At 37.7% G+C, this 68,196-nt stretch overlaps 2 protein-coding genes, 1 long non-coding RNA gene and 2 pseudogenes across 4 annotated transcripts; 3 read left to right on the plus strand and 2 right to left on the minus strand.

Moving 5' to 3' along the window:
- Positions 1-2,538: 2,538 nt before the first annotated feature.
- Positions 2,539-5,821, plus strand: LOC110747344 (putative disease resistance RPP13-like protein 1 pseudogene; annotated as a pseudogene).
- A 3,695-nt stretch (positions 5,822-9,516) lies between these two features.
- Positions 9,517-12,564, minus strand: BUG22 (cilia/flagella-associated protein). Of its 2 annotated transcripts, XM_021976811.2 has the most exons (6): positions 12,398-12,564; positions 11,950-12,024; positions 11,823-11,854; positions 10,893-11,134; positions 9,894-10,130; positions 9,517-9,793 (listed from the first exon to the last, which is right to left on the minus strand). In XM_021976811.2, the coding sequence occupies exons 2-6, from the start codon at positions 12,000-12,002 to the stop codon at positions 9,785-9,787; spliced, it is 573 nt and encodes a 190-aa protein (XP_021832503.1). In that variant the 5' UTR covers positions 12,003-12,024; positions 12,398-12,564; the 3' UTR covers positions 9,517-9,784. The 2 variants fall into 2 exon arrangements, with proteins under 2 accessions (XP_021832503.1, XP_088103934.1); XM_088247808.1 differs by lacking the exon at positions 9,517-9,793 and having other exon boundaries at positions 9,945-10,130; positions 10,889-11,134.
- Positions 12,565-27,765: 15,201 nt separating this feature from the next.
- On the plus strand, positions 27,766-32,457 carry LOC110772380 (uncharacterized). Its single transcript, XM_021976817.2, has 2 exons — positions 27,766-31,366; positions 31,735-32,457. The coding sequence occupies exons 1-2, from the start codon at positions 27,766-27,768 to the stop codon at positions 32,127-32,129; spliced, it is 3,996 nt and encodes a 1,331-aa protein (XP_021832509.2). The 3' UTR covers positions 32,130-32,457.
- Positions 32,458-34,847: 2,390 nt separating this feature from the next.
- On the plus strand, positions 34,848-37,420 carry LOC110772382 (protein ACCELERATED CELL DEATH 6-like; annotated as a pseudogene).
- A 1,853-nt stretch (positions 37,421-39,273) lies between these two features.
- On the minus strand, positions 39,274-40,148 carry LOC110772388 (uncharacterized). The gene is made up of 2 exons (XR_015833986.1): positions 39,767-40,148; positions 39,274-39,600 (listed from the first exon to the last, which is right to left on the minus strand). It is a non-coding gene; the product is annotated as an uncharacterized LOC110772388 (long non-coding RNA).
- Positions 40,149-68,196: the final 28,048 nt, after the last annotated feature.

Consider the following 68,196-nt stretch of genomic DNA (forward strand, 5'->3'; position numbering starts at 1 on the left):
ATAAACCCTTGTATCTTTTATCACTTTGATACTTCTACAGCAGTACGATCACTTCAAATACCAGTATTCTTTAGCAGTCAAAACATCAACACTTCAAACATAAAGTCATCAGGATCAGGTACATGGCATTTAAACAATAGTGCCCATAAAAGATGATAGTAATTAAAGTTCAGTAAAGGTTAGTTGATTTCACAAAACTCCTATGAGTTCACTGATAAAACCCAGAAGACAGAATAACAATATACTAATCTATGAATCATTAAGCAACAATCTACTTGAGTGGTCAATGAGTTTTGCATCCTGCACTGCTCGACTCAAAATAGTAGGCATCTCCGGTCAACATCAATGAAATTTTTTCTCCTGATTCATAAAGCTGCCAATGGCACACCTAGAAGCCAGATTCCTCTACAACCTTGGACTAACCTTGGTACATGATTTTCCCCTCAAGTATATACATGTCCAACAAATGCAACACATCAGGCATAGTTAATATGTTCATAATGCAGCTGGAGAAACTTCCAAATAAGTTGGCATGAAATATGACCAATTTTACACTACATAGATCTTCAAATACAACAAAAGAAGCTAAGACTTGCCAGTGAAATAGATACATCTTTGAGAAAAACATATTACCTACCAGAACATTCCCTGAAATACCAACGGACAGCAAAATAAAAGAGAACAAGAAAAAGAACCATTATGCAATTGATAAACATCAATAAACATGGGCAAACTTGAATCTCAAATGTGAAATACTTCTTCAGATTCTTTACAATCATAACCAGGAATGGAAGTTTTATACCAAGTGTAGCTGATGGGTCTGCTGGGAAAGAATGTATGTCGACTGGATGTTTGTACCAATTATTTCAAGGACATTGGATTGTATGTCTTCATCCTGTGGTCTTTTAATACGGCCGTCGACAACCGCTCAACAAAAGAAAAACATAGAAAAGTCAAAGAGGCACTAAGTCATTCCATCATCATTTCAACATCTGCCTTATACCGTCTGAAGTAGAAAAATAGTTATTTCCACTCTAGCATCAAGCAATGTCCCGTCCAATATAAACATCAAATCTACAAATTTTCCAACATGCGTGCGCCTCATTATTTACCATGTCATGAACAGACTTAAAGAGACCCTAAAATTTAATGGTATATTGCAGTGCGAAGGGATGCATCCATTAGAGATTACCAAGTCTTGTAGCTGAAGCGCCTATCAGCAGATTCGATGCTTAACAAAAAGACATGGTGGGTTAACACGGATGTTGTATGACAAGCATGAAACAAGTAGTCCCCTGTCGTCTTCTTTAGTAAGATGTCAGCTACCTACTGTTGGAAAAATGGCTCACATTTAGTATGCAAGTGAAGGAGGAGGCGACCGGTCGCTGGGTATTTGCGACCGGTCGTTTTGAAGCAGATTCGAAGTCTGGAGGAGAAGCTGGAAATCGTGACCAGCGACCGGTCGCAAGGTGAAAGCGACCGGTCGCTTTCAGACAGATTGCAATGCGACCGGTCGCCAGGAACGTGCGACCGGTCGCCAGACGTGCTGTGTCGTTTTTCCATGCGTTTTTCAAGGTGCATTTCACATGTGTTGGTTCCCTACCTAATCCCTCGAGCTTCCAAGAGTTTTATGGGTTCTAGGAAGTTTGGCAAAGTGCCTTAGAAGCTGGAACACCATTTAAATGATGTTTGTTGTCTTGTACCAAAGGGTTTTCTAGGTGGGAGACAAGGGGACAAAGGGTGCATGCTTTATGGCTTGTTTTCTGGTTTGCCTAGCCTTGTGTTTAGTTTGGTAGCTGAAAGCAAGAACGTGAAGGAGTAATTGCAGCCCTCTACTAAGTCCAAAGGTCTGCCTACAAAAGAAAGTGAAGATGCAAGACAAAGTGTGGTTAATCTCAAAGTTGTCAAGTAGCTAGGAGCTATTGTGTTCAAAGGGAGGTTATCTCACCAAGGGAGGAAGAGAGAGAAGGCAATCAGTTCAAGAGAGAGCTGGGTTGAGTCTTGAGTAGTCTAGACACCAAAGAAGGGAAACACCAAGTGTGAGAGAGCATTCACAAGTGCATCAAAGTGTTGAGCAAGGGGTGAGAGAGGAAAGAGAGCTTGGGAGAGAATAGAGTTCTAAGGGGGTTTCTTTGTAAACCAAAGTTGTAACTTATTCTTTCATTAGTGAATTTCTCAAGGGGATCACCAAGAGGATGTAGGCAATTGCTGAACCTCTATAAATTCTTGTGTCACTTTGTGCTTGGTTGATTTCTAAAGTGTGTGAGTGTGTGATTCATCCATTATTGTGTTTGTCACAAAGTCCATCAACAACAAGATCATTAGGGGAGTGAGTGAAAGTGTTTGTCCATTTTCACAACACCTACCAGTCAGGTTCCTGCTTGTGAAAATATAATAACACAACTTGACATAAATAAATAAATATAAAAATATAAAAAGTCCTACCTAATTCCATTTCAAGTCAACCAAAAAGTCTTATTGTGTTGTACGAATTAGTAGAATATGTAAATATACTAACACATATTGAAATAAACATATATAAAAAACAATAATACCATCCAGGTGTTTCTTTGTTTTCAACCATATCTGTATTTCACAAAAAGCTTTTCCAGACCTGTGTTTCTTTACTTCATCCAAATCATTTGCAGAGCAGAGAGAAATGGCTGGAGCTTTGATCGGAGAGGCTTTTATCTCTGGTTCCATCCAGGTGTTGTGTGAAAGAATCACTTCACCTGAGTTCATCGACTTATTTCGACAGAAGAAACTCGATCAACCACTCCTCATGAAACTGAAGATGACACTGTTGACCTTGTACGTAGTGCTCAATGATGCAGAGAAGAAGCAGATTGAGAACCCAGCTGTAAGAGAGTGGCTTGACGAGCTCAAACATGCTGTCTTTGATGCGGAGGACTTACTGGATGAGATCAAATATGAAGCTTTACGATGCAAGCTCGAAGGCGAAGATCAAACCCACCAATTAACCAATAAGGTGTGGAACTTCCTCCCCAAATTTCATAATCATTTTTATCAGAGCATGAATGTTAAGATACAAGAGTTGTTAGAAAGATTAGAAGACTTTGTACAACTGAAAACTGCTCTTGGTCTGAGGGAAGATGTTGGGAGGAAGGTTTCACAAAGAACTCCAACAACTTCCTTGGTTCATGAACCTTGCGTATATGGTAGAGACGAAGATAAAGATTATTTATCAAAAGTATTGTTATCGGATGATGCAAGCAACGATGATGTATCTGTCATCTCCCTTGTTGGAATGGGCGGGGTTGGCAAGACAACCCTTGCTCGAATGCTTTACAATGACCATAAGGTGAAAGAACATTTTACACTTAAAGCTTGGGCTTGTGTTTCAGAAGACTATGATGCTATTAGGGTAACTAAAACTCTTCTTGAGTCTGTCACTTCAAAACCTTGTAATATGACAGACCTCAATTTGCTTCAAGTTGAATTAAGAGAACAACTGAAAGGAAGAAAATTTTTATTTGTGTTGGATGACCTATGGAATGAGAAATATAGTGATTGGAAGTGCCTCCAAACTCCTTTTACTTCAGGGGCAAGGGGCAAGGGGAAGTAAAGTCATCGTAACAACACGGAACCAAAGTATAGCATCTTTCATGCAAAATGTTCCTTTTCATCTCTTGAAACCATTGTCGCATGAAGATTGCTGGTTGCTACTTGCAAAACACGCATTTGGAAATGAAAATTATAGTGCGTATCAAAACTTGGAAGAAATTGGCAAGCAAATTGCACGCAAGTGCAATGGGTTGCCTTTAGCTGCACAGACACTTGGTGGTGTGTTACGTTGCAAGAAAGACTCTGAGGTATGGAATAGAGTATTAAATAGCAGCATTTGGGAGTTACCTTACGAAAAAAGTGATATTCTTCCCGCTCTAGGATTGAGTTACCATTATCTTCCTGCTACATTAAAACGCTGCTTTGTTTATTGCTCAATTTTTCCAAAAGACTATGAATTCAACATAGAAGATGTAGTTTTTCTTTGGATGGGAGAAGGTATAATTCCCGAAGCTGAGAATGGGGAAAGAATGGAAGAGGTAGCTAAGGAATATTTTGATGAACTGTTATACCGATCGTTGTTTCAAAAGTCGGGGAAATCAAGTTTCACTATGCATGATCTCATTAATGACTTGGCTGTGTTTGTGTCTAAGGGGTTTTGTTCCCGGTTGGAAGGAAGGGAATCACATGAAATAGAAAGAGTTCGCCATTTGTCATATGCTAAGGGAGAATTTGATGTTGCTCTTAAATTTGAGCCACTGAAGGGATCTAAATGTTTGCGGACCTTCTTGCATACCCCTTTAAATCTATACAAAATGGGTTATCTAAGTAAACAGGTTCTACAAGATTTGGTGCCATCACTAAGTTGTTTACGGGTGTTATCATTGTCGCTTTATGAGAATGTCAATGTATTACCCGATTCCATTGAAAATCTCATTCACTTGCGGTACTTGGATCTCTCCTATACGACAATTGAAAGGTTACCTTGTGTTCTTTGCAGTCTTTACAATTTGCAGACATTACTATTGTCATATTGTTTGTCTCTTGTTGAATTGCCTACAGATATGACAAAATTGATAAATTTACAGAAATTAATCTTGAGAGGTTGTAAGTCTCTTAATAAATTGCCTACAGACATGAGAAAATTGATTAACTTAAGGCATCTTGACTTTAGTAGAACTGAAATTAAAGAAATGCCGGTGCAAATGGGTAGACTAAAAAGTTTGAGAACATTGAGTGCTTTTGTTGTGGGGAAATCTACTGGGTCGACTATTGGAGAATTGATGGAGCTATCACATCTACGAGGAAAACTTTCAATTCTGAATCTGCAAAATGTGGTTGATGCTAGGGATGCCTTGCAAGCCAATTTGAAGGATAAGAAAGATCTCAAAGTGTTAGAGTTGGCATGGGGTGCGGACAATGCTGATGATTCTCAAAAGGAGAAAGATGTATTTGACAATCTCCAGCCTTGCATGAATTTGGAGGAACTAACCATCAGATTCTATGGTGGAACCAAATTCCCGAATTGGTTAGGAGACAAGTCCTTCTCTAACATACAATTCATGCATCTCCATGACTGTAGTAATTGTTGGTCGCTGCCACCAGTTGGGGGGCTACCTGCTCTCAAAGAGCTTCGTGTAGGAAGGATGAAATTTGTTCAGACGATTGGTGTTGAGTTTTATGGCAGCACTGGATCTTCTCTAGTTCAGCCATTTCAATCACTGGAGAAGCTGCAGTTTTATAGGATGCCAGAGTGGGAGGAATGGGTATCAAGTGGAAGTGGAGGTGCAGACTTTCCTTGTCTCCAGCAGCTGATTCTAAAGGAGTGTCCAAAACTGAGAGGAAGTTTGCCTCGTGATCTGCCTTTCTTGAAGAAGCTTAGTGTGAAAGGGTGTGGGGTTTTACTTTTACATGATCAAAGGGCCGCTAGTACTCGTAACATGGACTCCTACAAATCTCTTAAAGAACTGAAAATAGAGGATGGATGCCACACAAGTGTGTTATTATTATCAGAGACAAAGTTCATGTCCCAACTTGAGATTCGAAATTTTAATGACATACAGTGCTTGCCCAACATCAATCATCTTCAACGTTTGACTCTCTGGAATTGTCCAACCCTGTTGTCGTTTTCTAAAGATGGCCTGCCCGCTACGTTGACATCACTTTCTATATACAACTGTAGGAGATTAGAATTCCTACCTCATGAGATGTTGGCCAAATTAACATCGCTTGACTATTTGTCGATACAGAATAGCTGTGATTCAATGAGGTCCTTCCCCTTGGGCATTTTTCCCAAATTGACAGGACTTATTATTGGGAATTGTGAGAATCTAGAATCGCTTTGCTTGATTGAAGAAAGAGCGGTTGAGAATCTCAGTCATCTCAATGGTTTGATTATCTCAGGCTGTCCAAATCTGGTGTGTTTTCCCCGGGGAGGATTGCCCACTCCCAACCTGACTTGGTTGAAAGTTGGTGAGTGCGACAAGTTGAAGTCATTTCCTGAAAGCATTCACACCCTCACAGCCCTTCAATATTTGGATATAAACAATCTTCCAAATCTGGAGTCAATTGCAGAAGATGGGGGTTTGCCTCCCAACCTCCAATATTTTTACATTCATAATTGTGAGAGACTGAGGGCTTCATCTTCATCAGTGGGAAACTACTGTAACTGGGGTTTGCAAGCACTTGTCTCCCTCGAACAAGTTACAATTGGTGGCAGGGGAAGTGATGAAATCTTGGAGACGTTGCTCAAGCAACAGCTGCTCCCTACCACTCTTCACACTCTCTGCATCTACCAACTTTCAACTCTGAAATCTTTGGATGGAAAGGGACTTGCACACCTTACTTTTCTTCGAAGTCTATCTATTACTAGCTGTAACCGCCTGGAATTCCTTCCAGGAGAGGCACTTCAACACCTTACTTCTCTTCAACTACTATTTATTAGTGAGTGTGACAGTATCCAATTCCTGCCAGAGGAGGGTCTGCCACCATCTCTTTCTTATCTGAGCATCTCCAATTGTTCTGCCCTGGAGAAAAGGTATCAGAATAAGACGGGACGAGATCATTGGGCCAGCATATCTCACGTTCCTAGCATCCAGATAAATGATGAAGTCATCATCATATGATATGAGCTCTCTCTCTCTCTCTCTCTCTCTCACACAGAGACAAACAAAGTATTCTATTGCAGGTATCGACTTCAAATAACCGCTTTAACTGCTTTTCTTCTAATTTGTTGTTCAGCACCTTTTTTTTAAATTTAAAATAATTCATATTCATTTTTGGCTCAATTTTGTTTTTTTTTTGGTTCTCCATTAATATTTCATCTCATTTCTAATTGTATGCATTCAGGACACAAAATTTCAGCCATTCGATCAAAATTTCATCTCTTTTTTTTTTTTTTTTTTTTTTTGTTGTCAGAAGCTCGCATTCCCGTATTGGTTAAATAATTTCAGCCATTCGATCAAAATTTTATACGACACAAAAACACATATTGTCACTGCTGCATACTGGTCTCGTGCTATTTTCTGATCAGAATCATTTTCCAGAAAAACACACAAAAACTCAATCCAATTTCTATTATTATTTTGCTCAGTAAATTCTCTCCTTCTATTTACTCAATTTCTTCGCAACTTATATCCTATAGTAAGTGTCAAATGCTGCATAATTAATACTCTTTTTGCAGGACAGCACCTTCTCTTGGAAAGCTTTTCATTTGCAAGGTTTCTTTACGTGTCATTTCCAGGGTAGGGTTTACCATTGTTCATAGACTTTTGTTTGCATATCAATTAGGTCTCTTGTCACTGTTCCTTGTTTATCTTGTATAATAATTGGATTACCATTAGTTAGAGGTAATTTCATTTTGCGAAGCTCCAATAATTCAATTTAATTGAAGCCATCAGAATTAATGTGCTCATTTTCTGAGATCAATCTATCAGATAATTTTTAATTTCATCTATGCATTTAGGAGTATCTTGTTGAGCTGAGGTATCCATGGGAGGGTGGGAAAGCACTCGAGTTAACATCCATATTGAATAGCTATTAGAAGAAGTAGACTTGACCTTACCGTTAGCAGTTGGAATAATAGTTTCCTTTTAGTACTTTTATGCAAGAGTTTGGCCTACTGTTCTTTGAATTCTGTCTTGTTTTATGGGCATTTATCAATGTTGGGGGCCTCTAAACCCTGCTGCTGTTTGTTGATATAGACTTTGAGAGTTGAAGGGTAAATTGTTTAAGTGCAAGTTCTGAAATTGCGATATAGAGTGGTCTTAAACTCTGCATGGCCTTTCAGTAATACTTTTGAGCACCTTAGCTAATAAAATCCATATCGTGTATTAGGTCTAACGTGAAGGAAGCTCCAACAATCTCTTGTCTGTGGAGGAATTCAGATTCTATCTCAGCAAATTTTTGTGTGGATTCTATCAACTGATTGAACATCTTTGTTCACTTGGAAGACAACTTAAATTGGAGCTTGAACCTTCTTTGTAATATTCTTTGTACTTCAAGTTGTTTGGCATGGGCAGTTATCTGTGTTTTCCTGGACTTTGTACTGGCCATAATTTAACAGGAACCATGTAAATGCATATCCATTTGTGATTCCACAAGTCAGAACTGTTCCTATACATCCAATTACTCCTTGCTTCAAATGGCAGGGTTATAGGGTGCAAGTAGTGAATTCTTTACCATTTCAAGTGGACTTCTGTTGTAGTCTTTATCTTCTGGTGTAGCCCTGTTGTTAATGTGTTACCTACAAATTGAATGGTGTCCTTGTCTTCAATCCCTGCCAGGACAAGGACTGATAAATACCTCACTTCTCTTTCAAACATTGTAATTCGTTGGTGTCCGAGGCTCAGATTCGTGGCAGACGATAGTTCTCCAAGGTCTCTTTCTCTTCTGAGAATCAGGTTGTTATTCCTTGAAGAAAAGGTGTCAATAAGACCGGAGAATATGGGCCAACACATTCCTTGCATACAGATAAGTGAGGAGGTGATCATAGTTGTTCTGTCAGAAGCTGGAAAGAGTACAACAATTTTAGGTACTCTTTCCTAATAAGAATGTATTTGAGTCTCATTTGAGCTAGTTTAAATTGTATGATCAATGCCTACGGATAACCTGTGAGCTTAAGTTGTAAGATAAAACTGACACTATATTATTGTTATTACCTTCTTGAAGATTTGAGCATGATATTTATCATTCATATTGTTGCAGTGCACATTTGTTGCCATTAATTAATCTTCGGACTTTCCCAGGGACTGCCTGTATGTTAGCTACACCTTGTCTTCTGTCGCTGTACCCTTGTATGTTTCTAACTTTTCTCTTTTTCTTTCGAACCAAAATCAATTAGAATCAGTTAACCTGTTTTTCTAGCCTGGTTCTTGATTTCTGGGAGCAAAGCTCGGGTCGAGACAGGGATGTTTAATGGTGAAATGGATGTTATTTCTTGTTCGAGCCCGTTTGATTATTGTTCTGAAAGCTGCCCTGAGAAAGTGATTGAGAGGCATTACTTGCTGGTTGAAAGAAACCCAAATGAGCGAAATTTATTGTCTGCAAATGTATGAGAGTATTAAAAAGAGATGACATGTCTGAGAGCAAGCAATTATCTGTCCTTAGATTGATTGATCTGGTCCTGAAAAGCAGTCATATTTTCTTTTCAAAAATGACATCAATTGGAACGTTATAATTGAGAGCAATGCATTCCGACCAAAAACATTGAGAGCAAAGTATCAGATTCATTTGTGGTAAATTTACATGAAATTTTGTCAAAACTGACAGCCACTCTGTACATGAATTTGTGTCAAAACTGAAAGCCAAACACATTTTTGATTTTTTTTTTGTTTTTCGGACGAACATTTGAAAGATCATAGAAACTAAACTCCTAAAATTTGACATTGTAGGGGAAACGCATCATTTAACCGCAGCAGAAGTCCAGTTTCTGCTAAGCAATCAATAATCACCATAATTGCAGATTGGGTGGGGGGGTTTAAGGGAAAGATATACTGGAAGGATTAATTGAACAAATATTGTGTTGAGTTCAACGTCATGCTTAAGACATTCTGATCCCGACACTTGCTCTCCAGTCTCCACAAATAGAGTTCGTAAATATTTTTACTATGTATGACAGACATACAAACATGCTCTAGTACAACTGATAGTGTTTTTTTTTTTCTTTCTAATTTATATAAAACTGGCACTAGCAAAGATTGCCATCTGAACACTCAAAATCCAGCTCCAATGGGTTTGATCCCTCCTTTGTTGCATCATGTCATGCTTTCTGTGCAGCAAATACATTATTAGCATGTGAGTGAGTGGACATGAAACGAGAAGGTACACGAGCATAATTGTTTTCGTTAAGCGATTGGATCTATCTTTACCTGCATTGGAAGGTACAACTTAAACTCAGGCGGAAGTTCCTCTTCGGAGTACAAGCGGTCAGAGAAATATATCCTCCTCAGGCGGCAATTCGCATGAACCTGAACTCGCAATGTCTCCACATAGTTTGTTCCATAGGCTCTCCTGGTAAAATCGGATAGATTAAACTGGATTTGATTCCAGCCCTCATCCATCCTCAGTGGCATGGTGCAGATGTATGGCTTCACTCGAGTTACAGCCTACAACACATAAATAAACCCTTGTATCTTTTATCACTTTGATACTTCTACAGCAGTACGATCACTTCGAATACCAGTTTTCTTTAGCAGTCAAAACATCAACACTTCAAACATAAATAAAAGATGATAGTAATTAAAGTTCAGTAAAGGTTAGCTGATTTCACAAAACTCCTATGAGTCCAATTTATCTGCCATTTGCAGAAGACACCATGTTCCCTGATAAAACCCAGAAGACAGTAACAATATACTAATCTATGAATCATTAAGCAACAATCTACTTGAGTGGTCAATAAGTTTTGCATCTTGCACTGCTCGACTCAAAATAGTAGGCAATCTGAGGTCAACATCAATGAATTTTTTTTCTCCTGATTCATGAAGCTGCCAATGGCATATCTAGAAGCCAGATTCCTCTACAACCTTGGACTTAACCTTGGTACATGATTTTCACCTCAAGTATATACATCTCCAACAAATCCAACACATCAGGCATAGTTAATATGTTCATAATGCAGCTGGAGAAACTTACAAATAAGTCGGCATGAAATATGACCAATTTTACACTACATAGATCTTCGAAGACAACATAAGAAGCTTAGACTTGCTAGTGAAATAAATACAGCTTTGAGAAAAACATATGCAGCAGCCTTCCTTACTTACCTGAACATTCCCTGAAATACCAACAGAAAGGAAAAGAAAAGAGAACAAGAAAAACAACCATTATGCAATTGATAAAAATCAATAAACATGGGCAAACTTACACACTTGAAAATTGGAAGCTCGAAAACGTCTCCTGACATTCTTGTCATCCAGAACTTGAATCTCAAATGTGAAATACTTCTTCAGATTCTTTACAATCATAACCAGGAATGGAAGTTTTATACCAAGTGTAGCTGATGGATCTGCTGGGCAAGTAATATATGTGGACTGGATGTTCGTACCAATTATTTCAAGGACATTGGATTGTATGTCTTCATCCTGTGGCCTTTTAATATGGCCATCGACAACTGCTCAACAAAAGAGAAACATAGAAAAGTCACTAAGTCATTCCATCATCATGTCAACATCTTAAAGGCATCCGCCATATACTCTGGTATGAAGTAGAAAAATAGTTATTTCCACTCAAGCATCAAGCAATGCCCCGCCCAATATAAACATCAAATCTACAAACGTTCCAACATGCACGTGCCTCATTATTTACTATGTCATGAACAGACTTAAGAGGCCCTAAAATTTAATGGTAAATTGCAGTGCAAAGGGATCCATCCATTAGAGATTACCAAGTCTTGTAGCTAATGCGCCTATCAGCAGATTAGATGCTCATCAGTCACCAATCTTAACAAAAAGACATGGTGGGTTAACACGGATGTTGTATGACAGGCATGAAACAAAGAGGGATGAATTGCAAAGAATAAGACAGTATTGAACCATGACTGGGCACCTCCATGTATTAAACTATAAAAAAGCATACAACCAATTTCGTCCTTGTGCTACCACTTCAAACTATTTAGATTTGTTGAAGGTACATGCACTTCTTTAATTCAGAAGAAATTTGGGAGAAAATATGTAAAAGGAATAAACAACACTGAATAGTCAGAATTGCATCTTACATTGATATTTGAAACAAGTTGAATTTAACAAGCATCTCAAAATTTCATCAACAGGATTTACATTTCCAAAGCCAAAACCACTCACCTTCTTTATCCCAAATCTGCAACGGTTTGCTCCTACATATTCAAAAGAATGCACAGATTAACTTCAAAGTTACAAGTGCAAGGATAAAAAAAAAGATACTCAAACACAAGAGACAAAGACGGCATACCCAAGGCTGTATAGAATTGACAGAAATCCGGATTGAAATGTGTTCTTGAACATTTTTACTTCCTTCTAAATCGAGCTGCAATGAAAGCACAACAATTGTAAGCTATAACTGGACTTAACATTTCCTTTCCTTCTGGTTTTTCGTTCCATTGGAATTGGAAGCCCATTAATATATAACAAAAGTACATAATCTAAAAACAAAAAGAACAAAAAAACTTAGCGTTTTAAATTCAAGTATTCTATCAATGGCTGAATATAAATCCCAGTTATCCTTGAAACTAGCAGATGTGTAGTGTAACCCTGGATTATATCATCACGAATTATTGAAGGGGAAACTATAGTAACAAGCATAGATTTTGAATATCACGTTTGGCTGAGACATGGAATTTGATCAAATTCCAAATGTCTGTACTTTTAGCTGACAGACAGACAGACACAAATATACTTACCCAGGAAAGAGTCGTTTCAACCACAACCCCAATTGCAGGCCTTAAGCTTCCCAAAGCCGTAACCTGATAGACCAATTGCGATTCCCCTCTCTCTCTCTCTCTCTCTCTCTCTCTCTCTCTCTCTCACTCTGCAAGCCCTAATTGTCCCGCGCGTGTTTTTGTTTTGGTAAATATTGTCTTGCGTATTTTGTGCATAGCCAAGTTAGTTTATTTTTCATTAGCAAAAAGTCGTTTTTGGTCCCTATAGTTTGCCATTTTTACCACTTTGATTCCTGTCATTTTAATTTGATCAATTTTGTCCCTCTAGTTTTCAATTTAAGCAATTCGAAGACAAATTACAATTTCTGTCAAAATAGAGTAACTGCAGTTAGTTGTTGAGGGGCATTTTAGTCAAAAATTATAATTTCTCTATTGTTTAAATTAATTGAAAAAATTAAAATCAAATAATAAATAACCAAAAGCAAACAAACCCAGATCACCTACCTCCCAAGCCCCTCCTCATCCCAGCCACCACACCGTACCTCCCAACCTCCTCCACCCCATGCCCAGCCACAAACCCAGCCTCATTGTAACTCTCTGTCTCTCAGCTCCCTAGCATAAACGACGGCGAACACAAACAAAATTGAAACTTGTAAACTGTACGATTCTTACATGGTGGAAAGCGAGGTCGGAGAGGAAGAGAGGGAGAGGGGGTATGCGAAGCCACTTGGGGTTGCTGTGGGGGTGATGGAAGTGTTAAATATTTTAGTAATTCATTATATATAAATGATTATGGTGTGTTTAATATTCTTTCATTAATTAATATATATTTTCTACACTTACAGTGTTTGCCAGCTCGCTATATAATCAACTTAAATCAGTTAAATTCATCATGCAATGCATTTCCTTCCAATTTTTTGTGATAAACTAATAGATAATTGACTAAATAAACATCCTGCAAAGTTTCAATAAAAATTTCCAGGTTTTTCTTACAATTTCCGTGATTTTTATTCAATTTTTATCGATATCGATAATATCCTGATATTTCCATCGACATTTCCGTGTTTTTGGACTACCGATATTTCCGATATCATCAATATTTTAGACCTTGGTTCCAACAGAAGGGGTTTTGGGGGGGGGGGGGGGGGGGGGAGGGCTGGACCAAAAAGCGTTTCCAGCAACAAAAAATTGCCCGGGCAGAGTGTGGGACCCAGCAACCTGGGCTGGCCCGAGGGCAAGGCTGACGTCAGCGTGTTTGACGCACCTGCTACAGTACCCCCAACGGCTAGCTTCCACGTGTCGACGCTTGCTCTCTGATCTGATTTTTTCCTCCAATCCAAAGGCAGCCAATTTTTGTGTAATAAAAAAAAATGAAAAAAAATTTAAAAAATACCCAAAAATTCTGAAATTGTCCCTTTGCTCAACTAGTGTACAGATTACCTTATTTTCATTTTCAACATTTGGGCCAATTTGGCATTGCTGTGCTGTGAAAATAATTGCTGTCAGATTTGCTGTGAGAGAAAGCAGTTTGGCGTTTGGTAAACTTTTTGTTAAAAGTGTTGTTGGTACTGATTCCCACATAATTAGAAAAAAAATTGCAGCATAATCATTAAACCCAGCGCCTCTTTGAAACTGATTCCTACATAATCAGAAAATGAAAGCACCACATTAGCTGCTTTCCCTTATAGCTTTCTCTCACAGCAATTTTTAACAATAAGTGATTTTCTCATAATTTACCAAACGGGCTGGGCTTTCCAAAAATTTTTAAAAATCACTTATCACCCCAAATAAGCAATGTCAAACGGGCACTTAAGTAAATGTCTTTGTCCTTTTACTTTTATTTATTTTTATATTACTCCATTTACTTAAGTTTACAATGTAAATAAGGAAGTACCCCCATTTGGATTCAAATAAAAATACTATAAAATCAAATTCCCACCAAATCAAAATATGAAAAATCGGTTTTAGTGCAAAATACGATTTAGGCTAAAAATGATGGCTCATTAAGTCCATATATACTTCATACTAAAATCCCATAAAATCAAGTTTTCTTATTTGATGTGTAAGGAACAAAAGCCGCCAAAAATTATCTTGAGAAAATGATTATTCCGAAAAATTATTTTTCATACTTAGTCAATATTGCACCTTCGCTAAAAAAAATTTGGGTTCGCCAATGCACGTAGGAACCCAAAAATCTTATCCGAAAATATTGTCCAAATTAATTATTTAGGTAAACAAATTTGTAAAAAAAACAAAAAAATAAATAGTGTTTGCCCTTTGCCATGGCAACTGCTGGAAACCAACATTGCTTTTTGCAAGGGCAGCCACTATTCACATGAATAGTGGCTGCCCTAGGCCCCCCCTTGCCATGGAATGGGGCAACTGCTGGAACTGCTCTAATACGTCTCTCTCCTAAACCGCTCCACCAAAATTTTATAATGACAAAACTAGCCCTACACAATAAAAGCAATAGACATGCAAGTCCTGTGCATGTGACTGCTAAAAGCCAAGACCAGCAAACCACCGAAAGCAAGACTAAAACCAATATCAGCAAGTAGATATGGTTGAAACGCCTTTTGTCTTTTCTTGCATGTGACTTGTGCATAGAAATTGTAGATTTTGTTTGGGGTTATTCGCAGCAATGGTCCCTCAATTATACCCGTAGTTACAGTTTGGTCACTCAATTTAATTATTAGTTGCAAAGGTCACTCAAGTAGGTGATTTGTTGCACCATTAGTCCTTTCGTCAAGTCTGTGACTTTATCTATTTAAAATGATGACGTGACAATCATATCTTAGATTATTGATGGGCAAATGTGACTTTTCAGTTAGGACTATTTGTAGCAATGATCTCTCAACTATACTCGGAGTTACTTTGTTCATTCAATTAAGTGTTGTGTTACACTGTTAGTTCCTATCGTTAGAGAGACTTGATGGTAGGGACTAACGGTGCAACACAACACCCAATTGAGTGACATCTGCAACTAATAATTGAATTGAGTGACCAAACTGTAATTACGGGTATAGTTGAGAGACCATTGCTGCGAATAACCCATTTTGTTTGCTTATGTGAAGTGTGTACAGTACATGTGAATCTTCGTAGAAATATCAGAAGCTTTTTGTAGTGATATGCAATGTATATCAGAAATATGAAGGAATAGCAGCTGCTAGTGGTATTTAGGAAGAAGCTCTCCGAAGTGAGAAACATAACATAGAAGAAAATCTCGGTGCTCTCCTTCAGTTATCAATAAAATTTTCCTTTATTTTCCATACTCTCTCCCTCTCAGAACACTGTTAATACTATGTTCATCCATCAATCACTATTACAACATCTCTAATATATCGAGATTTCTAGTTTTATTAGCAGCATCAATACTTAGGTAAGTATTTTTCTCTTTTATTTTTTGTTTTCTTAGCATACTTCTTGTCTAAAACATGGGAAAATCATTATAATTATGTTATTATCTTGCTAAACTGGCGATCAATACTTTTTTTGAGCACTTAGTCATGTATGATGTTTGTCATAACAATAACTGGATGTTTGTAAGGGAACTTCTGAGTTCAGAGAACCTCTGAGTTCAGAGAACCTCTGAGTTATACTCCCACAACTCTTTAGGTTGACGTCTTTGCAGTTGTTCACCCGTTTTGATTTAGTCATGTGATGGTAGGGTAAAGTTCCCCATTGGCTTGAGAACCATTTGTGGTCAACAAGTCAACTTTCTTTGATGTGCGAGCGTGCCACTGTTAGCAGTTAAAAACTCTAACAAACTTATGAAAAATAGATAACTTGCACCCCAAGTTACTGACTTTAAATAAGTGATTGTGAATTTGGGTGAGGAATATCTCCCAAGTAAGTTCTTTTCTTGCCTCAGACTGATGTGGACTTCACAATTTCTCACAATAAACTAGTAGTTCTGGCCAAAATGAATATTGAAAATAAATCAAACTGTTTTAAGAAGAACAACCTATTACACAAATTAAAACAAAAGGGAACTGCCATGTCTGAAAGGACAACAGAACATTGGGCTTCGATTTATGCTTGGATTGTTGTTTGTAACTTAGGCTGGTTTGGATGTATCTATGTTGGATTCAAATGTCTGCACCTTCAACTAATGAGGTTCAGTTGGAAATCGATACCAATGTTGAGATTGGCAGAGCTTTAATCTATTTAAGCCATGGAGAGGCTTGTTGGATGGGTAGAATTGAGATCTCTTCAGTCTGGACGAGGCTAGAAGTGGCTGGATTGATGATTGCTAACCTGGAGATGCACTATAGTACATGTTCTGCTTGATTATGAATCATCCAAGAGCTATTCTGGCAATTCTAAGAGATCAAGGCATCTCTGTAAATTTGTTGAGGTTTTCATATTATGAAAAACCCGAGTTCTGCTTGATTTGGCTTATGTTGAACCAAATTTGCAACGAGAGAAGTCTCGTTTCCTTTGTGAATTGCTCCCCTAAATTGAACTAGAGTCAGAAGTTTGAGTTCTGCCTGTTTTGTTTAGGAGTTGGATGAACTTTCAAGCCAAATGGCTTGGTTGCTTCAGAGTTTGAAGGCTTTTGAGATCGAATAATCTTGTTTTGAATTTGTCAGTATAACTTGAGAGTTTTTGTTTTGATTGAATTTTTGGTTGTCCTCAACCCTATTTACCTCCTCTCATATTTATAGAGAATCTGACTGAGGGTGTAATCCTTTAATATCTGGAGGGTAGATCTTTTGAAAGGATTTTCCTTTTCCAACGCAAAAAGGGGGAGTTATTAATCTGGCAAAAAGAACCATCAACAGTCAGTTTCTATGATGTTCCATTTGCTTTTTCTGGCAAACAACTCTCCTGTCTCTTGTTCATTTCTTGAAAACACAACTTGCTCTAGTGCAGAGCCCTTATGAGCATAGAAAGGAAACTTGGCCGCCCTTCTTTTCTGGCATTTTAAATGGTTATGGAGAATGTTCTTCTGGTTAACCTCTTTTTACTAACTCCCCATCACTTCCTCTGCCCAGTTGAATTTTTTTGACTTTCATAGTCACATGGGTTTCTTAAGAGAAAAGATCTTCCCAAAAAATATGTTGACTTGAACTCTGAAATTGAGATCAACGGTGATGATCCAATTTTGCACTCTTTGGAGAGATTAGAAGCTGGGCATAATCCTAAAATCAATTAGAAACTGATTTGTCGGCATCCAATTTTCGACGTCATTTTTCCTTAAGCCAAATATGTGATCGACCCTACATAAGAGAGGTGCATGCTCTCTTATGTTATTCTTCATTTTTGAACTATTTGTTTGTCATTTTCTTTTTGTTTATAATTTGTTGCTTGTATATGAGGTGCATGCTCCCTTATGTTACATGCTCACATAATCTATTGCTTGTATCTACCTTTTTGCTTTCCTTTACCTAGACATTTGTCTGCACTTCTCTTATGTTTTCTTTTAAGAAAAAAAAAAGGTTCTTGTGAGAGGAACTGTAGTTTCTGTTGAAAGTTTTGGCCATTGCACTTCTCTTATGTTTGTTTTCTGTTTCAAGATCAGATGCCTATGCAATCCGCGAGACACAAATTTGAATTCCTTCGTACAATACGAATTTCAAAGTTAGAAACTCTAAATGATTCCAATTGCGAATGTCAAAATTGGGGCTCAAGTGTTAAAATGTGAACAAACGTTGGAGAGTCAGAGACTTTGTATTTGCTAATTTGTTTTTTTTTTTTTTTTTCTTTTTAAAATGTTCACAGGTGGACTTGGACCTTGAAAATTATGAGCGATTTGTAGAGCTTTGTGAACAACGTCAAGTTATCCAAGCAGTGGTGGAGAGGCGCAAACACCTTGAGGAGAAGCAACAAAAAAAGAAGTTGAGGCGCAAACACCCCACTTGAGAGATCAGTCACTTTTCTCAATCTTGAGTTTGATGATAATTGTTTAGACAAATTTACGATATTATCTTCTCTTGCGCTAAGTAATGACGACAAGTGTTGTTTGAATTATGATCACTAATGTTATGAACTTGTTATGGAGTTTGATTACTATTTCAGTCTAGAATTGTTTCCTATTAACTTAATGTTTATACTTGTGAATAAGAGAAAAAATTGCTATTTAATTAGGTAAAAAAATGACAACAAAAAAACAGGTGCACACTAATGCCGATAGAATAGTGATAATATGGTGATGAATTGTTTTGTTGCTGTAGGACAGCTATGACAATTCTATAGCGTTTAGCTACAAATTTTCTCTCTAAAATAATACGATAGCGAGAAAGGGATGCATTCAGCGACAAATTGTATATTTTGTGGCAATATAATTTTTTTTTTGTTTATTCACTTTTTAAATGAAATTAAAAATTGTTAACGAGGATTTTTTAAACTTTAGCGATGAATTGTTTTCCTCGTTGTAGTTTATCTCAAAAAAAAATTTGGTCTTTTAAAACTTATGGTGAGAAATTAAATGACATGTAGCGAGGAAATATATCCTCGCTATTGATTTTAAGCGAGGAAAAGTAGATGTCATCGCAGAAAAGTCTTCCACTGGCTACTTCGACAGGCCTTCTACAACGACCTGTCAAGTGTTACTTCGCTGAAAATATTCAGCGATGAAATTCTAACTTTTAGCGAGGAAACATTTCCTCGCAAAAGGACTTATGTGTTGTAATGAGTGTTTATCTTTGCCACATGTGCAAATATATCCTCGTAATCAATACCATAAGTTTGAGTAAATCCTCTTGCAACTAATCTGTCCTTGTATATGTCCACCGTACCATCCGGTTTATGTTTAATAGTGAATACCCATCTGCATCCCACTAGCTTCTTTCCCTTTAACAAAGGTACTAATTTCCATGTTTGATTCTTTTCAAGAGCTCGCATCTCTTTAGTCATTGCATCAGCCCATTTAAAGCCATATTATAAATAAATAAATAAAACAAAAACAAAAAAGAAGAAGAAAGAAATGAAGCGGATGCTGAAGATGAAAACAAACAACCAGAACCAAACCTTAAGGCTTGACTCACGCTCTTAGGCGCCTCGAGTCGAGTGCCAAGCTCCTTGCTGGGAGGGATGGGATCTTGGGTGGTATCAAGTTAGTTATCAATATCAAAGCAAGGCTTGGACTGGACTTCTTTCTTAAAGCCGTGCTATGCTATGCTTTGTCTTCCTCTTTTTCTTTTATATATATATTTTTCTATTTAAACCCCACACTTCTCTTAGTTCACTTAGTTCACCTCATGTTCTAAGTTCACCCCAACTTTTAATTTAAATTTTCACAATTTCTAAGTAAACTCCACTATTTTCCCAAACTACTCTTAAATACACCCCAAGCTGAAAAAATAAGAAATAAAAGAGATTTTCTATTTGAACCCCACAAGCTACCTTTAGATGAGGAAATACATTATGGGCATGAGCAATAGTAAGTATTAAATTAATTTTTTGATGATATTTTAGAGTCTTATTCATTATCTGTTTTCAAGTGCATAAACATGCAAGTGATCAAGAATATAAGAGCTATGGCGGTTTTGGGTTTGCTGGATCACTAGATGTTAATCATAGCAATGGGACAAAAGGGATGAATAATGATTTTGAAAAATATACTGGTAACTCAGGTGAGACCACATCTGATCAGTCTATTGCTCTACGACAACAAGCAAGTCAATATTTTTATAGCAATACAGGTCCTTCCAGTTATCATGGAAGGAATGAATTTCAGTTCAAAGAACATAATATATCTTTGATGGATTTTGTAAGTAACTCTAGTTCTTCTCATCCTTATGTTACAAAAATCTCACCTCAGAACTCAGAACTCTGTCAGCGCACTGCCATCTAGAATTGGTGGGGTTTTCAAACATGGAAACACTATGTACTGAAGCTTTAGGCACTTACTTTGGGTTGATTCATTGTTTCACTTCATTTAGCTCAATTGTAACATCGAAACAAAAGTGTACTTATATTTTATAGGAGATAAACAGGGAAGAATGTGTAGCCTGATAATACTTCATAAAAGTTTACAAAATCCAGTAAGTCGGATGAAAATAAAACTATTATGACAAAACATCTAATAGTAAGGGATCAATATACATCAAGATGTACATGAAATGAACCAGTAAGCTCTTTCTAATTGTCAATGCGATCTCGATATGGACTATACCAATCAAATGCTTTGAGGTTGGAAATATCAAGCCAACGATTGATAACATGAGGCATAGGATGATGTGGTTGCAAGTGTAGCTGTCAAAATAAAATAAAGTTGTCAAATGTATAGTTAAAACAACAAACAAATTTCACAAGGAAAAACTGGCAGCTATAAATAGAAAAAATTTATTATAATACTTGCACAAAGTGTTTTTCAACCAATCCGATGGAAATTTCCCGACGTTGATATTCAGGCAAAGGATGACTTTCCGTTGGTAGAAACATAAGAGATATGGCATTTGAAAAATGCATCAAGACCACATTGTAACCATTTGCAATAAGGTAACCCATTTCTGGTATGAGCATCCATCTATCTTCTAAAGGGTAATCATCAAAATAATCCAAGCGATACTCAACCTCATGCTTACTTTCAACACTCTGAAAGATAAATTCATAAAGAAATTCATTATTTTTCAACTCATTCAGTAACTCCCTCCTTACTTTACGCCAAAAATTCTCCCTGTAACCTAGCAACCTAGCAACCCAGCAATGGCTCTAAAGCCACAATTGCCATCAGATTTTACATCTTTGGCCCCCATAATAAATGGCCTTATAGCAGCTGGAAGCTTGTCATTATATTGTTGTGTCAAGTCTTCGGGATTGACAATTTGTTGCTTATGCACCTGAATTAAAAAAAAAAAAAAGTATAAGTATTATGGTGATGAAATTTTGATGCGTTAATCAAAATAATATAAGTACATATTGGGAGTTTTGGTGGCCGCTTCTTAGGCAGTGTAGTTTCAATATTTACAATTGCGAGTGCTGATGATTGAGTATCATGGTTCACCTACAAAGTAAAGAAACATAAGGAGCAACAAGCATTTGTAACATAAAAGTAATATGAAGTACTTACTGTTAATGGGGGTGTTTGTTTCTTTCGCTTTTTTGGTGGAGGTTTCGTATAGACTACGCCGTCGGACAATGTTCGAGAATTCCTATTACAATCGGATTCGACAAGCTCAAAGGTTGAAGGCAATCTACGAGTAGACTTGTCAAAATTACTCGGACGCCCTTTTGTCTTGATCTTCACTTGTGGTTCTCTAAGCGTTAATCAAAATGCATGCAAGTGTCTGTCCATACAGCCATAAACCAATCCTTATACTCTTTTAACCAATTGACCTTCACATAATCAAGCATCTTACTATACTTTCCTTCAAATATCCTATCCATCTCAAGTAGATTTCTTTCATAATCAACCTCAGTTTTTGCTAAGACCAACATATTCCATAACACTATAAATTGTTCCCATTTGTCACCTTTTTTAAGTATGCCCTTGCAAGCCTTCATCACACACCTGTTGATATGCCATCTACATAATAAATGTCGGACACTAGGGAACACATTGCGAATGGCATTCATAAGTTCCATTTCCCTATCAGTGACAATCACACCTAGAAGACAATTTGTATTCATGATGCTTTTCAATCTATTCAAAGCCCACATTTAGTTGTCTTCCTTTTCAGAAGAAATATAAGCAAATGCAGTTGAGAATGTTAGTTTCGTCGATGTTACCCCCACAATTTGTAATAATGGGTATCGAAACCTGTTTGTCTTATATGTGCAATCCATTACTAGCACATGAGGAAATGCGTGCAATAAGTTCACACTATCAGGGTGAGCCCAAAAAAGATCGCTCACACAATTGGTGTCATCAGTCCTATGCCAATGAATATATTTGTGATTAGATAGTCTACATAGCAATAGTTGCATCTCAGATCTACTAGCTTTCTCAACCACTCTGCTTTTGTATCTAGCATTGTAGATTGTCTTCATTGTTGTTACATTTTTTCCATCTCGTCGTTTGATGATGTACAATATATCTTTTGGCCTCACCAAGCTTTTAGACATATCCATCAGCAAGTTGTTTTCTTCCTTGCTTAACCGTCCTACATATGAATGTCCTTCAAGATACTCAGCAGAATGATGGCTATGAACTCCACATACAACCTCAACTTTCCACTCATCTCCAAGACCAATATTTAACCCCTTCAGCTGAAACGGGCAACCACACTTCTTTGTACCAGTGCTTTTAGGACGCTTTTTTTTTTCGGTGATCAATACTTACATCTGCTTCAAAATTCATTGGTTGTTCGTCATCTAAATCTACATTATGCTTCTTAATATAATGCCCACCTCTCTCACAACCTAAAGTAACTCTAGCCCTCCTTGTTATAATTTTTCCAGCTCCATCAGACCTTTTAATGACAACTACTATGCCACACTTTCGTCCTTGCACACGACTCCAATTAAGCAATGCTTCTTGACTATTAAATATCTATATAAAAGCATATATGGTAGTTGTAAAAGATTATCAACCACTCAAAAGTTACAACATCATAATAATAGTTTATTTACCTCATCAGTTGTGAATTGTTTAGTTGTGTCCAAAACACTTTCTATCCTGGTATCATGGCTTGGAGTAAAAGTATTTTGTTCTGGTTGCCAAAAAAAAAAAAAAAAGCTGCATCAATACCAAAAGTGTGCGGGACCTTTCAGACTCAGTGTACTGTACCATTCAGACTCAGTGTAGTGTACCAAAGTGTGCAGGACCTTTCAATACCAAAAGTATTTTTATTATTAATATTAATAATATTATTAGTTACGGTGATGAAATTTGAAAAGAGGGGATCCAGATGGATCCATATTATTAGTAACATGTGCTTTGTATTTTTACGTGGGTAAAGATGGATCCAGATGTTTCACTTGTATCAAATGTAATACGCAGAAAAATCAGATGTATCAAATGAGATTTGAGATTTTTCTGCACTTGTATATGTCATAATACGCAAGTGGTGCTCAAACTCACAGGTGGTCGCCTAAAATCAGATTTTTCTACAGAAAGAGAAGAGCTTTATCAAAACATCATGTATACATTCTAAATCAAAAATCAAAAAAACCAAGCAATCAACAGCCAAGAGTACCAAAAAAAAAAAGCAATCAACAAAGGGAAGATAATAAGATCATTACAGCGAAACAATCAACAAGTCTTTACATCAGCTCCCGCGCATATTTCAAAGAGGTAGGCTCGTCAATGTTCTACGTCTTTAAAAGAGAAAAGTAATCTGGCAATAGGATGTAGAAGAGTTTGTATTTTTCTAAAACTTAATTTGAAGAGTTGTGGGGTGTGTGTATAGTTTGTATTTTTTAAGTTGGATGACCTTTTTTTGTCTTTTTACACAATAATAAAACTTATAGCTTAATGATTTAAGTACTGGGGTGAACAAAGAGAAATTCGGGGTTTAAATAGAAAATCTCTTTTTTTATTTGTGGTTTGTCTAAAACGACATCGTTTTAGCCAGAATTTCTTAAAAATAAAATATAGGTGTGCTGCGAGGACCCAAGAAAAGAACTCAGCCTTTTTGAGGCATTTTTCACAAACAGGTGGTGGGCACCAAAGGAGTGACAACTTCAACCACCTCCAAAGGTTTTTCCAGCGAGGGAGATGCACCTTCTTGTGCTTCTGTGGTTCCACCAGTGGGTGTGGCAGAACAATCTTCAAAAGCAATTGTTAGATCTCGTAGGAGTTGTCAATTGGAAATCTCTCATATTTATATTGGAATTATTTGGGAATTTGTTCATGATAAATGTGACCAGTTTGATATCAACTATGATAATTGTGGGAATAACCTTTTTGCGTCTAAGTTTGTTTATATACCAGCTTTCTACCCTAACATAATAAAAATTCAACTCCTTAATGGGTAAGATTGGTTGGAGCACAATTCAGGCTAATCACATGTGGAATGCTCATGAAATTAGGTCATATAAGCCACAAGTTAGCTCATATAATAGATTCATCATGGACTAAACCTGGATAAAAGTGCCGATTATGACACAAACAGTGGGTGAAAGTCAAAGCGCTTGAATCAAAATTTAGAATGTTAATAATGTTATCAAAATTTGAAAATATTTTTGCTTCCCACTTAACTCAAAGTGTATCCTAATCACCATTCTCAACACTTGACATGTATCCATGGGCATAACCATAATTAACTCTTTGATTTGTATTTGTGGAACCAACCATGATTATACCCATAGACACATGTCAAGTGTTGAGAAGTGTAATGATAATATACCTTGAGTTAAAGTGTTGAGCAAAAATGCACCCATCAAAATTTAGGAAGTGGGACTAAAATGTATACATCTATCATTACTTTGAAACTTATTCTTTGCGTGATGATTTAGGTCAGAAAGAAAGAAGAAAATAAAGGATGGAAATGAATGGCGTGGATGAAATTACATTGACGAGTTATTCCTCTTCAGATTTGTTGGGGACAGCTGGAGTGGATTAATTTTTCCAGTAAAGCAAAGCAAGAAGCATGTTTTGTTTGAATTGTTCTAGTCGTGACAGGACTATACCATTTTCTCTGTCTGGCTAGCGCACTTTCAGGGTTAATCATGCTTTGAGAAAATGCAAAAGTTGTTTTTTTCAACTTCAAAGAAAAGGGACAAAGACTTTCAGTGTGAAAACCCCAAACCGTTGTTGCTAGAAATGTTTTTCCTTGTGAGAGGGAAAGAAAAAATGAAACAATAATTCAATTGTCCAATGCCATGGTTTAACGTTTTGTATGTATAATGTGTTTTCGGTTCTAGCCACAGTGGAGGAAGTAAGTCAGTGGGAGTTTTATTTGGCTTTGTGAGAGAGATGTGCAAGTTTGTTAGTTTGGGTTCTTGAAGCATAACTTTTCACTGATCCGTTTTATATGTTTTGCCAAAGACTCTTCACTGTTCTTTACTCGTTACTCCTTGTAAAATCGCATAAATATCCAACCCACTTTCTGTAAAACTAATTCTTTTGTTTTGAAACTAATTCTTTCTGTAAAACTAATGCTATTGTGTGACTGTGAGTGTTCCATTTCTTATATTTATAGAGAACAAAACATTGATGCTGACCATATGGCACATATTGGTCAAAGCTCTAATTTGGGTTATCATGTTGTTGATCTTCCCCCTCCTTCTATTGTAAGCCTCTAGGCAAATGACTCTGTTAGGATGACCACTGCTAGGCTTGTCCCAGTGTAGTTTTCTTTTTGGTTTTTTCTTGGGCTTCAGCCCTACTTGTAATCGAAAATATATATATATAGAGAGAGAGAGAGAGAGAGAGAGAGAGAGAGAGAGAGAGAGAGAGAGAGAGAGAGAGAGAGAGAGAGAGAGAGAGAGAGAGAGAGTGGTGATTTCCCCACTCCAATTTTATCCACTTACACTCCATTTTATAACTAAAAAAGGAGTGTAAGTGAATAAAATTGAAGTGGGGAAATCATTACCCTATATATATATGTACGGCCACAACGACCCAGGTGAAGTGACAGCCACTCCCAAGTCTCTTTGGCCTTCTGTCAAGCGCATACGACGATCCACCAATAACATCCAATCAAGCTCTCACTTCTATCAATTTCATTCCATTCAATTCCAACACAAAATGCAAAATTTCCAAAGAGACGAAGACTCTGACTGCAATCTTTCAATTAAGAAAATGAAAAAACCCCCAAAAGTCTTCCCAAACCGTCTTCCAAGTAAGAAAATGAAAAAATATGGAAAGACCTTTCCAAGTCTTGAACTTTGAAGACTTGGATTTTATTGTGGAAAAGAGAACAAGCCACATAATAAAATAAATGAGACTTGGATTTTATAACGTATCATTATGCTCTAGCAGATCTACACAAACAATATCTTATAATATAACAATGAAATCTTTGACTTGTTGTAAAGTATGCTCTCTAGCTTATTGCCTTCTCTTGTATGTTCAGCTTCTTTCATCACCAACATCACTAGGTGATTTGACAGACCTACCATTCTCTATCTCTATAATAATATTGTTTCCCTCTTACTCGTTACTTTTTGATGGCATATTTACTAATCCGTAATGGGATTAGGATGAATTGAATTGAGGAGGAGTTGGATTGAGGAGAATTAGATTCCAAATTCCTATTCAAGTTGTTTACTAAACCACATGGATTGAGGCAAGTTAGATTCCGGATTCCTATTGAAGTTGTTTACTAAACCATATGGAATTGGGGTTGGTACTAATTACTATAATATCCTCGTTGTTGGGTTAAAGTAAATGGCAAATTTTAAAATTTTAAAATTGTGTAAGGATATAATGAGAAAAAAAGATGAATTCCTAATAGGTTAATTCTTCAGGAATTAGAATACTACTTCCTACCCAAGAATTGAATTCCTATTCCTATACATGGTAAGTAGATTTAGAGCAAAGGATCAATTTCACATTCCTATTCCTATACATGGTAAATCAAAACAATAAACGACAATTTTGCGTTTAGTTCTTCTTCAATTTATCTAACACACACCAATTAGAGAAGAAGAAAAATAAAAAAACAAAAACAGTCGCTGATCCCACCAGACACGTCGTGCAAATTTAAAACTTTCTGAGCATCCAATATTGATTGTGAAGCATTAAGGTGGGACACATCTGAACATATGAAGCAGAAAACACATTAATTGATACCTTTTTTTTTTTGTTGGTTTATTGAAAGGTCATTAATTGATACTTAACTTCAAAGAATGAGAGCCAAAGACTTTGAGTCAAGTCAAGTGTATGGAAGACTCCAAGCTTTGTATAATGGAGAAAAGAAAAGTGGAAAGTTACTAACTTACTATATCTTTTTTTGGAAGTAGGAGCGAAACTTCTACTTTCCAGTTTGACATGTGATTTGCATACCTTCTTACGGGAAATGATATAAGCAGTGTCCATATAGGAATATTATTGGTTTTTATTTTAATTTTCTTTAATATGAAAAGTTGTTAATTTACTATATGCTCCTTATTTGATAAAAAATATTTTTGATATTTTGAATGATTCAGTGTATTTGTGACCATGAATTATTTGGTCACAAGAAATTACTGACCTTTTTTCTTCTTGTAGTGACCCACTGAACATGCACCAAGAAAATAAAATATATATAATTAAAAAAAAGTGTCAAGCATATAGTGCATTTCCATCCATTTCATTACTTCGGTCCAGAAAATAAAAAAATTACATTTAAGGAGACAAAGACTTTGACTCGTGTATGAAAGGCTCCATCCATTTCATTATTTGTACAAGTCTTTGTCCACAGAATAAGACAACCACATGAGGTGAAAGAGGTACATTGGTAAAAAGAGAATCTGAACCCCCATGCATTTCATTTCATTACTTCATCCAGAAAATGTAAAATTGGCATTTAACTTTAGAGAATGAGAGACAAAGACTTTGACCCAAAAGAAAAGTGATGATACAAGAGATCCGAAAGACCTATAAGAAAGGCACTGCCCACACGAATAGCACACAAACAATAACCATGAGATCTTTAACTTCTGTTAAAGTATGCTTCCTGGCTTATTGCCTTACCTTGTTGTATGTTTCATCACTAAATTGGGTTGCTTTTGCTTCTGATACTGAAGCAAAGGCTCTTCTCAAATGGAAAGCCAGCTTATTTCAAAACAAAGCCCTCAATATTCTCAACTGGCAGTACCCTCCCAGTCATAATGCCACCAATTCTTCCACCAATCCAAAAGAAAATACAATCACATGCACTTGGACCGGTGTTTCATGCAACACAGCTGGAAGTGTTAACAAGATAAACCTCTCCACTTGTGGTATACAAGGTACGCTACTTGAGTTTTCATTCTTGTCCTTCCCTAATCTTGAACATCTTGACCTCAACATGAACAAACTCTTTGATGCCATCCCACCTCAAATCAGTTACCTCTCCAAACTCCACTATCTTGATCTCTCTCTCAATCAATTGTCCGGAAGAATCCCACCAGAAATCGGTCTCCTAAGAAATCTTACCTTTCTCGGTCTCTATGAAAATACATTCTTTGGGGATATTCCCAAGGAAATAGGTAACCTAAAATCCCTTGTGGAGCTATATTTGTATAAGAATAAACTCAATGGTTCAATTCCACGATCACTAGGCAATCTAACAAGCCTTACCCATCTTTATCTCTATACCAATCAACTTTCTGGTTCTATTCCTAAGGAGATAGGTAACATGGAGTCTCTTGTAGATCTAGAGTTGTCCTCCAACGCTTTAAGTGGTGTCATCCCTCCAAATATTGGTCACTTAAAAAAGTTAAACACTTTGTACTTGTATACCAATCAACTCTCTGGTTCTATTCCCAAAGAGATAGGGAACTTGAAATCTCTTGTGGATCTACAATTGTATGAGAATCAACTCAATGGCTCAATTCCAAGCTCACTATGCAAACTCACAAGCCTTACCTCTCTTTATCTCTATGCTACTCAAATTTCTGGTATTGTTCCCAATGAGATAGGTAACATGAAGAGTCTTGTGATTCTAGACTTGAGTGGGAATCAACTCAATGGTTCAATTCCAACATCACTAGGTCATCTAACTAGCCTTACCCATCTTCATCTCTTTGGCAATAAACTTTCTGGCATTATTCCCAATGAGATATGTAACTTGAAGTCTCTCGTAGATCTAAAATTGGCCTTCAACACTTTAACTGGTTTCATCCCTCCAAATATTGGTAACTTAAAAAAGTTAAACACTTTGTACCTGAATACCAATCAACTCTCTGGTTCTATTCCCAAAGAGATAGGTAACATGAAATCTCTTGTGGAGCTATATTTGTATGAGAATAAACTCAACGGTTCAATTCCAAGATCACTAGGTGATCTAACAAGCCTTACCCATCTTTATCTTTATGCCAATCAACTTTCTGGTTCTATTCCTAAGGAGATAGGTCACATGAAGTCTCTTGTAGATTTAGAGTTGTCCTCCAACACTTTAAGTGGTCTAATCCCTCCAAATATTGGTAACTTGAAAAAGTTAAACACTTTGTACTTGCATAACAATCAACTTTCAGGTTTAATTCCCAAGGAAATAGGAAATTTGAAATCTCTTGTGGATCTACAGTTGCATGAGAATCAACTCAATGGGTCAATTCCAAGATCAGTAGGCAATCTCACAAGCCTTACCTATTTTTATCTCTGTGCTACTCAACTTTCTGGCACGATTCCTAATGAAATAGGTAACATGAAGTCTCTTGTAGATCTAAAGTTGAGCGAGAATCAACTCTATGGTTCAATTCCTATTTCATTTGGTAACCTGAGCAACTTGGAAATCTTATACTTACGGGATAACCAACTTTCTGGCCCCATCCCCGAAGAGATAGAAAATCTCAAGAAGTTGATTGACCTGCAATTGGGTAGCAACCAATTTTCGGGTTATTTGCCCCAAAATATTTGCCAAGGTGGAAAACTCACAAACTTTTCAGCAAGCACCAATCATTTAACTGGCCCAATCCCCAAAAGCTTGAAAAATTGTACGAGCTTAGTCAGAGTCCATCTTAACCAGAACCAATTGACAGGCAATATATCTGAAGACTTTGGTGTTTATCCGAATCTTGATTTTATAGATGTAAGCCACAATAATTTGTACGGTGAAATCTCTTACAAGTGGGGGCAGTGCCCACAATTAAAAACACTAAGACTTGCGGGAAACAACCTTACTGGGAACATACCACTTGAGATTGGAAATGGAACCCAAATTAATGGGCTGGATCTTTCTTTAAATAATTTAGTTGGGATGATTCCAAAGGAATTCGGGAGACTGACTTCTTTGGTGAAGCTGATGTTGAATGGAAATCAGCTTTCGGGCCGTATACCCTTGGAATTGGGATCATTGACTGATCTTGAATATCTTGACTTGTCAACAAACAAATTCAATGAGTCAATTCCGAGCACTCTAGGTGACTTGTTCAGACTACACTACTTGAATTTGAGCAACAATAAGGTGGCTCAAGCAGTTCCAATTAAGTTGGGAAAGTTAGTTCAATTGACCGACCTGGATTTAAGTCATAACTCACTTGAAGGTAGGATACCATCAGAAATGAGCAACATGGAGAGTTTGGTGTCCCTCAATCTTTCTCACAACAATCTTTCGGGTTTCATACCAACGAGTTTCGAAGACATGTACGGCTTGTCGTATGTTGACATATCCTACAATCACTTCGAAGGTCCCCTACCGAACAACAGTGCATTTCGAAAAGCTCAACCAGAAGCATTAGAAGGGAACAAAGGATTGTGTGGCAAAGTTGGAGCTCTGCCACCCTGCAATGAACATGGGACAAAAAAGCACCAAAAACGGGTATTTGGAATCACATTCTCCCTTCTAGCAGTATTTGTACTTCTATCTGCTTTCTTTACAATTGTCTTTGTAGTGCAAAGGAAGAAGAAGCATCAGGATAAAGAACAAAACAATATGCATGCAGAAATTTCCTTTTCAGTTTTAAATTTTGATGGAAAATCAATGTATGATGAAATCATAAGGGCAACAGAAGATTTTGATTCCACATATTGCATTGGGAAGGGAGGACATGGAAGCGTCTACCGAGTGAATTTCTCATCTGCCAACGTAGTGGCCGTGAAGAAACTCCATCTTCTATGGGATGGCGAGACAGATTTTCAGAAGGAGTTCTTAAATGAAGTAAGGGCACTCACTGAGATACGACATCGAAACATTGTGAAGCTCTATGGTTTCTGTGCGCATAAACGGCACTCGTTTTTGGTGTATGAGTATCTTGAAAGAGGTAGCTTGGCCGCAATGTTGAGTAAAGATGAAGCTGCTAAAGAGTTGGGGTGGAGTAAAAGGGTGAATGTTGTTAAAGGTGTAGCTCATGCATTGTCTTACATGCACCACGAGTGCTTGCCACCGATTGTACATCGTGACATCTCAAGCAAGAACATTTTGTTGGACTCTGAATATGAGGCCTGTATTTCAGACTTTGGCACTGCTAAGTTTTTAAATCCAGACTCAATTAATTGGACTACCGCTGCAGGCACATATGGCTACATGGCACCAGGTAATGTTGTTATTCTCTTTCTATGTATTTAACACTTTTTAAGCTTTTGTTTTTAGACCAATGCTTCAGTTTTCTCACTTGTTTGATTTAAAAAAAAAATAACAATTAGATATTTTTGTGGTGAATTGTGATCAAAACTTTTTTAATTTAATTGTTTCTTTTCTTTTTCATCATCCAGCTTTTACTAAATTCCTTTGGGTATGCCATTCTTATTAGTTTTCAAAAAGAACTGAATTTCCTCGAATTAGATTCGAAAATAGTCACTTCCCTTCTGTCCTTCTCATAGGCAATATTTTGAACACTGAAATCTTAGTGTTTTGTACGATTTATTCATAATACAATTTCTTTTATGAGCTTTTTATTAGCAGAGCTTGCATATACAATGGAAGTGAACGAGAAGTGCGATGTTTATAGCTTTGGAGTTGTCACACTGGAAATAATTATGGGATGCCATCCAGGAGATGTTTTCTCATCTTTATCATCTGGGGCGTCATCGTCGTCCTCACCTGCATCACCTTTTTATGAAATGCCAATTTCAGATGTTCTGGACCAACGCATCTCCCCCCCAACAAATCAAGAAGCAGGGGAGGTGGTCTCTCTTGTGAAGATGGCATTTGCATCATTGAATCCCAGTCCGCAGTCTCGTCCAACAATGAAGAAAGTTTCTCAGTTCCTCTCATCAACTCAGAGGCTGCATTTGTCAAAACCATTTCATATGACAACATGTGGTGAATTATTTGCTCTTGATGGATTCACTACCTGATCAGGACATGTACGCTGCTTTTCTGTATTCGACTTCATTTGTGTTTGCCTTGTTCTTATTCTTCTTAGATGTTTGGCTTATTTGTATTTTGCTTCATTCTGTCTTTAGGCTCAGCTTTAAAAAGGGTTACTGGTATATAGAAATGTTTTTCCTTTTATGTATGTAGTTATGTATGTATGTCTCATGTTACCACCTAAAGTATTATGAGTATGTTATTGCAATCTTGCAATTAGCCCAACTCTGTCAAACATTTCGTTAAAAATTCAGTCATGGTGCTATGTTTTGATGTAAAAGAATGTGATGAATCAATATTTGTTTTGGGGGGACACATTGACACGCGACACAAAATTCAAGTGACTTGAGTGTAAGTTTCCCTTTTTTATACTTTTAAACTTCATCCAAGTTTAGTTTCAAAAGAGAAACTTGGTTGAAGTTTGGATGGTTAGTTCAATATATAAAATGACGTTTTTCCTTGATAGTCCAAAATCAAAATAACATAGAAAATTAAATTTTGGATCTGCTATAGCTTTTGGTGGAAGAAGGCTCGTGATCTGTATGTACACCTCCAACTGTTCCTCTATCAATTCGGCCATGTGTTCTACATCATTCATATTAATATATGGGGACGTAAGTTGTTGAATGTATGATCAATTACTAATCAATTACGAAATGCAGAGGCCAGCTGCATGCATATCGTCCATAAATCAATAATCTTCCATGTGATGACATTGATGTTATTCTGACTTTAACCAAATGTCCAGAAGGTTAGGTAGTTTTTTTTCCACGCGTTCACATTTCAGATTACAATTCCACATTTAAGAGATTAAATGATGAAAAAGATACAACAGATTGTTACGTAGTTTTTTTCCACTCGTTCACATTTCGAATTAAGATTCCACATTTAAGAGATTAAATGATGAAAAAGATACAACAGATTGTTACGTAGTTTTTTTTCATTCGTTCATTATTCACATGAGATATGAGGAGAGGAATTTGTATAGAGTTTTAGTGTGGAAAGTGAAGAATATGGCTAGGTATTTATTTAAAAAAATTCTGAAATTTTTGGTTTTTATTATTATTTAAATTAACTGCTGATGTCACAATCACGTGAGCATTATGTCAGCTTTTGTCCTCTCCCCTCCCTAGGGCTTTTACTAGCTTTAGGATGGCTTGTATTGCTTGGTCGTTTTCGCTGGATTTGTGTGGTTGCTTTTGCTTGGTTGCACTCATCTCATCTGCTAATCAGTTAAACGTTTTTCATCCACTTATATCATCTTCTGATTAATATCTGTTGGTTCTCTTCTCCTGTCAAGTATTCTTTTCGCCCAATGTCGTAGTGGGCGTGCTTGAAAGAATACAGGAGCTATTAGACCTACACCAATGCCCCGATTGTTTCCTTTTTGGCCCACGCAGATGCTATTTCAATATTCAACAAAATTGAAAGTTGAATCAGGTTGACAAGAAATCCAGCCCAGCCCTGTTTTGGGCCTAATTCCTGAAATTCTTCTGATTCATGGGTTCTGCTTTATAAGCGTGCCACTGTTGGGTATATGACCAGTCCAACAGACCTGGTATGAGCGAGCGTGGTTGATATTTTGTGGAGTCTGCGCCTTCTTCCTGAACTTCTATTCAAGCCATTGTGCACCAGGTGGGGTACTGGCCTGGTTTGGTTCTTTTCTATGCCCCAGTTAAGAGGACTTCACAATTCTTTCTCTCGTGCATATGTCGGCTATGGCTGGTGCGAGCAACACCTATCCAAGCAAGGGAAAAAGACAAAGTTCTTGGTCAGCAAACACCTCGCGCGGGTTTACGAACCTAAGTCTGAATTTAAATTTTTATATATAATTTAACCACAATTTCGAGCCCAACTATATGACTTTCGGGCCCAACCGGTTTGTATCCCTCAAGCCTATGCGGCCCGATTCGGGCTAAAACCTTTCGTGATGTTATAGTGTAACTAAAAGAAAGCGGGAAATGGCTTAAATATCACAGATATGAAAATGGAAGCAAACATAAGCAGAACAGAGTTCTTTAGATATGGGTTCCATCATTCTCATTTACTTAGTTCTTAAATTAATGACAGAAACAACAGAGATCCATGCTTATTAATTCCAAACTAAGAAGTACATTATCATGGTGATTTAGGGTTCATAGCCGGCTAAATTATACAAATTCAAACTGAACATTTTTAGGAGTTAATCATACCATGGAAATGGCAGAAAAATAAAAAGATGAACACAGGGATCGTCTGGCTATCTGAAGTCCGAACGAGATGACTGGAATGCCTTGAGTGCTTTTTAAGACGTTGCATCTGGTTTTTGGAGAGAGAGTCCCCTTCTTCTGTGCTGGAAGCTCTTTATTTATAGGAGCAGAAGAGGCCTTAAGTGATGATGACTGAGCAAGGATATTTGCCTGTTGTCCAAAGTCAGCTTGCTGATTCGACGTCCAACTGGTCCATAAAGGGGGAGATCGATCTTTCTGACGAGAACCGCCGGTTCTTTGAGTTGGTTTCTTGGTTTGAAGCGTCTTCGTCCTTGGCGATTTGATGTGCAAGTTGGCTTCTGGCTTGGTGGCTTCCTTCGGCGGCTGGCTTTTCTTATTGGAAGAGAGAAAAGTCAAATCGTCATTTAATGTTGATGTTCCTTCTCTAATCTCGCGTGGGTTTGGAACAGTTTCCGATTTTTTCACTTGTCAGTGGTCCAATCCTTTTGGGCCTTCTGCTCTTGGGCCTCAGTTTTGGTTATTTCGGTGTTTGTTACAAATCAGAAAAAGTTCTTTGAAGAAAACACCTTATAAACAATTATTGGGCTTGGGCCCTTGCCACATTCTTTTTTTTTTCTTGGGGAAGTAACCAGTTTTGGTCCATTGACCAAAATTGGGTACAAACAATATCCTAACATCCATTTTAAAAGGGCCGTTGGTTTAGAGTTTCCGGTACTTCCGATATTTGCAACGGCCCCAAAATGGATCATTCGACTGATCAGACTGAGAGTAGTACTCCATTAGCATCGGCCAATGCCGTTGACCAGGAAGCTGCAGCAGACAACACAGTTTTAATCAGGGGCATGGATCTTCATGTTTTCAACGCTGCAAAAGAAGGAAGAACTGATGTCCTTAGTGGACACCATCTTGACCAAATATTGACTCCAACCAAGAACACAGTCCTCCATATTTATATAGCTTTTGCAAGCAGCCCAAACAAAAGAAAAAGCGCTGAGGCCACCCAGCGTTGTGGATAAAATCCTTCAAATGTGTCCAGCACTGCTATCGCAAAAGAACGAGAGTGGCGAGACTGCCTTACACATTGCGGCCAGACATGGGCGTGTGGATATAGTTGAACTTCTTATCAAAACTGCAAAAGCTGGCCGTCCTGAAGACCTTGAGAATGGGCCCTTATCATCAGTACAAGCCTGGCAGACGCTCATAAGGGAAACCAATAAGGAGAAGGACACAGCCTTGCACTTTGCAGTGCGATTTAATCACTTTCGTGTGGTGGAGATACTGACCAGAGAAGACCCTGACTTTTCCTACTCTGCTAATGATGCTGGGGAGACTCCACTTTATTTGGCTGCCGAGAGGAAATATGGTGTTTTGTTCTCTGAAATACTTAGCACTTGCACGGATCCAAATTACCAAGGCCCCAATGGAAGAACGGCTTTGCATGCTGCAGTGATTTACGGTGATAAAAGTATATAAACTTTCATTTTCTTTTCCTTTTTGATTCACTTTCCAATTATACATTGTTTTTTATTCACTTTCCTTTTTGGTTGGATATTTCTAAAGCTAACTGAATCAAGCCGATGGTGAACCGACCACGGTTAGTAAAACCTATGGACGCGTCACTCCCAAAAGACGTTGGTTCGGTTGTTAGAATGTCTCTCTCGGTTCATCTTGGTTCGGTTGCCTAACCCAGTTTGTATTGATTTTTATTTCGTTTTTTATTTATTTAGAAATGACTGAAAAAATACTAGAGAAGAAAAAGGATTTGGCGATAGCAGCAGACGAACAAGGGTGGACCCCACTTCACTACGCTGCACTCTCTGGTTGTACTTCAATTGTAAAACAACTACTGCAAGCTCATAGATCCTCTGCCTACATTGTTGACAAAGCTGATAAGAAGACCGCTCTTCACATCGCAGCCTCCAGAGGCCATGTAGGCGTAATGAAAGAACTTATTTCTCATTGTCCTGATTGTTGTGAACTGGTCAACCAAAGACGTCGAAATGCTCTTCATTATGCTTTGGAGAAACATCAATCACGAATCACGACTTTTGTTCTAAAGGATTCATGGCTTAGCAACATCCTCCTAAATGCCAAGGACGTTGACGGCAACACACCCCTCCATCTACTTGATGTTTCTCTCGGGACTCGTTTCGTTGGTGATGCTAGAGTTGATAAGATGGCATTCAATAAGGAAAACATGAATGCTCTTGATGTCATTATAGCTGATGATTCAAAAAATGAGGTATGAACTTTTATCTAGACAACTTAATAATCCCTCGTTAAGTGAGAATTTGTGTCGGAGACTCAACTAAGAATTTGCAACTCTACATTGATGGTCTGTGTTGCAGATATATCTGGAACAAGCTTTGAAAAAGAATGGTGCAGAATCAGGCCATCGAATTCTAAGGAAAAGAAATGGTGGCCATCTGAAATTGAAGGAAAACAAAGGTGGTGAAGACACTGATAAAACGAACAATATTAGGGAAGCCCATCTGGTAGTTGCTGCCCTCATAGCAACTGTAACATTCGCAGCAGGTTTCACCATCCCTGGTGGTTACCAAGGTGAGAAAGGACCAGAGCAGGGTTTTGCAGTTCTATCAAAAAATGCAGCTTTCCAGGCCTTTGTTATAACAAACACACTCGCCTTGTGTATTTCCAGTTTCTCTGTCTTGATACACCTTTATGTATCGATGCACACAAAGCGAAAAGGGATTTCTGCAGCGTTTGACATGGTGTTGTATATCACTATGGTGGCTTTAATTTTAATGGTGGTTGCATTCCTTACAGGGACATATGCAGTATTATGTCATTCTCCGGGACTTGCCATTACGGCTTGTGTGATCGGCTGCTTTTTCTTCCTTAGCTTGACTGATGCCACACTTAGTGAAATTTCCCCTACCTATCAACGGTGTACGCAATTCATCATAGGAGAGGCATCATTTACTTATCTCAAGGCCCTTGATAAATTTTGTGACAAAACGTTTGATTCTATCCTAGGAGAGGCATGGAATCATTTACTTATCATAGGAGAGGCATCATTTGCGTTTACACGGAGGGAAAGACTGTAATAATTTTGAAGGGAGGCAAAAATTGGAATAATTTTGAAGAAGTTTATATTTTGTTTCTATCCTTTCCTTCTTGTGTTATGTTACATAATGTTTGTTACTTTTTCTATTTTCAATCTTGAATTTTAGTTCACATAATATTTATTTCAAAGTACTAAAAAAAATCACACAAATAGTTTAGGGCCATATTTTTGTAGGCTGTCAACAAGTGACAAAGTTAAAGATGATGACTACCCCGTCATCTTCATTATCTATGATACAGAAAATGTCACAACACACAATTGAGCTAGTATTGGCCCCTCATTTTAAAGTAAATAATAAAATCATTGAGCGCATTTCGTGGCCAGCTGTTTACCTCATTTGGAGAGCTCCCGCGGCGAAAGGGATTAGTCACTGTTGTCGGCGGTGGACACCCTTGGATCTCATCCAAAAGAAAAAAAATTATTTCCATAAGACAAAACAAAATTCTAGCTACCCCTCGTTGCATGTATTATTGTGGATATGTTGGAACCGCAGGTTATTCTAATACACTTTTGTAATTGAAAAAGAAACAACAATTTAGACTGACATGCACTAGTAAAAAAAACCCCTTGCGCGACCAACTTTTGCGCGACGAAAGTCAAAACTTCGTCGCTAAAAGTCTTACGCGACTAAATTTTGCGCAACGACACACACATCGTCGCACAAAGTCACTTTGCGCGACGACAAAACATCGTCACTCAAAGTTACTTTGAGCGACGAAAATAAACTTCGTTGCACAAAGTCTTGTGTGACGACTTGTGTTTCGTCGCGCAAAGTCTTTACAAAAACAAATAATTTTTTTAAAAATCTTTGCATCACTATTTCGGCGACGAATTAGTAAACTTCGTTGCACAAAGGATTGCGCTACGAAGTATGATTCGTCGCACAAAGTCTTTACAAAATAAATAAAATAAAATAATTATTTTTAAAATTTTTGCAAAACTTTGCGCGACGAATTACTAAGTTTCGTTGCACAAAGTATTGCGCTACGAAGTAATGTTCGTCGCGCAAAGTCTTTACAAAAATAAATAAAATAAAAAATTATTTTTCAAATCTTTGCATGACTTTGCGCGACGAATTACTAAGCTTCGTTGCGCAAAGTCTCTACAAAAATAAATAAATTAAAAAAATTATTATTAAAATTTTTTCATAATGTTGCGCGACAAATTACTAAGCTTCGTTGCACAAAGTATTGCGCTACGAAGTAATGTTCGTCGCGCAAAGTCTTTACAAAAATAAATAAAATAAAAAAATTATTTTTAAAATCTTTGCATGACTTTGCGAGACGAATTACTAAGCTTCGTTGCACTAAGTATTGCGCTACAAAGTGTGGTTCGTCGCGCAAAGTCTTTACAAAAATAAATTTAAAAAAAATTATTTTTAAAATCTTTGCATAACTTTGCGCGACGAATTACTAAGCTTTCGTTGCACAAAGTATTGCTCTACGAAGTGTGGTTCGTCGCGCAAAGTCTTTACAAGAATAAACAAAATAAAATTTTTTAAAAAAAAAATCTTTGCATGACGTAATCCAAATATTTTGTCGCCTAAACTAATTTATTTTTGTTTTTTTATTTTGTATGCATAACACTTAAGAAATTAAACGGTATATATATTTATTAAGTAGCTTTAAATTTAGGCTTTTTATCACAAATGATCCCTTAGGTTCGCAAAATTATCGCATTTCGTCCCTAACATTTTTTTATGACACTAATGATCCCTAAGGTTACCCTTCACACATCAAAATGGTCCCTGCCATTAGCTTCCATCAAATTTTCTGTTAAGTAGCTGACGTGGCACGTGTATGGAGCCCACACATCCAATAGTATACATCCACGTGGCTTTAAATAAAATATATTATATTATAACTATTTTTAAACTTAAAATCCAAAGAAAAAAAAAAAACCTGTACCATCTGCGTTCTTCCTCTGCCAGTGCCTCCAACCCTCGCAGACCCACTCTTTGCCTCTCTCACCCTTCTCTTCCTCCCTCCTCTCTCCAAAACAGAAATGTTCTAATATTGGGCAACTTCCATACCAAGTCATTGCGAATGCAGCTCCTTGCCTCATGGTATGCAGTAAAGATTTTGTCAAAAATGCCTAGTTTTTTCTCTAGTGGGAATGAATTAGCTGATGAACCAAGTACATCTTTCTCCAATTCTTGAGCTGAACAAGGTTATCACATCAAAACAAAACATGGCACTTTATTAGGATTATAAACGTGAAAAAAGAAAGAAAGAAAAATTATATGATGAATCAGACAATATATTTGCACAACAGTTTATTTATGTCGGAGCCATTAAGAAACAAATAAATTAAACAAATTACTTACCTTTTAAAATGGAAATGATTTGCAGGTTTTGGTCAAACAAAAAAGGACCCAAGTGTACTGCAACTATGCCAAGCCCGATCTTGGTTCCAATGCTGCAGAGACAGGTTCTGGGTAAAAACGAGTGCAGAAATTCAACAAAAATGATTAGCTTCTATTTTAAAAACTGAAGCAAATGATCTTTCTTGGTTGTGGGTTTCATTGATTTTCAAACAAAAAAGGACCCAAGTGTTTATTTCACCAAGCTATGGTAGATCAGCCTGTAAAAATCAAGGAAGATGAGGGAGAGAGAGAAAGAGAAGGGAGGAAAAGGAGGGAGAGAGAGGCAGAGGGGGTCTGCGAGGGTGGGTGCGAGGCGTCGGCAGAGGAGGTAGTATAGGTCCTTTTTTTTTTTTTGGATTTTAAGTTTTAAAATATTTAAAATATAATATATTTTATTTAAAGCCACATGGATGTATACTATTGGATGTGTGGGCTCCACATACGTGCCACATCAGCTACTTAATAGAAAATTTGACGGAAGCTAACGGTAGGGACCATTTTGATGTGTGAAGGGTAACCTTAGGGACCATTAGTGTCACAAAAAAACGTTAGGGACGAAATGCGATAATTTTGCAAACCTAAGGGACCATTTGTGATAAAAAGCCAAATATATTATTGTAGTTCGGATTGGGTTTTTGTTAGAAAATATATATTTTAAATTGACGATCGAATTAGTTCATTGTATTCATATAGGGTCAAGGAGTGTAGCTGTAAAAAATCATCAAAATTGAAATTGAAATAACCATTAAATCGTGATTTTTCGTTTATAACCGTCGAAATATTTTGTCCCATTACTTGATCTCTGAATGTTTATTTTTTTCCGATTTTTGGCGTATATGATCTCGAAGTATAAACAAACAAGTTTGTCGGTTGGATCGTTGAAACTAGTTTTGTAGAATGTGTATGCCATCAAAACAATATATTCACTAACAATTAAGAGTTTGTTTATACTTTTATTAAATATAACATAAGATTTTGTGGTATCCACTAGTGTAAATATTTTAAATTGAAGATCAAATTAAGTCATTGTATTCATATAGGGTCAAGGAGTGTAGCTATAAAAAAATCATCAAAATCAGAGTTGAAATAACCGTTCAATCTTGATTTTTTGTTTATAACCGTTGAAATATTTTGTCCCATTACTTGATCTCTGAACGTTTATTTTTTCCGATTTTTGGCGTCTATGATCTCGTAGTATAAACAAACAAGTTTGACGGTTGGATCGTTGAAACTAGTTTCGTAGAATGCGTATGCCATCAAAACAATATATTCACTAACAATTAAGAGTTTATTTATACTTTTGTTAAATATAACATAAGATTTTGTGGTATCCACTAGTGTAAATATTTTAAATTGAAGATCAAATTAAGTGATTGTATTTATATAGGGTCAAGGAGTGTAGCTATAAAAAATCATCAAAATCATAGTTGAAATAACTGTTATATCGTGATTTTCGTTTATAACCGTTGAAATATTTTGTCCCATTACTGGATCTCTGAACGTTTATTTTTTCCGATTTTTAGCGTATATGATCTCGTAGTATAAACAAACAAGTTTGACGGTTGGATCGTTGAAACTAGTTTTTTAGAATGTGTATGCCATCAAAACAATATATTCACTAACAATTAAGAGTTTATTTATACTTTTGTTAAATATAACATAAGATTTCGTGGTATCCACTAGTGTAAATATTTTCAATTGAAGATCAAATTAAGTCATTGTACTCATATAGGGTCAAGGAGTGTAGCTGTAAAAAATCATCAAAATCAGAGTTGAAATAACCATTAAATCGTAATTTTTCGTTTATAACCGTTGAAATATTTTGTCCCATTACTTGATCTCTGAACGTTTATTTTTTCCGATTTTTGGCATATATGATCTCGTAGTATAAACAAACAAGTTTGACGGTTGGATCGTTGAAACTAGTTTCGTAAAATGTGTATGCCATCAAAACAATATATTCACTAACAATTAAGAGTTTATTTATACTTTTGTTAAATATAACATAAGATTTTGTGGTATCCACTAGTGTAAATATTTTAAATTGAAGATCAAATTAAGTCATTGTATTCATATAGGGTCAAGGAGTGTAGCTGTAAAAAATCATCAAAATCAGAGTTAAAATAACCGTTAAATCATCAAATTCAATCATTGTATGACTGAGACTTCGGATGGAAATCAAATCATATCTTTGTGCAGATGGTGGGGCTGACGCCTGTTTAGAGAATTTACTCAATAATAGTTGTTGAAAAACAAAAGGGAAAATGAAGTGTAGATGAACAACTGGGAAATTTGATTAAAGGAGAGAGCAGAGCTCTCGAGAGCTAATGGCAAAGACTCAAAAGAATGGTTGGTTTGGTGAAGTAACAATTCTCACCACCCTTGGCTTTTATAACAAGCCGTTGTAGTAATTTTTTTTCTAAACGTTGCCGACAACAGTCCCCATTACTTTTTTGACTGTGTTTTCCTAACGTCACATTCATATAAGTTATAACCTTATCCTCAATAATGCAATGAACATTATTGTGACTGCATTATTATTGCCCCCACTTCTAACGTCTCATTATTGTGACTGCATATAATAACGTCTCATTATTATGTAGCTGCATCTCCTTGCTCATGTGTAGGTTCGTCAGTGCTTGCACAACTGTCTAGTCAGTGGCGAAGCCAGAATTTCATGTGTGTGGGGGCCTCTTACACATTATAAAGAATCAAAAATTCGAACTCACAATACATACGAAAAATAGTGTATATATATATCACATATGTCAAGAATCACTACTACAAAAATTGAAATAGACGACGGGGAAACACCGTCGTCTTTTTCTTTTTCAAACCGTCGTTAAATCAACCGTCATCTTTTTGAAAGTCAAACTACGACGGTAATTAACCGTCGTCTATTATATGTAAAAACAACGGTTTTTAAAAGAACCGTCGTCTATTACATGTAAAGACGACACTTTTTCTAAAAAAACCGTCGTCTATTGAATGTAAAGACGACACTTTTTTTTATAGAACCATCATCTATTAAATGTAAAGACGACACTTTTTCTGAAAAAACCGTCGTCTATTTAAATGTAAAGACGACACTTTTTTCTGAAAAAACCGTCGTTTATTATATCCAACGACGTCTATTAAATCTAAAAAAGACGATTTTGTTCCAAAAAACCGCCGTTTATTATCTGTAAAAATGATGTACTAATTTCATTTTAAATATCCTAAAAAATTATTTCTTTCATAAAACTTGAAGATTCAATTGTAATTACATTGTTTACCAATCTTGATTCCTACTATATCCATACAAAATACCATATTTATAACATTATAACCTATAATTACAAAATACCATATCCAAAGCATTAACCTATGGTTGTTGTATCTTCCACAATTTGTACTTGTTCTCCACATTCAGCTGTCATCTTGGAGTAATGTTCTAAGTCATCTTGGTCAAATGGATCTTATATTCTTCTAAGTTGCCTACCAACTGGGCCTTTGAGCTGCACTCGATATAAGCTGCAGCACCTATTTGCCATGTCATCTTACCTGAGCAATCAAAAACCACAATAAGATTACATTATCTTGCTGTCATCTTAACTAACAAAAAATATGCATCATCTATACAAGCATAAGCTTATGCAGGAAAAGTTCATTTGTAACACAATACAGAAGAACATTTTGACTAACTTAGAGTTGCTTTTGTGACGTGGATGGCGAGCTCACCAAGAAGGCGCGATGGAGATCTGTCATTGAACCTCAGGCGACATCGAAGACCAAATATGATGTTCTAGGATATTCCCATCTCGCAAGGTCTCTAGATCTGTTTTCAAGGTCATCTTAACTAACAAAAAATATGCATCATCTATACAAGCATAAGCTTATGCAGGAAAAGTTCATTTGTAACACAATACAGAAGAACATTTTGACTAACTTAGAGTTGCTTTTGTGATGTGGATGGCGAGAGCTCACCAAGAAGGCGCGATGGAAATCTGTCATCGAACCTCAGGCGACATCAAAGACCAGATCTGATGTTCTAGGATTTTCCCATCTCGCAAGGTCTCTAGATCTATTTTCAAGGACATCGTCGTCGTTGACTGTGAATATGGCTTCGATGGCGGCTGGTGATGACTGATGCGAAGAACGATGGCGTTGACGGCGTCGCTGCGTCAATGGCGCCGATGGCTGGTAGGTACGTATGAGGAGTAGAAAGGTGAGAGATGGAGTGTTTCAGATAGCTCAGGAGGGTTTCAAGAAGAGAGGAGCTCAGGAGGTTTCAAGGAGGGAGAGATAAAGTTTTCAGAGACGGGGGAAAATCTGAAAATTTGTCGAGCACGAATTTACTTAAGTGGCCTTTTTTTAGCGTGTTTTAAAAGACTACGCTTGTTAATGAGAGATAAGGTTTTCAAAGACGGGGGAAAATTTGAAAATTTGTCGAGGGCGAATTCACTTAAGCGGCCTTTTTTAGCGTGTTTTAAAAGACAACGTTTTTTTTATAAAAAAAACCGTCATCTTTACATATAATGGACGACCCTTTTTAAAAAAAAACCGTCATCATTACTTCATAATAGACGACCCTTTTCATATAAAAAGGGTCGTCTTTACTTCATAATAGACGACCCTTTTTATAAAAAAACCGTCGTCTTTACATATAATAGACGATCGTTTTTTATAAAAACCGTCGTCTTTACTTCATAATAGACGACCATTTTTATAAAAAAAAACCGTCGTCTTTACTTCATAATAGACGACCCTTTTTATAAAAAAAAAACGTCGTCTTTACTTATAATAGACGACCCTTTTTATAAAAAAACCGTCGTCTGTACTTCATAATAGACGATCCTTTTCATAAAAAAACCGTCATCTTTACATATAATAGACGACTATTTTTAAAAAAAAACTGTCATCTTTACTTATAATAGACGGTAGTTCTTTAAAAAAAACCGTCATGTTTACATATAATAGACGACAGTTCTTTCAAAACAACCATGTCTTTACCAAAAAATGGACACTTGATTTTTAAAAGACGATGCTTGTCATACCTGATGTCGTTGTTTTTTTGTCAGATTTTAACTCTAAAGAAAACCTTTTTAATAAGACGACGCTTTTTTATTTGTGTGCGTCGTTATAAAAAAAAATTCAACAGTACCTCCATTTTTTAGTTGTTTAAGTCACTTATCCACGACGGTTTTTTGTTACCGTCGTCTTTTTAAAAACAACGACGGTTTTTTGTTCTACCGTCGTCTTTTTCTGGTCGTCTTTTTCACTTTTTGTAGTAGTGAATTATATTGCTTATTGATTGCAATCATAATTGTCATCAACAAAGGGATAGACAAATACATTTTGAGCAAGAAAAATTGCAAGAGATAGACAAAGAGTAGCGATTTAGCAAATATCTTTAAAGCTTTTCCCCCCATTAAACCCAATAGAAAGAAAAAAATCAAAATTTCACAAACTAAAAAAAAACTTAGGTCCCTTCATGCATTTATATCATACATGAAAAAATGTTTTATGTAAAAATATTGACTAAGTATGAAAAAAGGTTTCAAGTTTGAACCCCCATGCCATCTTGGTTCTCTGTGTGTGTGAGAAACCCTCATCCCCTAGGCCCCGTTTGGTTCATGGGAAAGGAGGCTTGGGGATGGGAAATCAATTGATTTCCCATGTTTGGTAAGTCTAGGCATGGAAAATAGTTGCCGTGCACATAGGAAAGTATAGGGAAAGTGAAGCCCTCTTCCTCCCTTGGGTTTTGTTTTCCTCCTCATGGGAAAGTTTGGGAAAATGAACCAACATTAAATACACATTTTTATGACCATATTGTCCCCATTTAGAATTACAATATAACATTAAATGCATTCTTTTTTTATTTGATTTCATATGGGTATAATTGAAAAATTAAATAAACTTTATTTTACATTCCTACACAAACCAAACATGTGAAAGGAAATAAAGAGGTATTTCTTGGTTACTTTCCTGGGATTACCAAACATGGGAAAGGAATCTTCATTTCCCATCCCTTGGAAATGACATGGGAAGTAATTTCCCCTCAAATTCGGTCCATGAACCAAAGTGATTTCACCTACTTTAAAATATCCAAGTTCAACCAACAAAAATGTTTTGCACATTAATGTCATATTTATGGCAAACAAAATTGTTAACCTCAATTATGTCGGGAGCATTTTTGCTCACCATTTTAACCCAAGGTGTATACTCACCACCCTTCTCAATACTTGACACGTGTCTATAAGCATACCCATGGTTAACTTTTTACTTTGAATTATGTAACCATAGTTATACTTATGAACACCTGTCAAGTATTAAGAAGGTTGGTGAGGATACACTTTGAGTTAAAGTGGTGAGCAAAGATATCAGCCTATATGAAATTTTATTAATAGTGTTAAACTTGAATTTAAATGTGTTAGAAAATATTGTTCTCGACTCTTGGGTCATAATAATAGGAAGGAGAAAAGGGCATTCAAATATCAACCTCGTTTCACTGAAGTTCAAAGTTCAGGAGCGACAAAATGAAAACTTTCCAATTTTAACATTACAGATAACAAACAGAGACTGAGGGAAGATATATAGAGATAATTGTGTGCTTCTTTCCTATATTTCAATGTGTCAGGGTTAGTATTTTGTTGTTTTTTTATTTATTCGAAAACGATAATAGTAATTCATTCATCAAAGTGTAGGTTTACATCATTCTCTAGGATTGGGGATAAGCCAATCCGGGGCCAAAGCAACCCATTCATAGCCACCAACAAAATTCACCACAACACCAGCAACCGAATGAGCTGCTTTATTACAGCAGCGAGGTACAAAAGAAAAAGAGAGAGCTGCAAACTCCTTGGTCAAAGTACTGATATCATGAAGGATGCCATCAAACATCGTGTTAGGCATGGCGCCGTTGAGTATGGACTTGATCATGATCTTAGAGTTTGACTCAATAATCACCCGTGGCAATGGCGGATCCAGGAATTTTTCTAGGGATGGGCAAAATTTGTTTTTTGGGAGATCTTTTATAACCAGGAATTTTTGGGCTAATTAATATTATATGGTATGATTATTTTTTTATATATAGAAAATATGGTAGGATATCAGTGGGTAGAAGAAAATAAAATCTGATTTGGGTGGCTAGGATAGGCTGAATTCTAAAAGATAAGTGGGGTAATATTTAATTGAAGTGGATTTTGTTGTACAATAAAGACTAAAGTACAAAACCAGCACTGGGCTAAAGCCCAGTTGAGCCCCTTCGTAGGTCCGCCCTTGACCCCCGGTCATCCATGTTGTATTCCAGCTAGGGATGGCAACGGCCCGGGTAGGGGCCGGGTATGACAATACCATCCCCGTCCCTGCTCTCCATCCCCGCCCCCATCCCCAAACCAATCCCCGTTTAATAGGTTTCGGGGAATCCCCGTCCCCGTCCCCGTCGGGGGACTATCCCGCATACCCGCCCCGAATCCCCGATTTTTTTTGCATAAAAAATATTTATCATATATTTTAACATTAAGTTTCATATTAAATTATCATTCAACACATTCAAATTAACTATAAAGTTAAACTCAACTATCCAAAATCACATTAATATGAAAATCCAGAGAAGATTAGGAAGAATTAGGAGAGGGAGGTTAACTTAGGGTTAAACATAAATATTATAATTGTATATTTATTTATTTAAATATAAACATATATATTTTCGGGTCGGGTTCGGGGATGGGGATACCAATACCATCCCCTCCCCATACCCGTCGGGGATTTTTCAAGTTCGGGGATCCTCGTACCCGTTACCCGTTTGGCCCCAAAATCTCCCCCCGTTAGGGTCGGGGACCCGACGGGGACCCAGCCCCGCGGGGATTTTTGCCATCCCTAATTCCAGCCAAGGTCTAAAATATCGATGGTTTCGAAAATATCAGTAGTCCAAAAACACGGAAATTTCGATGGAAATATTGGGATATTATCGATATCGATAAAATTGAATAAAAACCACAGAAGTTGTAAGGAAAACTTGGAAATTTTTCTTGAAACTTTGGAGGATGTTTATTTAGTCAATTATCTATTACTTTATCACAAAAAATTGGAAGGAAATGCATTGCATGATGGGTTTAACTTATTTAAGTTGATTATATAGCGAGTTGACAAACATTGCGAGTGTAAAAAATATGTAGTAATTAATGAGAGAAGATTAAACACACCATAATAATTTATTTATAATGATTTACTACAATATTTTACACATTATACATTACATGGTAAGATACATGAGTGACTTAGTACCACATAGAGTTCCTATAAGGTTCAAATTTGAGTTATTTATACTAACACCTCCTGAGGTTTTCGGCTTTTTCACAAAACTCCTTGATGTTTTAGAAATTACAAGAACACCCACTGAAGTTTTAAATTGTTTTCACAAAACTTTTTTTCATTGATTTTTCATCCAAAGATTGATGATTTTATAGAAAAATATTCTCCAAATGACAAAGTTGGCCTTTGATGAGATTAGATTGCATATACTTCATTAAGGTTAATTTTGTCATTTGCATAAGTTTTTTTTTTCAATGAAATCATCAATTTTTGGACAAACAATCAATGAAAAGGGGTTTTGTGAAAACAAACTGAAACCTCAAGGGGTGTTCGTGTAATTTTTTAGACCTGAGGGTGTTTTGTGAAAACACAAGAAACCTCATGGGGTGTTAGTGTAAATAAATCTTCAAATTTTTCACTGTCTTTGTCATCTCGATATTATCGATATTATAGCGATATTTTGGCCAAATATTGCTGAAGTATGAGAGAAATTATCGACGTCGATATTTTCCAATTTTATCATTGGTATCATCGATACTTATACGATATGTGTATGGATATGTTCCAAAATATCCTAGACCCGAAAAACGATAATATCCTCGATATTTCGTCAATATTATCAATATTTTAGTCCTTGATTCCAACTACTAGCCCTGCGTGGATAGCTTCATTGTCAGTGCCCAAAGCTGTGCAATCCAACGGCCACAATTAGAAGTATGTAACCAATCTTTAACATAAAATACTTATTGGATAATCTCCCCTACTATTATATTTTATATAACGTAAGTGAGAAAGTGGAGATGGTATTTTATTATAAAAAGCAAGTGGGGCCCAATATACCTCTTTACTTTGAAGTAGGCAATATTGCTTTGTTGGGAAAAGTAGGTATATTTTGCCCACCCATTTGTCTGAAAAAAATAAAAAAATTTGCCTCTTCCCTTGGAGCATGGCTGACGTGGCAAGGAAAATGAGGTTTGCCTACTCTTTTACCTATTCCCATGAAGATGCTCTAAAAGGTCCTTGGGTGCATAGAGAAACTTGGCTCCACACACGAATAAAAACCATGGGTTCTCACACAACTTATTCAATAGCACAAGTAGAGGTCCCTTTTATTCACGGCTAGTTGTCAACAAAATAGACAAATAAATTTGGACTAACGTCATTTTAGTCCCTGGAGGTTTAGGGCCAATATTGAAATGGGCCCCGATGTTTTAATTTCATTAATTTCATACCTGACATTTCAAAATATGACCAATTTACACTGGCTAAATCACCATTTAATGGTAATTAATCTTTAATATGTGAATTTAATCCTTGCTAATTAGTTTACAAAGGTCTAGGCCTCTAAAACCATCTGGGCTGATTTCTTACTTTAAACAAAGACCGAACTCCTGCTTTTGACATTTGGGCTGGTGCGTGGATTTTAGGCCCAAACAATGCCCCCTAAATTTGAATCGTTTTAAAATGGTTTCAAACTTAATGATTGGCCAATTAATGATGAGCGCCATTTCCTTCCGTTGCTCTAGCCCACGTCTACCTATTCACTTAGACTTCGTGGGGGAAGTGGGTAATTTAATGGCTACTTTAATTTTGGCAACCCCTCTCCTTCCACGATCTTCTTTTTTTTTTGAAAAGAGACGATAGTATTCATTAAAACAGGAAAAAAACAATACAAGAGATGGCCAAGAAGGCCACCAAACCGAAAAATACCTACACTACATGGCTACCGCTTCCCAATCTAGATGGATAAGCTGAAAACTAAACTCCCTAAACTCTGCTGTAACAGAAGCCCAAAGTGATGCCCAGACACGGGTACGGTCCCATAACTGCTCAATCTCCTCCCCGATCACATTCTCGAAGATTCTCCTATTCCTTTCCCCCCAAATTACCCAGAAAATGGCCATCAAAGCGCAATTTCCCAGCACTGAGCCCTTCCTCCTGCCACCAAAGAAATTCAGCCTAGTTTCAAGCATCGCCTTAACAGTTGCGAAGCTTCCCCACGTTAGGCCTGCCACCTTAAATAACTTAGCCCACAGGGATGAGGCAATCTTCTTTCTGAGCCTTTATAAGAGTTTTCAAAACCCCATTACTGTTCATTCGAAAACCTAACTCTCTCCAGCCTTCTAATTATTCTCAGAATTCTCTGTCCTTTTCAATCATCCTTCGACTCCTCTTTGATTTAGCTTAAAAATTGAAAAATGTCTTCTCCAAAAACTCATGCCAAAGGTTCTTCTTCTTCGCAACCTCCTACCTACATCACTGGAGCATGTGTTGATCAACATTCGATCGAGATTCGTAGTAAGCTTCATTCGTATACCCAGAAGAACCTGCATGAAAATGTTCACCATATGTTTGGGAACACTCTCGTTCTAGGTCCCTACTAGTTTGGCAATATCCTTGAAGAAATGGCCAAACTGTTCAAGGAAGATGCTAACGCTCCTCTGTGCTACTAGAGTTCTTCTTATCTCGCCTCCCATACCTGGAGGTCAACAAGAACTTGAGCTGTTCATATCCCTCAAGTGAAGTGAGGAACAGTGCCATGAAGTGGTCAGACTGGATTGACAGGCTTCTTTCGAAGTATGGAGAGCACTAGAAAAGGGCTAGAATTTATGATGCCATACTTTTGTCCAAGCAGTTTGTGAACAGGGATGAGAATCTGCTAGCTGCTGCTTTTTGTTTCTGGAATTCTGCCAGCAATACCTTCGACTTCCGTGTGGAGCCCATGACTCCAACTCTGCTGGATATGGCCAAATCTTTGGGTTCAGGCCTCATGAAAGGCCTGCTGATGCAGTTGGTGATTATCACAAAAGGAAGAATGGCGAGAGGTTGGTGATCGGTTCATAATTGTATATTATTTCTTACCCTTCTAGCTTATGATTTGGTTATGTTTTTGAGTTAAACTTGTGCTTTTAATCCTTTTTGTGTTTATCTTTCAGTTAATTGAGCTTTAGGTAACAATGATGGCTTTGGAGAACATAATTCATGCAATTCAAGCATGTTAAGGCCTAATTTGGATGAATTGATGAAGAGCTTAAAGACAAATTCATTATGACTACAGCCCCCTGCCAGTCCAGTTCCGTAGGTCATATTGCAAGCTTTGTTTTAGCAACCTAAATAGCTCGGATGAGGCCACATTCTTCATCAAAGTTGCTCCAATTGGTGTGTACTATAACATATCCAAATTTCAGCCCCATTGGATAAATCTGGAGTCCGTTACCTAGCAAACACAGAACCATGCTCAGGATGGATCTTATCAGCGCGGAAAATAAGTTAGCAATTTGTTTCGGCCTTAACTTCTTCCTCCGACCTTGGATTGGCCCAAATAACATATGGCTGGAAAGAAGACATTCTGAACTTCAATTTAGAGTGCTTAAAGTCCTACTTTGATTAAGAGAAGCCCAAGTTGTAAGCCCTTGAAGTTGCTGGTCATGCTGACCTCAGCATGTGCTGGTTGGATGCTTGGTCATGGTGAGATAGGTATGAGCTATCATTTCTGGTTGGAAGCTTGGTCATGGTGACATGAAGATGAGCTAGGGCTGCTGGTGGGATTTAGTGGTGAAGTGCATCAACCAATTCAAGATTTTCTAATACAAGTGCATCACCCATTTCAGATTTTCTAATACAAGTGCATCAACCATTTCAGATTTTATAATTCAAGTGTTGTATGCATTAGTCTTATTGAATTCTGATTTTCACTTCCCCTAGGCCTATAAATAGGGAAGTTCTCTAAGCTTGTAATAACACCCCAAGGGGGGAGCTCTCAAACACTTCTCTAGAGCTCCCTTCCCTTCTCTCCCTCAAATTCTCTTAGTTTCTCTTTCTAGTTTTCAATTGTTATAATGAGATCTTTGTGCTGAAATTCTCCTTAAGTTTTTCCAAGTTCTACTTAATTTTCATTGTTATGTAAATTCTTTTCTTTAGTTTCAAGTTTGATTAGTTTCCAAGTTTCAATTATGGTTTTTGTTCTTATTCATTATGCTTATAAGTTAATATGCTAGTTTGAATGATTGATCACCATTTAGGCTTGCATGTTAGCTATCTTGGTTTGAATTAAGAGTAGACACCATGCTTTAATTCGAATTGAACTATGAATAGGATGAGTATGTATGGACATTCGACAACAGGGATTAGATACATACTTGGTTGTTTAAAATGTTCTTCTATGCTTAATGGGTTCCTAATGCTTAATTTTAGGTTAGACAACAAATGATCAAATTAGGGAATTAGGAACACAAGGTTATGACCACACACCATGGCTTAATCATACTTTAGCTAGAATCAATCCATTAATCTAAATTGAACTTGGGAACTTATTTGCTTGAGTTACTTATTTCTTTCTTCCTTGTTTTATGTTCTTTGTTTTTGTTTCTATTTTGTGTAGGGAAACTAAATTGGATCATTCAATCACCAATCCCTGTGGAATCGACCTCGCACTTACATATGCTATACTACCAACGGTTCGTGCACTTGCGAGTATCACAAGTTGAGGATGCAGCTTAATCCATTTTGGTGGAGCTAAATCTACGCAACAGTTGGCCAAGAAGTTCACTGTCTCCCCTGCCATAATCAGCAGCCTGTCATTTGATAGCTGTTAAGCTCATAATTTCATACATATACATGCCCAATTTACTTACTTCTTTTGCTTAGTTCCTATAATTCTAAGTTATTTCCCTCCCTTTGTGTGTTTTGTAGGCCAATAGAGCAAGAGAGCATAATTCATGCAATTCAAGCATGTTAAGGCCTAATTTGGATGAATGGAAGAAGAGCTTAAAAGACAAACTCATTTTGGCTACAGCCCCCTGCCAGTCCAGTTCCGTAGGTCATATTGCAAGCTTTGTTTCAGCAACCTACACAGCTCGGATGAGGCAGCATTCTTCATGAAAGTTGTTCCAATGGGTGTGTACTATAACATATCCAAAATTCAGCCCCATTGGATAAATATGGAGTCTGTTACCTAGCAAACACAGAGCCATGCTCAGGATGGATTTTATCAGCGCGCAAAATGAGTTAGCAATTTGTTTTGGCCTTAACTTCCTCCTCCGACCTTGGATTGGCCCAAATGACATATGGCTGGAAAGAAGACATTCTGAACTTCAATTTCGAGTGCTTAAAGTCCTAATTTGATTAAGAGAAGCCCAAGTTGTAAGCCCTTGAAGTTGCTGGTTATGCTGACCTCAGCATGTGCTGGTTGGATGCTTGGTCATGGTGAGCTAGGTATGAGCTATCATTTCTGGTTGGAAGCTTGGTCATGGTGACATGAAGATGAGCTAGGGCTGCTGGTGGGATCTATTGGTGAAGTGCATCAACCAATTCAGATTTTATAATGCAAGTGTTGTATGCATTAGTGAAGTGCATCAACCAATTCATCTTTTATAATGCAAGTGTTGTATGCATTAGCCATATTGAATTCAGATTTGTCACTCCCCTCTCCCTATAAATACCACATCCATTCCACATTCAAGACACAACAAATCCTGAGATTCACAACCCCCACAATTCACTCCAACCATCCTCAAACACTCTCAAAATCCCAAACACTCCAACAATCACCAAAACAACTCCAGCAAACCTCTCTTCCATTTCCCTACGAATTTCATCTTCCTTAGCCATCACCACTCACTCAAACTCATCCCAAATCACCTCCATATCCTTCATACATCTTTCTAGAAGTGGGGAAGCTCTTGGAGAAGCATTAGAAGTGGAGAAGCACTTGGAGAAGCCTTGGACACCACAAGAACTTCAGAAAAAGGGTTTTTCTACTCTTATTGTATTCATTATGTTTTCTCATTTCTGTTCAAGTCTCTTTTCCATTATGAGTAGCTAAATCCATAACTAGGGCTTCGATGTAACCTAACATGAATATTCTGGGTTTATAAGTTTGGAGTTTCAAGTTTGATTCATGATTCATGTTCTTATTCATTATGCTTATAAGTTAACATGCTTGTTTGAATGATTGATCACCATTAGAACTTGTTTGTTAACTATCTTGGTTTGAATTAAGAGTATACACCATGCTTTAATTCGAATTGAACTATGAATAGGAAGAGTATGTATGGACATTCGACAACAGGGATTAGATACATACTTGGTTGTTTAAAATGTTCTTCTATGCTTAATGGGTTCCTAATGCTTAATTTTAGGTTAGACAACAAATGATCAAATTAGGGAATTAGGAACACAAGGTTAGGACCAAACACGATGGCCTAATCATACTTTAGCTAGAATCAATCTTTGAATCTGAATTAGACTTGTTACTTGAATCTTTATAACCCAGAATTGAATTGTTATGGTGATTCGAATGCCCTAGTCTCAAAATCTGTTTTCCAACTCTTAAAACCACTCTTTGTTACATTTGTTTACTTGTTTTTGTTTGCAATTTCATTTTGCTTCTTTTGTTCAACAATCACAACCACTCTTGTTTTAAATTCTGTTTTAGACATAACCTCCTACTTTCTTGAATTTGGTAATCTAAGTACATAACTAGTTTTAACTTCTCAGTCTTCGTGGGTACGACCTCGTACTTGTCTTGCTATACTACTAATTGCCCCGTACAATTGCGAGTTAACATAATATTAACAACAATAGCCTTCTGAGGAACATATCTGAAGGCAAATTCTGATAAGGTCAGAGTCCATTTACCTATTCTGCCTCTCAACATTGGTCTTGTTAGCATGTACTTAATCAAATCTATCTTGGCAATGATGTAGATGGTAAAGGGTAACATGTAATGTTTGAGTTTTATAGCAATGAAGTACAAAGCCAAGCATAACCTTTCAATCGCAGAATACTTTCTTTCCACTTCTGTCAGAGTTCTACTCATGTAGTAGACTGCCTGCTCCTTCCCTTTCTTGTTATCTTGAACCAAAAGGCTCCCAATAGATACCTTTGATGCAGAGACATATAATTTGAGTGGTTTGCCCCTCTTTGGTGGAGACAGAACTGGCGGACTCGAGAGGTAATGTTTGATTTCCTCAAAAACCTGCTGGTGCTGTTCTTCCTATCTAAATGCATGTTCTTGTTTCAATCTTAGCAAGGAGGAGAAAGGCTAGATTTTCCCGGTTGAACTGGATATTAACCTTCTGAGAAAGTTGATCTTCCCCAAGAGAATTTGTAATTCTTTCTTGTTCCGAGGGGGCAAAGCTTCTATGATAGATTTTGATTTGTTCTTGTCAATTTCTATACCTTTTTTATGAACCAAGAACCCCAGCTTAAAAGATGCACTTCTTGGGATTCATTTTCAACTTGTGTTGTCTCATCCTTAGAAAAGCTTCCTTCATATTTGATACATGATTCTCCTTTTCTAGAAATGGCCTATCATGTCATGGAATACAGAATTCATTGCTCTTTGATAGGTAGCCCCTGCATTTCTCAAACCAAAAGGTATTACAACATATTCAAATGCGCTTATATGTCCTGGACACATGAAAGCAATTTTGTGGATGTCCTCTTCTGCCACCATTATTTGATTATAGCCAGCGTTGCCATCCATGAATGATAGCATTTGGTTATGAGCGGCTCCATCTACCAGCACATCTGCCATTGGCATGGGTTACTCATCTTTGGTAGATGCCTCGTTCAGGTTCCTATAATATACCCAGACTCTGACTACTCCTGTCTTTCTTTTAAGAACTGGTACAATGTTAGACAACCAATCAGCATAAATGGCTGGTCTGATAAAGCCTGCTTTAACCAGTCTTTCTATTTCCTCTTTAACGTTCAATTCTGTCTCCATGGACATCCTTCTTCTGGCCTGCTTGACTAGTAGGTATCCTTCTTTTATTGGCAATTTGTGCTCCACCAATCCTTTGTCCAGTCCAGGCATTTCATGATAATGCCAAGCGAAACAGTCTCTGAAATTATGCATAAGTGCAATGATTTTACCCTTCAATGGTTCCTCTAGCAATGCACTGATAAAAGTAGGCTTGGGATCATCTTCTATCCCCAAGTTTATTTCCTGTAGAGGGTCCTCCATTTCTGGCAAGGGGTCATCCAATGTCGTTGGTGCAAACTCCAATTCTTCTTTCTGTAAACTTTCTTCCTGCTCCTCTGCACTTTCATGCATGAATTCTGCCTTATTGACAGCTGGATTTTGCATAGAAAGCTTTCTTTCTTCCCAATATACCAACAATCTCTTTGTAATGGATCAAATTGTTGTAGCTTGATCCTTCTCTTGTTGGTTTGAGCTAAATATCATAATTTTGGAGGTTTAGGAAAAAAGGCATGTTCCAGTCCTCTAGAGAACCAGCCAAACCTTCTTCAATGAGCCTCTGGGCCATGACACCATACGGGCAGCCGTTCTGATTGACTCCAAAGAAAGTAAAAGATCCAAGATCATCATGATAATATCTGGCCTCGAAACACAATGCAGATGGTAGAAATGGTTGTGGATCAGCCTCTACTTTCTCCATGAAACCCTCTTCATGCTAGAGGGCCAACTGTTGGTGTTGAGTGGAAGGAACCCATAAGCTCTGGTGGATCCAGTCCCTGCCCAACAATGCATTGTAAGTGGTAGAAGTGGTGTCTACCACAAAGAAAGCGATCTTCAGCTTCTTAGTTCCTACTATGACGTCCACATTTAGTATCCAAGAAATTGGCGACTGTAAGACGCGTTGGGATTAGGTCTTTATTTGTTCTGCCCATCTGAACCAAGAGTCTGTGAGGTAGCAGATTGATGCCTACACCTCCATCTACCATTACTTTAGGGAAAGGAATCCCCCCAAAGTTTGCAGTGATGAACAGGGGCCTGAGATAATTGGCCATCTCCTTGGTAGGTTTGGAAAAGCATAGCTGCTCTGCAGCCATTTTCATGGCTGTTCTACCTGTTTTGACAACACTATTTTGCTTTTTCTGGCACTTCTTCCACTTCATCCAATCTACATTCGAAAACTTTCTTGGGAGAGTACATCCCCTTCCATGGTGCTTTCTTGTCCTTCTGCTGCTCTAAACGTTTCTAACAAGATAAACACCATGTTGATGCCTAAATCACCTTGCAGCAAGCTTTCCAATTATGCACCAAAAGCCTGAGTTTCTTCATCTAATTCTCCATCGTATTCTACATGTTCTTCTCCATACTCCTCAGTCCAGTTCTCTTGATTATCTGTTTCGAGGAGTCCAGTCTGGTCGTCTGCAGATGGTTCATAGTCCACACGTTCTTCCTCGTTTTCTTCAGTCCAGTTCTCTTGATCATCTGTTGGAAGGAATTCAGACTGATTCTGTAACTATGAGAGCTCCAACTGATTACTTGAAGATGAACCTTGGTGGAAAGAGGATTCAGTCAATTCCTCTGGTTGGTACACTGCCTGTTTTGTTTGAAGATCCCCTTTTAGATCATTCTCAACTCTGGCAAAATAAATATCTGCAAACACCTGTGTGTTATCCCAGTTTTTGAGGAAAGTGCAATACTGCCTCTGGATTCTCCTTCTATATGTTCTGGTCAATTCTAGGGTTGGCCTGCCGTTCTTTCCAACAGAATACCATCTGCCTTCTATGATAGTTGCCAATGGCCTATCATTTCTGGGTATTTTAATTGGCATTTATTTCTTTGGTTCCTCAGTCACCTTTCTGATGTGTTGGGCAGGCTTCTGATAGGATTTGTCTGGCTGTGTCCTTGGACAGAGCTGGACCTGATGTCTGTTGGTGTGATGCTCTGATTCTGTCAAAAATGCTCGTTGTAGGTCACTTCTGCTCATCCAAAGCTATCTCCAGCTCGGTTTTGCATTTGCACCAGCCTTTAGCTTTCGATTCACCTCCTTTGTGACTCTTTTACCCATGTTGGAGCATCTCATCAAACAAAGCGTCAACTTTGGTCAAATCAAAAGAATAGACCTTGTTCTGTGTTGGTTTGTTTGGGACAAACCCGCCTGTAAATGGTGGTGGCTTTTGATCCTTTGGTGGCTTTATGAAAGCCTTGCAGCTGATAAGGTGCTTCAGCTTTGCCATTTCTGCCACTGCCACCTCCATTTCTTCTAAACTTTCTTGACCTTCCTCCGATTCCATCTCAACCAAATGGACTGAGGAAGATGGTGTATTGTAGTATGTGCCCTTAGAAGAATTTCTCTTATGTTGCTCTTCCCTTAGCAGTTCCTCATACTTGGAAGCCTTATCTGCTAATTCTGCCAAGTCTCCGAACACCATTCCATCAAATCTCTTTCTTAAATAAATCTTGAGGGCGGTCTGAGCCATCTGGATGAAATGCCTTTCTTCCATAGGGATTTGCACTTAATTTTGAGTTTCTTTAATCTGGTGATGAAATCCTGGGCAGGTTTATCTTCACTCTGTTTAAGAGCAGCAAGGTGACTAATGGTGACTTCTGACTGAATTCTGAAATAGTAGTCGTGGAAAGCATTCTCCATCTGCTCACATGTCATTCAAGACGTTAACAAGAGGTAAGTTTCGTCCTAGTTCTGGCTTATTGTGTTCAGCCGTTTGTTCCATTCTATATGGTATGGGTATGACCTCCTCCCTATGCTCCTCTTCATCTTCGAAATCTGGATGATTTCTCCAGTTTGCCCCCAGCCTATTCTTGCCATTGTTGGCAAAATGGTTAATTTCCCCTCTGCCTCTTCTGCCTCTTGCTAGTGGAGGAAATGGATTGCGATCTATCCTTCTAGGTCTGTAGGGCAACACGGCTGGCTGTTTAGGCAGATGTGCCACTGGATGGTCATATGGAACCTTTGGCCGTAGAAAAGGTGGAAGTTCTGGCTGGTTCTAGGTGAACTGGTGCTAGACCTAATGGAAGAACTGGAGCTTCCTATTCTTGGATGGCAACGGCTCCTCCTCTTTGTCCAGCCTGGATCTCTACTGGTTTAGGCACTCCAGCTATCTATGCGATAAGAGGATTTTCCTGGTATGGCCATGTCAATCCTGGTAGAGGTCCGAAATGGAGTTCTAGCTGTTGGACTACAGTGTCTGGATTTGGAGTTCTTGCAATAGCAGCCTCACGATCTTTCCTGAACTGCCTATGGACTTGCCATTGCATCATGGCTGTCATGTTGATCAGAGTGTCCTGGCTCCTTTGTGCTGCAGCCTCCTGTCGGAGCACAACCTCCTGTATCTGGTTTATACTTCTGGAGCTAGACCAGGGGGTGCAGCACAAAAGAGCCAGGACACTCTAAACAACATGATAGCCATGACGAAGTGGCAAGTCCACATGCAGTTCAGGAAGGATCATGAGGCTACTATTGCGATAAATCCAAATCCGGATGTTGTAGTCCAACAACTAGAACTCCCTTCCGAACCTCCACCAAGATTGGCATGGCCATACCAGGAAAATCCCTTTATCGCACAGATAGCTGGAGTGCCTAGACCAGTAGAGATCCAGGCTAGACAAAGGGGATGAGCCTTTGCCATCTAAGAATAGGAAGCTCCAGTTCTTCCATCAGGTCCAACTCTAGTTCTTCCATCAAGTGCAGCACCAGTTCACCCAGAACCAGCCAAAACTTCCACTTGTTCTACGGCCAGAAGTTCCACATGACCATCCAATGGCACATCTGCCTGAACAGCCTGTCGTGTTGCCCTACAGACCTAGAAGGATGGATCGCAATCCATTTCCTCCACTAGCAAGAGGCAGAAGAAGCAAAGGGGGAATGAACCATTTTGCCAACATTGATAGAAAGAGGCTGGAGGCAAATTGGAGAAATCATCCAGATTTCGAAGTTGAAGAGGAGCATTGAAGAGGAGGTCATACCCATACCATATAGAATGGAACAGACGGCTGAACACAATCAACCAAAACTAGGACGACACTTACCTCCTGTTAACGCCTTGAATGACATGGGAGCACTGCAAAGAATGATCAAAGAAATGATGGATTCTGAGGCCAGAAGAGGAGAAAGGCCCACTTACAGGAAGCCATATCCACCTTATATTCATGAGATGCCTCTGTCCCCCTGTTTTAAAGTACTAAATTTCACTCTTTTCAATGGAGAAGACGCTCATGCGTCATCAGTCGAACATATAGGCAGATTCTCTGTCTAGTGCATAACTATAGAGAATAATCCCCTACTCAAGCTTAGGCTTTTTGGGAATTCCCTATCCAGACAAGCTTTCACCTGGTATACCAATTTACCAACCAATTCTATCTAGACATGTGAACAGATAGAGAATGCTTTCCACGACTACTTCTTCAGAATTCAGCCAGAAGTCACCATCAGTGACCTTGCTACTCTTAAATAGAGTGAAGATGAACATGCCCATGATTTCATCACCAGATTAAAGAAACTCAAAATGAAGTGCAAAATCCCCATGGAAGAAAGGCATTTCATCCAAATGGCTCAGACTGCCCTCAAGATTTCATTGAGAAAGAGATTAGATGGAATGGTGTTAGGAGACTTGGCAAAATTGGCAGATAAGGCCTCTAAGTATGAGGAACTGCTAAAGGAAAAGCATCAGAAGAGAAATTCTTCTAAAGGCACATACTACAGGACACCATCTTCCTCAGTCCATTTGGTTGAGGTAGAATTGGAGGAGGGTCAAGAAAGTTCAGAAGAAATGGAGGTGGTAGTGGTAGAAATGGCAAAGCTGAAGCACCCAATCAGCTGCAAGGCTTTAATAAAGCCACCAAAGGATCAAAAGCCACCACCATTTACAGGTGGGTTTGTCCCGAACAAACCAACACAAAACATTCTTTCGATTTGACCAAAGTTGACGCTTTGTTTGATGAGATGCTCCTACAAAAGGCGATAGAAACACCTCACAGGTTGCCTAAGCCAGAAGAACTCAAGGGCATATAGTATTGAAAATGGCATAACTCTTGGAATCATTCCACCAATAGTTGTGTTGTTTTCAGAGACGTCTTACAAGAAGGGGTAACAGCAGGAAGGCTCAAGCTAGCTGAGAAACCTCCCACAGTGACAAAAGACTATTTTCCCCAACCACAAGTCAACATGGTCAATTTAAACTGGCCAGAACAGGAGAAAGGCAAGTTGATAGTGGAAATCAGCCCCAACATGGGTAGAAGAGTCATAAAGGAGGTGAATCGAAAGCTAAAGGCTATTATTTCAGCTGGGGTGGTTCTGTGCAGCAGGTGCAATTGCGAAAGCGAGCTAGAGATAGCTTTGGATGAGCAGAAGCGACCCACAACGAGCGTTTTTGACAGAATCAAAGTATCACACCAACAGACATCGGTTCCAGCTCTGTCCAGGGACACAGCCAGACAGAAATCCTATCAGAAGCCTGCCTAACACATCAGAAAGGTGACTGAGCAACCAAAGAAGGAAATGCCAATTAAAATACCCATTGATACGCCATTGGCAACTATCATATAAGGCAGATGGTATTTTGTTGGAAAGAACGACAGACCAACCCTAGAGCTGACCAGAACACAGAAGGAGAATCCAGAGGCAGTATTGCACTTTCCTCTAGAATAGGTAGTGTACCAACCAGAGGAACTGGCTGAATCCTCTTTCCACCAAAGTTCATCTTCAAGTAATCAATTGGAGCTCTCACAGTTACAGGATCAGTCCGAATTCCTTCCAGCAGATGATCAAGAGAACTGGACGGAAGAATACGAGGAAGAACAGGTGGACTATGAACCATCTACAGACAACTAGACTGGACTCCTCGAAATAGATGATCAAGAGAACTGGACTGAGGAGTATGAAGAAGAACAGGTGGAATACGATGGAGAACTAGATGCAGAAACTCAGGCTTTCGGTGCAGAATTGAAAAGCTTGCTGCAAGGTGATTTGGGCATCAACATGGTGTTTATCTTGTCAGAGAAGTTTAGAGCAACAGAAAGACAAGAAATCACTATAGAAGGGGATTTACTCGTCGAATGTAGATTGGCCGAAGTGGAAGAAGTGCCAGAACAGCAAAATAGTGCTGTCAAAATAGGTAGAATTGCCATGAAAATGGCTGCATAATTGCCATGAAAATGGCTGTAAAGTAGCTGTGCTTTTCTAAACCTACCAAGGAGATGGCCAATCACCTCAGGCCCTTGTTCATCACTTCAAACTTTGGGGGGATTTCTATCCCTAAAGTAATGGTAGATGGAGGTACAGTCATCAATCTGCTACTTCACAGACTCTTGGTTAAGATGGGCAGAACAGAAAAAGACCTAATCCCAACGCGTCTTACAGTCACCAATTTCGTTGGGGGCGTCATTAAGATCCATGGGATATTAGATGTGGATGTCATAGTAGGAGCCAAGAAGCTGAAGATTGCTTTCTTTGTGGTACACACCACTTCTACCACTTACAATGCATTATTGGGCTGGGACAGGATCCACTAGAGTTTGTATGTTCCTTCCACTCTACACCAACAGTTGGCCCTCTGTCATGAAGAAGGTTTCATGGAGATAGTGGAGGTTGATCCACATCCATTTCTGCCATCTGTATTGTGTTTCAAGGCCAGATATTATCATGATGATCTTGGACCTTTCACTTTCTTTGGAGTCTATCAGAACGGCTGCCCCTATGGTGTCACGGCCTAGAGGCTCATTGAAGAAGGTTTGGCTGGTTCTTTAGAGGATTGGAACATGCCTTTTTCCCTAAACCTCCAAAATTCTGATGTTTAGCTCAAACCAACAAGAGAAGGATCGAGTTGCAACAATCCGATCCATTACAAATAAATTGTTGGTATATTGGGAAGAAAGAAAGCTTTCTATGTAGAATCTAGCCGTTAATATGTTAGAATTCATGCATGAACGCGCAGAGGAGCAGGAAGAAAGTTTACAGGAAGAAGAACTGGAGTTCGCACCAGCAGTATTGGATGAATCCTTGCCATAAGTGGAGGACCCTCTACAGGAAATAAACTTGGGATAGAAGATGATCTCAGGCCTACTTTTATCAGTGCATTACTAGAGGAACCATTAAAGGGTGAAAGCATTGCACTTTTGCACGATTTCAGAGACTGTTTCGCATGGAATTATCATGAAATGCCTGGACTGGATAGAGGATTGGTGGAGCAGAAATTGCCAATAAAAGAAGGATACCTACCAGTCAAGCATGCCAGAAGAAGGATGTCCATGGAGACATAATTGAAAGTTAAAGAGGAAATAGAAAGATTGGTTAAGCATGCTTTATCAGACCAGCCATTTATTCTGATTGGTTGTCTCACATTGTACTAGTTCTTAAAAGAAAGACTGGAGCAGTCAGAGTCTGTGTGGATTATAGGAACCTGAACGAGGTATCTCCCAAAGATGAGTACCCCATGCCAATGGCAGATATGTTGGTAGATGGAGTCGCTCATAACCAAATGCTGTCATTCATGGATGGCAACGCTATAATCAAATAATGGTGGCTGAATAGGACATCCACAAAACTACTTTCATGTGTCCAGGACATATAGGCGTATTTGAATATGTTGTAATGCCTTTTGGTTTGAGAAATGCAGGGGCTACCTGTCAAAGAGCAATGAATTCTGTATTCCATGACATGAGAGGAAATTTCCTAGAGGTATACATAGATGATGTAGTGATTAAATCTCCAGAAATGGATAATCATGTATCAAATCTAAAGAAAGCTTTTCTAAGGATGAGACAACACAAGTTGAAAATGAATCCCAAGAAGTGCCTCTTTGGGGTTCAAGCTGGCAATTTCTTGGGGTTCTTGGTTCATGAAAGAGGTATAGAAATTGAAAAGAACAAAGAAAAATCTATCATAGAAGCTTTGCCACCTCAGAACAAGAAAGAATTACAAAGTCTCTTGGGGAAGATCAAGTTTCTCAAAAGGTTCATATCCAATTCTGCTAAGGTTAAAGCAAGAATAGGCATTTAGATGGGAAGAACAGCACTAGCAGGCTTTTGAGGAAATCAAGCATTGCCTCTCGATTCCGCTACTTCTGTCTCCACCAAAGATGAGCAGACCACTCAAATTATATGTCTCTGCATTAGAGTAATCTATTGGGAGCCTTTTGGTTTAAGATAACAAGGAAGGGAAGGAGCAGGCAGTCCACTACCTAAGTAGAACTCAAACAGAAGTGGAAAGTATTATGCGATTGAAAGGTTTTGATTGGCTTTGTACTTCACTGCTATAAAACTCAGACATTACATGCTACCCTTTACCATCTACATCATTGCCAAGACATATTTGATTAAGTACATGCTAACAAGACCAATGTTGAGAGGCAGAATAGGTAAATGGACTCTTGCCTTATCAGAATTTGCCTTCAGATATGTTCCACAGAGCATCCACAGTGGGGGGTGTATAAGGAGGTGTATGTTAAATATACACCCATTGTTATTAGAATCACCCGCAATGGGGGGGTGTATATGAATGTATAATTACATCACCACCTTGGAGATGTATATTTAGATTCAATTGTACATCTTTTTTTACATCTCTTGCAGGTGGGACCCAGCTGCAAAAAGGAGACGAAAAAAATAGAGAAAAGTGGCTTTACACCCTCGAAAATACACCCCCCCAATTGGAGCAAAAAGCGTATTTACACCCCCCCCCCCCCCCGGAGGTGTAAAAGGGATGTAAAAGTGGCTTTACACCCTTGAAAATACACCCCCCCCCCCCCCCCCCACTGTGGATGCTCTCAGAAGGCTATCAAAGGGCAGGCTGATGCAGACTTCTTGGCAGATCATCTAGGGGAAAAGATTAAGAACATGGATTCCATGGATATAGCCAATGCAGATCTGCTGAGTAGGGCTCACACTTATCTCAATAATCCTATCTACTCAGTCCATCTCACCCCTTGGAAGTTGTATTTTGATGGATCTAAAACTGACCTGGCCTCTAGAGAAGGAATTGTATTAGAGGATCCATTAGGTATCAGACACTGTTATTCATTCCATCTAGATTTTCAATGCACCAATAACATCGCTAAATACAAACTTTGATCATTGGCCTTGAGATGCTGGTAGAACTAGGAATCCAGTTTGTGGAAATCCTGGGAGATTCAATGCTTGTTCTAAAGCAAATTGCTGGAGAATATAAGTGTTTGAATCCTTCCTTAGTTGTTTATTTGGTGGCAGCCAGAAATCTCCTGGCAGAATTCAGGGAGGCCACTTGGGAACATATTCCAAGGGAAGAGAATTTCGCAGCCAATGAAATGGCTCAGATAGCAACAGGAGTACAAATACATGAGGACTGTGTACAGAGAATCATCAAAGTATGGAAGAAAAGTCTACCATCTGTTCTGACCAGGGGAATGGAGATAGATGTCAATTCTGCCATAATGACTTAGGAGGATTGGAGATTACCTATAATTAGTTATATGCAGTATCCAACCCTCCCTTCTGAGAAGAAGATAAGAATCATGGCTTTGAACTACCTCATGTGGAATGGAGATTTGGTCTAAAAAAGCAAGGATGAGCTACTCTTAAGATGCTTGGGGAAGGAAGAATACATGAAAGTCATGGGAGAAGTCCATGAAGGAATCTGTGGAGCACATCAAGGTGGAAGGAAAATGTTCGAGTTCCAAATTCTAGGTATACATGTCTAGTTTTTATTTTGGCCTTTTGACTACTTGACCAGGACCCTACACGAATTTGGTATCAAAGCTTAGTTTAGCACCTTAATAATATAATTATAACAGTAAAATACCTTGAAGACAAAAGTCACCCAATACAAGTGATAAAAACCAACGTGTTAAACTTTTGTTAATTATCAGATAATCACCAATCAACCCTTTGTAAGCATAATCAGTACACTTGCATGTTTGGATCTTGGTGGACACCTATTAGATTAAAAGAAAGGTTACAAAAATTGAAAGGACATAAAGTTGCATACCAAGCAGAAATTAGGAACCTTGAAGAATTATTAAAATCAACAGAAGCAAGTAATTATCCAAGATGAAAAATAGAAGTACACAACAGCATAATAAGAAATCAATACCATCTAGAAATTTGTAAAGTCTATAGAAGCATTCCAAGAGCATTTAGGCATCTTAAAAGAAAAAGGTAGACTAAGGTAGACTTTAATTGTTTTTTGACAAAAAATAATTATCTTTAGGATCATACCCATTTATATTAGGATTAAACTTCTTGAAAATTTTACAAGGAGAATTCTTGTATACACCTCTAGAAATTAATTTTTTTAAGAAAGACATAAGCACAACTTATCAAAGTAATATATTAGAGTCTTATAATAGCATTAACATAGAAGAATAAAATTTTAAAGAATACTATAATACGGAAGAATTAGAGGAAATAAATGAAGAAAAGATAGAGGAGCAAAATAATTTGGAATATGATTATGTATATTTGAACATGAATATCCAATTTTAGGAGAAATAGAGCCTTCAGAAATAAAGCAAATAGAGAGACCTAAAACTTTAGAAGAACTATTACAGCTAGCATAACAAACTAGAATAATAGGAGAAGATCCCAAGGTACATTGGAATAAAAATGAAATATTGGCAACATTAGATATTATTAATCCAGACTTAACCATTAAAGCAACATATATGCAATGTAACTTACTAGACAAGCAGGAATTTGAAGAACATATAAAAGAGCTTTTAAACTTAAAAGTAATAAGATCTTCAAAATCTAGGCATAGATCAACACCTTTTTGTAGTTAGAAAACACTTAGAGCTTAAAATAGGTAAAGCTATAATAGTATATAATTATAGAAGATTAAACGATAATACATATGAAGATAGTTATAAATTACCAAATAAGGATGAGCTTATGTATAAAATTCAAGAAAGTACACTTTGGATGAGTAAATCAAGATTTTGGCATATTAGACTAGCAGAAGAATCAATTAATTAGGCTAAAATATTTAGATATTACTTGGAGTTACTAATGTGATTTGAATATTAATTAGACTTACAAATACTTTTGGATATAAATAATAGGCTTAAGTGCTACAATGCCCCGTGAAACATTGGTCAATTCCCACTAAACCCCCTTAAAGTTAAAGTGACCCACTTTGCCCCCTTGATCGATGTTTTGTATCTCACTTTGCCCATCACCATCAAGTATGTTAAAAATGTTGACGTGGCACCAATAGGACCCACTATTTTGCTAAACTAAGTGCCATGTGTGAAGAAAAAAAAAATTTAAAATTTAAAATTATCTTTTAAAAAACTTAATTTAACTATTAAAAATAAAAATAATACTTTAAAACCAAAAAATCCTCAACTCCCCTCCTCCAAACCCATTATCATCCCAGTCGCCATCACCACAACCACACTACCCCCGACTTCTCCCCTCTCTTCCTCTCTCATAGACCCAAAACCCCGCACCCTCCCTAAGCCAAAACCACAGCCCTCATCTCCTAACCCAAATCATCATCACCCTTCTTATTTTTGTTTTATTGAATTGTGCAGATTCCCTAGTTTGCATTTGAAAAATTTCCTGGTTCACAGCCCATATATTGACTACCCAAATGAAATCTGTTGGTGAGTTAATGGCACTGGGTTGCCCATTTCAAGAGTCCTTTCATAAAGCAGTTCGATCTAAGGAATGTAGGTTTTCTGGATGGAGCGGTGTGAAAATTAAGGAACTTGACTGAGATTGGGAACAGTTGAAGTATAGCCTCCGAGTTCCTAACCCAGACCGCATCCATGCCATATATGCTACAATGAAGAAGGGGATGAAGGTAGATGATATTCATGAGTTGAGTTACATTGACAAATGGTTTCTCACACAGCTTAAGGAGTTTGTGTTAGATATATGCCTTAGAAGCCAATATAAAATGGATAATTCTAAGGAAATAATATACAATAGTAAAGGGGCAAGAACGTTGTTTTAGATACATAACGTACACAAAGTAACAAGTCCATGGATTAAGATATAAATGGAAAGTGGTCTAAAGAAGTTTGATGCACGAGACCTTTCCATACATATAAATATCGTATCCTAAAATGTTCCTGGTCATAGGATCACCAATTGGACAATGGTGACCCGCAAAGACTAGTACACATTATGTCTTCTCAATTGGGAGGATGACTAGTCTCAAGTCATTCGTGTAGAGACACTGAGACAGATGTGTAGGTGCTCTATAGAAGATGGAGTCCACTGAACGAGATCAACTCTAGAATTCTTGTATGGAAGTCTTACTCACAAGTGTCAAACAAAGAATTCTAAGTTGTGATAATGCAAATTAATCCTTAGACCTGAGACATCACAGTTGTCTTGTGTATATGTTGTTTCTTTTTTAGAGCACTATACGGTCGTATCAAAATGATGTGACTTAAAG

This window comes from Prunus avium, chromosome 2, assembly GCF_965620075.1.
Source record: "Prunus avium chromosome 2, drPruAviu1.hap1.1, whole genome shotgun sequence".
NCBI classification, from domain to species: domain Eukaryota; kingdom Viridiplantae; phylum Streptophyta; class Magnoliopsida; order Rosales; family Rosaceae; genus Prunus; species Prunus avium.

Coding starts and splice junctions, on each gene's coding strand:
- BUG22 (XM_021976811.2), bottom strand. CDS start 12,002: ATGTTCAAGAACACATTTCAATCCGGATTTCTGTCAATTCTATACAGC. Junction 11,135..11,822: donor GCAGATTTGGGATAAAGAAG/GTGAGTGGTTTT, acceptor TTTGTTGAGCAG/TTGTCGATGGCCATATTAAA. Junction 10,131..10,892: donor TTCGAGCTTCCAATTTTCAA/GTGTGTAAGTTT, acceptor TATGTGTTGTAG/GCTGTAACTCGAGTGAAGCC.
- LOC110772380 (XM_021976817.2), top strand. CDS start 27,766: ATGATACAAGAGATCCGAAAGACCTATAAGAAAGGCACTGCCCACACG. Junction 31,367..31,734: donor ATATGGCTACATGGCACCAG/GTAATGTTGTTA, acceptor TTTTATTAGCAG/AGCTTGCATATACAATGGAA.